This window comes from Pogoniulus pusillus, chromosome 37 (assembly GCF_015220805.1).
Source record: "Pogoniulus pusillus isolate bPogPus1 chromosome 37, bPogPus1.pri, whole genome shotgun sequence".
NCBI classification, from domain to species: domain Eukaryota; kingdom Metazoa; phylum Chordata; class Aves; order Piciformes; family Lybiidae; genus Pogoniulus; species Pogoniulus pusillus.
This window is the reverse complement of record NC_087300.1, coordinates 6,742,643-6,797,934: the sequence shown is the minus strand read 5'-3', so window position 1 is coordinate 6,797,934 and position 55,292 is coordinate 6,742,643. Positions and strand designations below refer to the sequence as shown.

The 55,292-nt window shown below is 52.2% G+C and overlaps 1 protein-coding gene across 1 annotated transcript; it reads left to right on the top strand.

Annotated features, from left to right (window-relative positions):
• Positions 1–15,111: 15,111 nt before the first annotated feature.
• On the top strand, positions 15,112–43,393 carry MATN1 (matrilin 1). The gene is made up of 8 exons (XM_064172538.1): positions 15,112–15,199; positions 18,784–19,130; positions 28,743–28,965; positions 33,568–33,693; positions 34,411–34,824; positions 37,816–37,968; positions 42,534–42,614; positions 43,113–43,393. Exons 1-8 carry the CDS (start codon positions 15,112–15,114, stop codon positions 43,160–43,162), a joined length of 1,482 nt encoding a protein of 493 aa, XP_064028608.1. The 3' UTR covers positions 43,163–43,393.
• Positions 43,394–55,292: the final 11,899 nt, after the last annotated feature.

Sequence of the window (55,292 nt, the reverse complement as noted above, 5' to 3'; positions counted from 1 at the left end):
TTGAGTGACCTGTTCTAGTGGGAGGTGTCCCTGCCTATGGCAGGGGGTTGGAACTAGATGATCTCTGGAGAAGAGGAGGCTCTCAGATGACCTTCTTGTGGCCTTCCAGCATCTGAAGGGGGTAAAAAAAGAGCTGGGGAGGGACTTTTGAGGCTGTGAGGGAGTGTCAGGAGTGGGGGGAATGGAGCAAAGGTGGAGGTGGGGAGAGTGAGGCTGGAGGTGAGGAGGAAGTTGTTGAGCAGGAGAGTGGTGAGAGGCTGGAATGGGTTGCCCAGGGAGGTGGTTGAGGCCCCATGGCTGGAGGTGTTTGAGGCCAGGCTGGCTGAGGCTGTGTGCAGCCTGCTCTAGGGTAGGGTGTCCCTGGGCATGGCAGGGGGTTTGGAACTGGCTGATCCTTGTAGTCCCTTCCAACCCTGACTGATTCTGTGATTCTAGTCTATGATTCTATGTCCTTTGAGGTGCCTTTGGACTGAAACCACTCTGAGATTCTGTGCTCTCTGTTACAAGGAAAGGCTGAGAGCCCTGGGGCTGGTGAGCATGGGGAAGAGCAGCCCCAGAGGGGATCTGATCAATGCTCAGCAAGAGCTGCATGGTGGAGATCATGAGGATGGGGCTGGGCTCCTTTCAGTGGTGGCCACTAATAGGAAAAGGGCCAACAGGTACAAATAAGAACACAGGAGGTTCCACTTGACCTTAATGAGAAACTTCACTTTTAGGTCCAGGGGCCCTGGAGCAGGCTGCCAAGAGAGGCTCTGGAGTCTCCTTCACTGGAGAGATTCCAAACTCACCTGTCATTGTGCTCCTAGACAAGCTGCTGTGGGTGCCCTGCTTTAGCAGGGGGGTTGGGATAGATGATCTTCAGAGGTCCCTTCCAAACCCTAACCTGCTGGGAGTCTGGAATTCTGTGCTGAGCAAATCCCTTGGGTAATCCTCATGTCTGGGTGAGATGGAGCTGTGCTCTACACCACTGCTGAGGTTGTTGATATGGGACAGACTTCCTGGAGCCTCCTTCCTTCAGCCTTGGGCTGGTCCCAGTGAGACACTGCTGGAAGTGCTCCCAAGCATCACTCACAGACTTTGGGATAAAAGGTTGCTCAACCTGCCCACTGGTGGACTTATGCTTCCTGGTGAGGGCAACCAGGCTGCTCCAGCAACCCAAGCCACTGCCTTTTGTAAACCTTTGGCATGGAAACTCAGCAAACCTTCTGATTCTACAAACCCTCCTGGATGTTAGACAGCACCAAAGCTGGGAGAAAACACAGAGCCAGTGAAGGCTGGCTTGGATCAGAAGCATTTTTCTGGTGCTGGCTTCTGCCAGCCTTTGAAATGGCATCAGGAAACAGGATGGAGCTCCTAGCAACTGGCACAGGTAATGCCTACTGCAACAGGAGCAGCTGTGCTCAGAACCAGGCAGATCAAGATGATGGAAAGGTCTCTCCTATCCCAAGGATATTCTGGTGTCCATGAGTGGGTATAAATAGAGCTTGAAGAGGGCAAAGACAGCAGCTTGGCAGCATTCCCTGGCATCTCCTGCAGCTGACGTAAGGCAGAGTGCTGCCTGGCCCTGGAGCAAGGAGGGAATCCCTGGTGATGGATGTGTGGCACTTCTCCAGGAGCCTGTCACTGCAGACTGGCCTGCTCCACATGGATCCTGCCACCCTCCCTGCTCTCCCTGCTGCCTTGGCTCCTGCTGATGTGAATGACACTCCCAAACCTTGCAGACCTCAGAGCCTGGAGCCTGGGCTGGGCACTGCTACAGCTGCATAAATCAGTAGCTGGGCTGTGCTGTAGCTCTCCTGCAGACAGTTCATTGCTCACTTGTCTCAGTCCAAGCAAATCACTGCCGCTGCTGTCCCCAGTGGTGGGCCCAGAATGACAGCAGTTGGCAGCGTGCTCATGCAGCAGCTTAGATCCTTTGGCTGCCACTTGCTTTCTGTCTGCACCAGAAGCCTCTCATGGGCTCCAACTGAGGACCTCTCTCATCTATGGCTCTGCCCACAGGATTTCTGGAACGTTTCTGCTGGTGAAAGGTGTTTTACAAAGATCTTCTTCTTCTTTCTTCTTCTTCTTCTTCTTCTTCTTCTTCTTCTTCTTCTTCTTCTTCTTCTTCTTCTTCTTCTTCTTCTTCTTCTTCTTCTTCTTCTTCTTCTTCTTCTTCTTCTTCTTCTTCTTCCTTCTCATTCCTTCTTCTTCTTCTTCTTCTTCTTCTTCTTCTTCTTCTTCTTCTTCTTCTTCTTCTTCTTCTTCTTCTTCTTCTTCTTCTTCTTCTTCTTCTTCTTCTTCTTCTTCTTCTTCTTCTTCTTCTTATTCTTCTTCTTCTTCTTCTTCTTCTTCTTCTTCTTCTTCTTCTTCTTCTTCTTCTTCTTCTTCTTCTTCTTCTTCTTCTTCTTCTTCTTCTTCTTCTTCTTCTTCTTCTTCTTCTTCTTCTTCTTCTTCTTCTTCTTCTTCTTCTTCTTCTTCTTCTTCTTCTTCTTCTTCTTCTTCTTCTTCTTCTTCTTCTTCTTCTTCTTCTTCTTCTTCTTCTTCTTCTTCTTCTTCTTCTTCTTCTTCTTCTTCTTCTTCTTCTTCTCCTCCTCTCCTTCTTCTCCTCCTCCTTCTCTTCCTCCACCTCCTCTCCTCCTCCTCCCCCTCCCTCTCCTCCTCCTTCTTCTTCTTCTTCTTCTTCTCCTTCTTCTTCCTCCTTCTTCTTCCTTCTTCTTCTTCTTCTTCTTCTTCTTCTTCATCTTCTTCCTCTTCTTCTTCTTCTTCTCCTCCTCCTCCTCCTCCTTCCTTCTCCTTCCTTCTCCTTCCTTCTTCTTCCTTCTTCTTTCTCCTTCTTCTTCCTCCTCCTTCTTCTTCTTCTTCTTCTTCTTCTTCTTCTTCCTTCTTCTTCTTCTTCTTCTTCTTCTTCTTCTTCTTCTTCTTCTTCTTCTTCTTCTTCTTCTTCCTTCTCATTCCTTCTTCTTCTTCTTCTTTCTTCTTTCTTCTTTCTTCTTTCTTCTTTCTTCTTCTTCTTTCTTCTTCTTTCTTCTTCTTCTTTGATGACCTCAGAGTCTTTAGTGGTCCTTTCCATAGAATCTTAGAATGGTTTGGGTGGGAAGGGACCTTAAAGCTCATCAAGCCCTGCCCTCCTGCAGTCAGCAGGGACATCTTCAACTAGAGCAGGTTGCTCAGGGTCTCAAACAGCCTGACCAGGAAAGGTTCTTCTAATGGTGGTTTAATGGCCATGGTGGTCTTAGGTTGATAGTTTGACTCAATGGTCTTAGACATCTTTTCCAAGCAAAGCAATTCAATGATTCTACAACTCTCAGGTGCAGCTGGGCTGGTGGCTGGTGTCTCACCACTGTTTGCCATGATCCAGCTGCTCTGCTGGCAGGAAGAGAACTGCCTGCACAGTGACCTTCATCTTTGCAAATCATGAGGCTTACACTGCTGTTTCCCCAGACATAGCCCAGGATGCCCTCGGCCTCCTCTGCTGCAGGCTGCACCCCCCCAGCTCCCTCAGCCTCTCCTCACAGGGCTGTGCTCCAGGCCCCTCCCCAGCCTTGCTGCCCTTCTCCAAACACTTTCCAGCCCCTCAACATCTCTCTGCAATGGAGGAGCCCAGAACTGGACACAGCACTCAAGCTGTGGCCTGATCAATGTTGAGCACAGAGGCACAAGAACCTCCCTTGTCCTGCTGCCCACACTGCTCCTGAGCCAGCCCAGGATGCCATTGGCTCTGCTGCCCACTTGGGCACTCTGCTGCCTCCTGTTCAGCTACCCTCTCCCAGCACCCCCAGCTCCCTCTCTGCCTGGCTGCTCTCAGCCACTCTGGCCCCCCTCCCAGAGAAAAACAACCCAAACATATCGAGAGTATCAAGGAAGCAGTGCCCAGGAGGCAGCTAAGTCTGTGGGGGAAGCTGTGGACCAGATTAACACTGCAAATAAAAACTAATCCCTCTGGAAGAAATGTGACCCATAAAACACACAAACACTGACTGGCCATAACCAGCATTTACTATTTCCAGCAGAGCAGAGCAGAGCAGAGCAGAGCAGAGCAGGAGGACATTTGCCAGCCACTTGCAGCTTAAAGGATGAAGAGCAGCTCTTTGATCCTGAGCTGGTGGTAAGGCTGTGTGTGATGCCAGCAACTCTCCTTACTCTTTCCCCCTTTACACCATTTGCTTTATGCTTTGTCCTGAGCCCACTGCCATAAATGTCACTTTCCTAGCCCAGCACCAGGGCAGTAAACATCCTCCTTGGTGATGAAGAAGGAAGGGAGGCTCCTCCTCACACACACCACAGAACACCCCCAATAACACACTGGAATTGAACCACACGGGGGGTGAGAGAGCAGGCTTGGAGCTGTGACCCAAGGGCAGCTTTTGTCACCATCTCTCTGAGCACTGCCCTGAGCCCAGTGCCATAAAAATCACTTTCCTAGCCCAGCACCAGGGCAGTAAACATCCTTCTTGGTGATGAAGAAGGCAGGAAGGGTCTTCTTCACACACACCACACCACACACCCCCAATAACACACTGGAATAGAACCATGCTGGGGGTGAAAGAGCAGGCTTGGAGCTGTGACCCAAGGGCAGCTTTTGTCACCATCTCTCTGAGCACTTGGAAAGTGGAGGCTGTGAAGCCAGCTCTGAAATGCTCACCTGGGAAAGTCAAAGCAAGCCAGAGAGAGATTGGAAAAAACAAACTGCTGAGTATTTTGCTCCACCTTGGAGTTTTCTGCAAGGCTGGAGGGTAAGAGAGCTGTGTTTACTACAGCTACCAGGTTCATTTACAGTGAAATCAAAATCAGCAGCAAACCACTCAGACTTTGGCTCTTTGTCCCTTCCCAGCCCTCTTCTGGCTCTGCTGGCTCAGCTAATGTGACCAGGAGGAGTGGCTGACATCCCTCAGGCTGTGCTCCCATTCAGCCAGATCTGGGCAGGCTGGAATTTGGGCAGCCAGGAGACTCATGAGGTTCAGCAAGGGCTTCTCCAGCTGGAGAAGAACAACCTCCTGCAGCAGTACAAGGGAGGGGAGACCTGCTGGGAAGGAGCAATATGGAGAAGGATCTAGAAGTGCTGGGGGACAAGAAGCTCCCCATGAGCCAGCAATGTGCCCTCATGGCCAAGAAGGTCAATGGTGTCCCTGGATGTACTAAGGAGAGTATGGCCAACAGATCCAGGGAGGGTCTCCTGCCCCTCTGCTCTGGCCTAGTGATGTCAGACCTGGTGTTCTGGGTCCAGTTCTGGGCATCCCAGGTGAAGAGAGACAGGGAACTACTGGAAAGAGTCCAGTAGAGGCCACAAAGATGCTGGGGGGGTTTGGAGCATCTCTGTTTGTTGCAAAGGCTGAGAGCCTTGGGGTTGGCGAGCCTGAAGAGCAGAGTCAGAAGGGACCTTTTCAGTGCTCAGCAAGAGCTGAAGGGTGATCCCATTCTGTGCTCCACAACCTCCCTGAAGGTGTTCAAGTCCAGGTTGGATACGACCTTGAGTAACCTGTTCTAGTGGGAGGTGTCCCTGCCTATGGCAGGGGGTTGGGACTGGCTGAGCTTTGAGCTCCCTCCTAACCTAACCCATTCTATGACTCTATGAAAACTCCTGACACTGAGGGGAGGCTTCACATAAAAAAATCCCTGTGTTTAAAATGTTTTCTGCTTGAACTCTACTGGAAGCTTCCAAATGTCTTGAGATCTCTGAAGTCTGATTTCTTGTTTCACACACAAAACCTCCACATCATTCTGGGTCATTTTCCACAGAAGCACCACAGGAGCTCAATTCCTTTTGATTTGGATCCTTCTGGCTTGTTGCAGGCTGGAATTTATGGGGAGGTATTAGCTGCAATCATGCTCTGTTTATTGGAAATATGGAAATGGCAAACTGAAATGCTGCTTGGGGAAAGGAAAGCCCAGCAAAGCAAATGGGCAGAGTGAAAGAGCAAATCAAAACACAGCCTTGCTGTGCCATTGGAACAAAAAAGGCCATCTCTCCTGGCTTTGCCCCACTTGATCTCCCTGCCTCTGAAATCTTTGTGCACACAGAGATAGAGAAAGCATCTACATCTGTCTAGTTCATGCCAGCAGATTTCCTTGTCCTGTGGCAAATCATAGAATGAAGCAGGTTGGAAGAGACCTCCAAGATCATCCAGTCCAACCTAGCACCCAGCCCTGTCCAGTCAACCAGACCATGGCACTAAGTGCCTCATCCAGGCTTTGCTTGAACACCTCCAGGCACGGTGCCTCCACCACCTCCCTGGGCAGCCCATTCCAATGCCAATCACTCTCTCTGTGCAGAACTTCCTCCTAACATCCAGCCTAGACCTGCCCTGGCACAACTTGAGACTGTGTCCCCTTGTTCTATTGCTGGTTACCTGGGAGAAGAGGCCACCCCCACCTGGCTACAGCCTCCCTTCAGGTAGTTGTAGACAGTAATAAGATCACCTCTGAGCCTCCTCTTCTCCAGGCTGCACACCCCCAGCTCCCTCAGCCTCTCCTCATAGGCTTTGTGTTCCAGGCCCCTCCCCAGCCTTGCTGCCCTTCTCTGGACATGTTCCAGCACCTCAACATCTTTCTTGAATTCAGGAGCCCAGAACTGGACACAGTACTCAAGGGGTGGCCTGAGCAGTGCTGAACACAGGGGCACAAGAACCTCCCTTGTCCTGCTGCCCACACTGCTCCTGAGCCAGCCCAGGATGCCATTGGCTCTGCTGCCCACCTGGGCACACTGCTGCCTCCTCTGCAGCCTACTATCTATCAGTACCCCCAGCTCCCTTTCCTCCTGACTGCTCTCCAGCCACTCAGTCCCCAGCCTGGAGCGCTGCTTGGGCTTGTTGTGGCCAAAGTGCAGAACCCTGCACTTGGCCTTGTTCAATCTCATCCCATTGGCCTCTGCCCACCCATCCAGCCTGGCCAGGTCCCTCTGCAGGGCTCTGCTACCCTCCAACAGCTCCACAGCTGCTCCTAGCTTGGTGTCATCTGCAAATGAGAAGTTACCTCCTCTGCCAGCTGCAGCACTGCCCACAGTAAGGGCTCCCAACCACCCTTCCACCTCCTTTCTACCCTTCTACCTTATCCCAGAGTTTGCCTTTCATGCAAGGTGAGTTTGGAGGATTTGGCAGGGGGTTAGGAAGCAGAAGGATTAGTTAGACAGACAGCAGGGGAGGGAGAAAAGTGCAGGCAGCCAGAGACACACAGCAACTCTGTTACCTGTGTTAGTGTCCTTGGTTTTATACATCTCAGAACCAGAACCAGTAAGGGTTGGAAGGGACCAGAAGGATCATTTAGTTCCAACCCCCCTGCCATGAGCAGAGACACCCTACCCTAGCCCAGGTTGGCCAGAGCCTGAACCAGGTTGGCCAGAGCCACAGCAAGCCTATGAGTGCAGTAGACATCACCACTGTTTCCTTTTCACAACCTAACATCTAATTCTCCTCACCAAAATACTCCAGCTAGCTTCAAACCAGCACATTCACTTAAAGCCTGGCACAGGCTGCCCAGAGGTGGCTGAATCCCCATCCTTGGAGGTGTGTCAAAGAGGCAGAGATGTGGTGCTGAGGGTTTAGCCCCAGCCTGGGTAGAATTAGAGAATGGTTGGACTGGATGATCTGAAAGGGCTTCTCTGATGTCAACAGGAGCAAAGTGGAACCAGGATCTCCTGCTGACCATCCAGCAGTGAGAGGATCTGGTAGTTAAAACAGTCACTTTTTTTTTAGGAAGGAGACATGGAGCTGGATGTGTTGGGAGGTGATGCAGAGACCTTCCCTGTGCCAGGACACATGAAGCCTGTGGCTGGAGAGAAGCCCTGAGGAGAGGGACTTGGGAGTGCTGCTGGAGGAGAAGCTCAGCAGGAGCCAGCAGTGTGCACTTGCAGCCCAGGAAGCCAAGCAGAGCCTGGGCTGCAGCAGCAGCAGTGTGGCCAGCAGGGCCAGGGAGGGGATTCTCCTCCTCTGCTCTGCTCTGCTGAGACCCCACCTGGAGTACTGCATCCAGTTTTGGAGCCACTATGACAAGAGGGATGTGGAGATGCTGGAGAGTGTCCAGAGCAGGGCCAGGAGGATGCTCAGAGGCTGCAGCAGCTCTGCTGTGAGCACAGACTGAAAGAGTTGGGGCTGTGCAGGCTGGAGCAGAGGAGGCTCCCAGGGGACCTTCTTGTGGCCTTCCAGCATCTGAAAGGGGGCTCCAAAAAAGCTGGGGAGGGACTTTTGAGTCTGTGAGGGAGTGGCAGGAGTGGAGGGAATGGAGCAAAGGTGGAGGTGGGGAGAGTGAGGCTGGAGGTGAGGAGGAAGTTGTTGAGCAGGAGAGTGGTGAGAGGCTGGAATGGGTTGCCCAGGGAGGTGGTTGAGGCCCCATGGCTGGAGGTGTTTGAGGCCAGGCTGGCTGAGGCTGTGTGCAGCTTGCTCTAGGGTAGGGTGTCCCTGGGCATGGCAGGGGGGGTTGGAACTGGCTGCTCCTTGTGCTCCCTTCCAACCCTGCCTGATTCTCTGATTCTAAGCCCAGCAGAGGAGCTCTGCCTGCTCTGGTGCCAGCGTGAGCCGTTCATGGTTCGTCTGTTTACATTGCAAGCAAAGCTGGGGAAGAGCTTTAAATGCATATTTTTTCCCCTCTAGAAATATTGAATCAATGTTTGCATTTTCAGGAGGCCCTGGGTGGGGGGGGGGGGGGGGGGGGGGGGGGAGGGGGAAATGTTTCATATTTTAGAAAGAAACCCTCTTCTTTCACAGAGGTAGAAACTCAGCCCTGCGGTACCCTACGCACCTTCGCCTCTCCTGTTTTCAGAGCTCTAATGCTGCTCCTCTGCCACAAGCTCTGCTAGTGAAAATATCCACCTGAAATGTATTTATCTTCCTTTTGCTAATTAACAGCCAAAAAAATGGCACAGAGGAACTTTATGTTTTCCTCTGCAAGAACAGCCATAGAGAGTTCATTTACAGAGGGCTCTGAATGATCCCCATTCATGGCAAGCAAGAACTGTCTGCACCAAGCAATCCTTGTGTGCACGGCTGAGAGCAGGGGAAACCTCATCACAGACAGGGCTGGAGGCAAAGATCTCCTAGATCTGATGCTTTTATCTTGCTGTCTTCCCCCAGTCATCATAAATATCTGGGTGTAGCTGTCCCATATATCTGGGGGGCAAAGGTAGTTTTGTGCACATCAGGCATGGGGATGTCAGTGAAGGGTATTTGTAGATATTAGCACTCACCTAAATCCATGGCCAAATAAACAGGTCCATGACAAGCATGGATGGAAGGGAGTTGTGTCTGCATGGATCTGCACACATCTGTGTTTAGAGACATGGTCTTGCAACCCAAACCATTCTATGGTCCTGTTTAGGTGTGGCACTTCGGTCTACTGGGCACAGGTATATGGAGTGGAAGGTTGACCTTTGGTCTACTGGTCATAAGAATGTGGAGCAGAAGGTTGAACTTTGATCTACTGGTCACAGGGATGTGGAGTAGAAGGTTGAACTTTGGTTTACTGGTCATAGGGATGTGGAGTAGAAGGTTGAACTTTGGTCTACTGGTGGTAAGGATGTGGAGTAGAAGGCTGATCTTTGGTTTACTGGTCATAGGGATGTGGAGTAGAAGGTTGAGCTTTGGTTTACTGGTCATAGGGATGTGGAGTAGAAGGTTGAACTTTGGTTTACTGGTCATAGGGATGTGGAGTGGAAGGTTGAACTTTGGTTTACTGGTCACAGGGATGTGGAGTGGAAGGTTGAGCTTTGGTCTACTGATCACAGGGATGTGGAATGGAAGGTTGCACTTTGGTCTACTGGTGGTAAGGATGTGGAGTAGAAGGTTGAACTTTGGTCTACTGATCACAGGGATGTGGAGTGGAAGGTTGAACTTTGGTCTATTGGTCATAGGGATGTGGAATGGAAGGTTGAACTTGATGATTTTAGAGATCTTTTCCAACCTTAATGTTCCCATGATTCTGTAAAAGTGGTAAGTATAGGATGAGGAAGGAGATTGTCTCACTCTGCTCTGTTCATGGAATCATAGACTCAGTCAGGGTTGGAAGGGATCACAAGGGTTATCTAGTTCCAACCCTCCTGCCATGGGCTGGGACACCCTACCTTATATCAGGCTGGCCAGAGCCTGTTCTAGAGATACTAGCATTCACCTAAATCCATGGCCAAATAAACAGGTCCATGACAAGCATGGATAGAGAGGAGTTAAGTGTCTGCATGGATCTGTACACATCTGTGTTGAGAGGCATGGTCTTCCAACCCAAACCATTCTATGATCCTGTTTAGATATGGCTCTTTGGTCTACTGGTCATAGGGATGTGGAGGAGGTTGAGCTCTTTGGTCTACTGGTCATAGGGATGTGGAGTGGAAGGTTGAGCTTTGGTCTACTGGTCATAGGGATGTGGAGTGGAAGGTTGAGCTTTGGTCTACTGGTCATAGGGATGTGGAGTGGAAGGTTGAGCTTTGGTCTATTGGTCATGGGGATGTGGAGTGGAAGGTTGAACTTGATGATTTTAGAGATCTTTTCCAACCTTAATGTTCCCATGATTCTGTAATAGTGGTAAGTATAGGATGAGGAAGGAGATTGTCCCATTCTGCTCTGTTCCAGTGAGACCCAACACAGAGCACTGCATCCATTTATGGGGCCTCCAGCACAAGAAGGACATGGAACTGCTGGAGAAGGTTCAGAAGAGGCCATGATGATAATCAGAGGGATGGAGAATCTTTCCTATGGGTATAGAGAGAGAGAATTGAAGCTGTTCAGTCTCACTCCAGAGAGATCATAGAGCAACCTTCCAGTACATAAAGGGGCAACACAAGAGCTGGGGAGGGACCTTTCACAAGGGCTGGGAGTGACAGGATGAGGGACAGTGGATTTGGGCTGGGAAAGGAGAGATTGAGCCTGGAGATGAGGAAGCAATTCTTTAGAGTGAGGGTGGTGAGACCCTGACACAGGTTGCCCAAGGATGTTGTGGATGTCCTCTCCCTGGAGGTGTTCAAGGCCAGGCTGGATGAGGTCTTGAGTGACCAGTGCTGGTAGGAGGTGTCCCTGCCCATGGCAGGGGGGGTGGAACTGTATGAGCTTTAAAGTCTCTTCCAACCCAACCCATTCTGTGATTCCTTGTCCATGTGTGTGTGTTTATGCATCCAGGCACAAGCATTTACACACGAAGCTTTTATGCCATGCACATATATACATCAAGCTCTGCATGGCTCTTCCACACTACTCCATCAACCTGAGCTCCAAATTTCACATTCTGGATGGTAGTCACCAAGGTTGGAAAAAGGCTTTAAGGACAGAAAGAAGGGAAATGGAAGCAGGGCAGGGAACCAAACCAAACCAAACCTAACCAAAAAAACAACCAACACCCAAAAAACTCAAAGGGGATAAAAAAAAAACCAAAACAAAACTCTCAAAAGGGCACAAACCCAAAAACCTCAAACCTTTTGCTCCCCTCAAATGGGAGGGGAAAAAAATCAAAGGGGAGGAAAAAAAGCCCTCAAATGGGAGCAAAAAAACTCCCAACTGGGAACAAAAAAAGTCCTCATATGGGAGCAAAAAAAACTCTCAAATGGAAGCAAAGAAGCCCTCAGACAGGAGCAGAAAAACTCCCAAATAGGAGAAAAAAAGCCCTCAAATGGGAGCAAAAAAAGAGCTCTCAAATAGAAGCAGAAAAGATCTAATGGGAGCAGAGAAAGCCCTTAAATGGCAGCAAAAAAGCTCTAAAATAGGAGCAAGAAAGCCCTCAAATGGGAGCAAAAAAGCCCTCAAATAGGAGCAAAAAAGCCATTAAATAGGAGTAGAAAAGATCTCAAATGGGTGCAAATAAAGTTCTCAAATGGAAGCAAAAAAAACCTTCCAATGGGGGGAAAAAACTCTCAAATGGAAGCAAGAAAAAACCTCCAATGGGAGCAAAAAAACTCTCAAATGGGAGCAAAAAAAAAACCTCCAATGGGGGAAAAAACTCTCAAATGGAAGAAAAAAAAAACTCTAATGGGAGCAAAAAAACTCTCAAATGGAAGAAAAAAAAACCTCCAATGGGGGAAAAAACCTCTCAAATAGGAGCAAAAAAAAAAACCTCCAATGGGAGCAAAAAAACTCTCAAATGGAAGAAAAAAAAAAAAACCTCCAATGGGAGCAAAAAACCTCTCAAATGGGAGCAAAAAAAGAACCTCCAATGGGAGCAAAAAACACTCTCAAATGGGGGAAAAAAGAAGTCCTCAAATGGGAGCAAAAATAATGTCCTCCATTGGAAAAAAAAACTCTCCAATGGGAGCAAGAAAAGCTCTCAAATTGGAGCAAAAAAAGCCCTCAAATAGGAGCAAAAAAGCCCTTAAATAGGAGCAGAAAAGATCTCAAATGGGTACAAATAAAGTTCTCTAATGGAAGCAAAAAAAGCCCTCCAATGGGAGCAAAAAAACTCTCAAATGAGAGCAAAAAAAAAAAAAACCCTCCAATGGGAGCAAAAAAACCTCTCGAATGGGAGCAAAAAAAAACCTCCAATGGGAGCAAAAAACCTCTCAAATGGGAGCAAAAAAAACCCTCCAATGGGAGCAAAAAAACTCTCAAATGGGAGCAAAAAAAAACCTCCAATGGGAGCAAAAAAACTCTCAAATGGGAGCAAAAAAAACCCTCCAATGGGGGCAAAAAAACCTCTCAAATGGAAGCAAAAAAAAAACTCCAATGGGAGCAAAAAAACTCTCAAATGGGAGAAAAAAAAAAAAACCTCCAATGGGGGAAAAAAAACTCTCAAATGGGAGAAAAAAAAAAAACCTCCAATGGGGGAAAAAAAACTCTCAAATGGGAGAAAAAAAAAAAAACCTCCAATGGGGGAAAAAAACTCTCAAATGGGAGCAAAAAAAAACCTCCAATGGGAGCAAAAAAACTCTCAAATGGGAGCAAAAAAAACCCTCCAATGGGAGCAAAAAAACTCTCAAATGGGAGCAAAAAAAACCCTCCAATGGGAGCAAAAAAACTCTCAAATGGGAGCAAAAAAAACCCTCCAATGGGGGCAAAAAAACTCTCAAATGGGAGCAAAAAAAACCCTCCAATGGGAGCAAAAAAACTCTCAAATGGGAGCAAAAAAAACCCTCCAATGGGAGCAAAAAAACTCTCAAATGGGAGCAAAAAAAACCCTCCAATGGGGGCAAAAAAACTCTCAAATGAGGGCAAAAAAAACCTCCAATGGGGGCAAAAAAACTCTCAAATGGAAGAAAAAAAAACCTCCAATGGGGGCAAAAAAACTCTCAAATGAGGGCAAAAAAAACCTCCAATGGGGGCAAAAAATTCTCAAAAGGGAGCAAAAAAAACTCTCAAATGGAAGAAGAAAAAACCTCCAATGGGAGCAAAAAAACTCTCAAATGGGGGCAAAAAGAAGTCCTTAAATGGGAGCAAAAAAAAGTCCTCCATTGGAAAAAAAAACTCTCCAATGGGAGCAACAAAAGCTCTCAAACTGGAGCAAAAAAAAGCCCTCATATAGGAGCAAAAAAGCCCTCAAATAGGAGCAAAAAAGCCCTCAAATAGGAGCAAAAAAGTCTTCAAATGGGAGAAAAAAAAACTCTCTAATGGAAGCAAAAACTCCCCCAAACCCTGATTTGGAGCACTTGCTCCTTCTGGCTAGCTCCAAAGATGGTGGAGAAGCTTCAGTGGGTGATGGGCACCTGGGAGACAGCAGCAGGACAGACCCACGCTGGTTTTGCAGCAGAACGCAGCCACCTTCTGATACTTCAGCTCCCACTTTGAAGGTTGAAAGAGTTAAGAGTGGCCTGGCAGCTGCGCTGAGGACAGCTCCTTTCTTCCCTAATCAAAAAGGCTTTCTCCGCAGGAGCTCTCAGGCTCTGCTGAAGCAGTGTTGGAGTGAAAATACAAAGTGATAAAGTGGCTCTGGATAAGGGAAAGGGGGGGGAGGGGGGAAGGGCTTTGAATTAGAGGTGGTTTGCAACAGCAATGCACTGACAGAGTGCAGATTAAAGGGATGAGGGCTCCGAGGGGTGTGTGGCTGGGAAGGGGAGCAAAGACTAAGCCACCGGAGTGGAATGCAGCCGTTTGAAAGGGGTGAAAAACAGGAGAGGAAGGAGATGCGCTGCCTTGTGGTGAGCCCAGCGTTAAATTCAGCCTCCTCTGGTCCTCCTTGCTGCTCTTGCAGAGAGACAGCTTTGGCTTTCTGCTGGCTGCCAGCATCTCCGGTGCCGTTTGCTGATGTAGGTGGCAGGAGCTGCATCTCCCTCCTGCGTACAGACCTGAGCGCTGCACCGGGAGGTACCAATCCAGCTCCTACCCTGCCTGGCCAGCCCCAGGCTGCTGAGTGCATCCCATTCCCTGCTGCTCTGCACGGGAGCACAGCCTCACAGAGAACTAACTGTTTCCTGCAGGAAGGACTCTGTTCTGCGTCCTCCTCTTCCTCCTGTGCCTCCCCAAGCCTTGCTCTCCTCTTCCTCTCTTCCAGCCAAGCCTTTGCCTGCAAAAGAGGCCAAGCAAGCAAAGCACACCCACACCCACCCACCCCCCGATGCCACAGGCTGGGTGCCAGCCCCGCACTTGGCAGACGTGGGGACTGAGAGGTGATTTGTGTGACACTGTTCCCGTCCCCCTCCTTTCTCCCACCACCACCTCCCCCCTCTCCCTGGGCTCCGCTGGAGGAAGGACACAAGCCTGGCACACCACAGAGGGTTTGCTTACTGCGGCCAGGTCCAGGCTGTGCCGGTGATTGGCAGCTCAAGCGCAGCTCCCCAGGGCTGGCTTCACTGCTCCCACTGTTACGGTCCCAGATTCCCCACATACCACAGCAGTTTGGGGCTCTTTATAGCTTCCCATCCCCTTAGCCCAGCAATGAAGGCATTGTGGAAGGGATGGGGGCCGGCAAGGTTGGACATCCTCCTCCTCCTCCTCCTCCTCCTCCTCCTCCTCCTCCTCCTCCTCCTCCTCCTCCTCCTCCTCCTCCTCCTCCTCCTCCTCCTCCTCCTCCTCCTCCTCCTCCTCCTCTCCCCCCACCTTGGTGCAATATTTTCTCCTGGTCCTTCTTGCTTGTCCCTCTCCCCTCGGTGTCTCCTCCCCCCGTCCCCCCCCCCCAGCACTTCACACGTGTCAGGGGCTGGCCCCATGCCTCCCCGAGGAAGGGCAGGTTAATACCTCTGGGCCAAGGCTCTTGCTGGCCACTCTGCATCCAGCCTCCAGCTCCTCTGCAGACATGGACAGGATTTTCTCTGCCTTGCTGCTCTCTTTGCTGCTTCTCCTCCAGAGTTATGGAGCTTGTGGGGCACCTCCACAGCCAAGAGGTAAGTGTGGAGCTCAGCAGTGGGATGCACACTGATGGTTCTCCACCTTCTTCCTTCCAAGAAGCCTGGGGAAAGAGATAGCAGAAGAAGAAATACCCAAAGTCAATCAGGGAGGCAAAGCAGCCTTCTGAAATGCTTTCCCAAGGCAGCAAGACCTGGAGGTTGTGTTTGCTTCTGCCTCCTGCACTGCGTTAGAGAAGGATGGAGGCACAGCAAAGGTGCCATCAGGCCAGCCCTAGCTCTCAGCATAGCATCAGCCTTGCTGCTTTTGGCTGGAGGGGGCCCAGGCAGCAGAAAGCCTCTTCTCTGCCTTCCAGACCTGCTGCTTCTCTTCTCAGCTCTGCAGAGGGCTGGTTTTGCCCAGAGCTCCAGGAGGAGTTAGCCAGACACCTCATGCTCTGCTTAACCACGCTGAGACCTTCCAGGTCTGGGTCAGGCTGCTGAGGATGGACCTGTCTAAGGTTTTACTTCATCTGTTCTTGAGCAAAATCCTGCTGGGTTTGCATTTCCAAGTAGGGTGTATGAGCAGCCAGAGGGGAGATGAGCTCCCTGCTCTTTGGTCTCTCACTCCTGGTCTGCAATGTGAAGGGAAGGGCTGGAGGGTTGGGTAACAGGCAGCATCTCTCTTCTGCCAAGGGCAGGGTGATGCCAAGGGCTGCATCCAACCTGAGGAACTCACTGCAGGAGAAGTGGCCAAGGCAAATAGTGCTGCTGGGCTTTGAAAGTGTTGGAATGGTCTTCTGATGATGCATAATGCATCGACCTGGGCAGGCTGACAGCTGTAAAACAGGAGGGACAGCGACTGCAGTGGTCACTCTGCTCACCAAGAGGACTTTGCTGCTAGGCTGAGAAGCTGCTCCTTAGCCAGTTGGAAAGGGAGAGTTACCTCTGCAGAGCCACTAAGTGCTACCAAAGTCAGGAAACCATCCCTGGAGGTGTTCAGCAAAAGGCACTTAGTGCCATGGTCTAGTTGACTGGACAGGGCTGGTTGCTAGGTTGGACTGGATGAGCTTGGAGGTCTCTTCCAACCTGCTTGATTCTATGATTCTAAGCTAAACAGAGCAGCTGCTCAACCCAGCCCTGCATCTAAAACACCACTGAATGCTGAGCTCTCAGGCAGCTCTCCTCAGCCCTTAATGACAGTGGCAAAGATGCTCTCAGAGCTACCAAAGCAGTGCATGGAGTTCAGCTGCTCCTGAACAGCTTCAACTGAAGGCATTTTCTTTTGTTTTTAAACAGAGAAGGGTTTCATTTCTGGGTTGCAAATAAACTCTGCTGAGTCAAGGTGTCCTTCAGATCAGACCAGCCTGATTGCCACCTCCTAGAGATCACAGGCTCACAGGCTCACAGGATGTCAGGGCTTGGAAGGGATCCAAGGAGATCATCGAGTCCAACCCCCCATGCCAGAGCAGGACAATGCTGTCTAACACAGATCACACAGGAACACATCCAGACAGGCCTGCAAAGGCTCCAGAGAAGGAGACTCCACAACCTCTCTGGGCAGCCTGTGCCAGGGCTCTGGAACCCTTCCAGGCAAGAAGTTCCACCCCTGCAGTGCTGTGTCCAGTTCTGGGCTCCTCCATTGCAGAGAGATGTTGAGGTGCTGGAAGGTGTTTGGGGAAGGGCAGCAAGGCTGGGGAGGGGCCTGGAGCACAGCCCTGTGAGGAGAGGCTGAGGGAGCTGGGGGGGGTGCAGCCTGCAGCAGAGGAGGCTCAGGGCAGAGCTGATTGCTGCCTGCAGCTGCCTGCAGGGAGGTTGTAGCCAGGTGGGGTTGGGCTCTGCTGCCAGGCAGGCAGGGACATAAGAAGGGGACCTAGCCTCAAGCTGTGCCAGGGCAGGTCTAGGCTGGATGTTGTTAGGAAGTTGTTGTCAGAGAGAGTGATTGGCACTGGAATGGGCTGCCCAGGGAGGTGGTGTTGCTGTCCCTGGAGGTGTTGAAGCCAAGCCTGGCTGGGGCACTTAGTGCCATGATCTGGTTACTTGGCCTGGGCTGGGTGCTAGGTTGGGCTGGCTGAGCTTGGAGCTCTCTTCCAGCCTGCTTGATTCTATGATTCTATGATTCTATGATCTGACAAAGTACCCAGTGCCTGCTTCCCATCTTCACAGCCTGGCATTTAGAGAGACCTTTCGTGGGCAGCCAAAAGCAGAGTGAGCATTAGTGCCTCAGAGGAAAACTAACCTGATTATCTCCTTGCTGGGTCTATCAGAGGGTATTTATTTTCATCTGTTGGAAGGACTGAAAGCTCCTTTAGATTTCACACCCAGGAGCAGCTATAATGTTTATGCCATCCTTTTGGAACAGATTTTGTTGGCCCAAAAGCTCACATTATAAGGAAATAAATAAACAAATGGAAAGTAAAATCTGTCTGCTCAAGAGATAGATAAATAAATAACTCCAATCTCCTTTATGCTCTGACCTCCATCCTCCTCCTCCCTGCAAATCAAGCATCAACAGAGCCTTTGGTGCCCTTACAGAGGACAGGCTAAATGATAGCAAAATGATGAGAGAACAGAACAGGGGTTGGGGTTTGGAAGGAGGGGGAGGGAGGGAATGAGACAATTCATTTAGAAAGCCATAAAATATATATATCTATCAGTCCCTTTTTAATGTTTTGCCAGGGTTGGAAATGAAGATGGAAAGCAGCATGAAAATGGGAAATTAAACCCCAAATCACTGAGCTCTTTGCATTGTTAATGCTTCCTGTTTACAGCATTTGCTTTCTGTGGTGGATATTCAGAGCTGGAGATGGGCTGGGAGAGATTAACTCTCAATTACAGGGTTCTACAGCTCTTCATTGTCCTCTCCCTCTCCCCAACCCCAGCAGCAGAGCTGCTCTTTTGCTGCTTACAGTGTTTCACTGTTAGTGACACAGGCTGGAGAGCCTGAGAGCAGGGCACGTTGTGTTGGTTAGCTCAGCAAAACTGATTGCAGCAGGTTGGAAGGGACAGCCCCCCTCCCCCCCCCCCAAAGGGTATCTGGATGAAGCCCTGAGCAACCTGGGCTGGTGGTAAATGTCCCTGCCCATAGCAGAGAGAGCCAGAATCATAGAATCATAGAATCAAGCAGGTTGGGAGGGACCTCCAAGATCATCCAGTCCAACCTAACACCCAGCCCTGCCCAACCAACCAGACCATGGCACTAAGTGCCCCAGCCAGGCTTGGCTGCAACACCTCCAGCCACACAGACTCCACCACCTCCCTGGGCAGCCCATTCCAGTGCCAATCACTCTCTCTGACAACAACTTCCTAACAACATCCAGCCTGAACCTGCCCTGCCACAGCTTCAGGCTGTGTCCCCTTCTTCTGTGGCTGCTTGCCTGGCAGCAGAGCCCAACCCCACCTGGCTACAATGTCCCTTCAGTTAGTTGTAGACAGCAATGAGCTCTGCCCTGAGCCTCCTCTGCTGCAGGCTGCACCCCCCCAGCTCCCTCAGCCTCTCCTCATAGAGAACAAGATGATCTTCAAGCTGCCTTCCAACCCAAACCATCCCATCATTCTCTGATTCTTTCCCTCCCAGAGGATGCTTTTCCTTTGCCTGTTTACCTTTTGGTTTGCTGGTTTTCCTCCTCCCTTCCCTTTCCCAGGCACCCTGTGCAGAACCAAACCCACCGACCTGGTGTTCATCATCGACAGCTCCCGCAGCGTGCGCCCGCAGGAGTTTGAGAGAGTCAAAGTCTTCATGTCCAGAGTGATTGAGGGGCTTGATGTGGGCCCCAACTCCACCCGAGTGGGGGTCATCAATTATGCCAGTGCTGTCAAGAATGAGTTCTCCCTCAAGACTCACCAAACCAAAGCTGGGCTCCTGCAAGCGGTCCGAAGGATAGAGCCGCTCTCCACTGGCACCATGACTGGCCTGGCCATCCAGTTTGCCATCAGCAGAGCCTTCAGTGACTCTGAAGGGGCCAGGGTGAGGTCTCCCAATTTTAATAAGGTAAGAATGTGATCTGTTCCTTGGGCATTCCTTCTTCTCTTTGCTTGGAAAGTTCAGGAAATGAGGAATCTCCATCCCTGGAGCAGCCCCGGAGCAGGCTACCAGCCAGCCTGGATGCATTCCTGTACAGGCTACCCTGGGTGATGATGCTTTGGCAGGGGGTTGGTCTGGGTGGTCTCTGGAGGTCCTTTCCAGCCTCTAATGGGCTGTGATCCCTGGAGGTCCCTTCCAACCTCTAATGTGCTATGACCCCTGCAGGTCCCTTCCAACCTCTAATGTGCTGTGATCCTTGGAGGTCCTTTCCAACCTCTAATGGGCTGTGACCCCTGCAGGTCCCTTCCAACCTCTAATGTGCTGTGATCCCTGCAGGTCCCTTCCAACCTCTAATGTGCTGTGATCCTTGGAGGGCCTTTCCAACCTCTAATGTGCTGTGATCTCTGCAAGTCCCTTCCAAACTCTCATCTTCTATGATCCCTGCTGGTCCTTTCCAACCTCTAATGTTCTATGATCTCTGGAGGTCCCTTCCAACCTCTAATGTGCTGTGATTCTATGATCTCTGGAGGTCCTTTCCAACCTCTAATGTTCTGTGATCTCTGGAGATCCTTTCCAACCACTAATGCTCTATGATCCCTGCAGGTCCTTTCCAACCTCTAATGTTCTATGATTCTGTGATCCCTGGAGATGTTCAAGGTGAGGCTCAGTGGGGCTCTGACCTGATCTAGTTAAGGATGAAGACAAGGCTTTGAGGAGACCTTGGAGTAGCCTTCCAGTATTATAAGGGGGCCTACAGAAGGGCTCTTCTGAGCATGCAGAGAATGCATATTCTGGCCAAGATGTGGTTTAGCTGACCATGGTGATAAGCCACCATGACCTGCCTAGGTGTGACCTGGGGCAAAATAACAGAGCAGGTTGCCCAGGGAGGCTGGGGATGCTCCCTCCCTGGAGCTGTTCAAGGACAGGTTGGATGAAGCCTTGAGCCACCTGGGAGCTAGTGGGAGGTGTCCCTGCCTGTGGAGAGAGGTTGGAACTGGCTGATCTTGGATGTCCCTTCCAAGCCAAACCATTCTGTGATTCTATGAAGAGCTCAGCTCTGGCATGGGAAGTCCAAGACCTGATTGCAGAGGGCTTTATTGAACAGGAGCAAATTGGGTTGGTTGTCAGATTGAGGCTGAGTGAAAGAAGTCCTTGCCCAGTTGCCAGGTGTTTGGAACTCGTTATTAGCACTACAGAGCTTAGCAAAGAGCTCTAAGCTCAGCTCCTGTAGGTGCAGGACCCATGGAGGAGTAGTTCTCTGGCATAGGTTGCCCAGAGAGGCTGTGGATGCTCCCTCCCTGGAGGTGTTCAAGGCCAGGTTGGATGAAGCTTTGAGCAACCAGTTCTAGTGGGAGGTGTCCCTGCCCATGGCACGGGGCTTGGAACTGGATGATCCTTTCCAACCCAAAGCACTCTGGGATTCTGTGTTAACTGGGAAATCAACCCCCCTTACCCTCTGCTGTCACAGATTCCTTCCAGCCAGGTCAACCAGGGGGCAAAAATATGTTGGCAGTTGAAGTCTTACTCGAATTATCCAGCCCAAGAACAGTGTTTTGGAGATACAAGAAAGGGCAGAGCATCATAATACCCTGACAGGAGCATGCAGCCCACTACCAGGAGAGCTCTAAGCTCAGCTCCTGTAGGTGCAGGACCCATGTAGGAGTAGTTGTCTGAACGACACCAAAGGGATTAAGTGTGGATTCAGCCTTCAGCTCACATCTTCTGTTGTGTGAAGCTCCAAGCACCTGCCAAGGTGTGTTGTGCTTCCTCTCTCTTTCCCAGCAGCAGCAGAATGCCTGCTGTAGGGTCACAGGAGGGACAGCAGCAGAGATCCAAGCTCCCACCAGGCACTCAGAGAGCTCAGGGCTGTTCCCTTTCTCCATGGATGACCTCACTGAAGAGCTGTTTCAGCTGTTGCAATGGGAGGAGAGGATTCCTCCAGTGAAACTGCTCCAGGGAAGCTGGTGGGAATTGTTGAATGACAGAATGGTAGAGGTTGGAAGGGAGCCCCAAAGATCACCCAGATCAAGCTCCCTGCCAAAGCAGGAGCACCCAGGGCAGGTCACACAGGAACACATCCAGGTGGGTTTTGAGTGTCTCCAGAGGAGACTCCACAACCTCTGTGGGCAGCCTATTCCAGGCCTCCAGCACCCTCACACAGACAAAGTTTCCCCTCCTGTTCCTGTGGCACCTCCTCTGCTCCAGCTGGCACCCTTATGCTGCCCTTGGCCACCCCTGAGCAGAGCCTCCTGACACTGCCCTGCACATCTTCAGCACAGCTATGAGAGCAGCCCTCAGGCTCCTCTGCTTCAGGCTCTCAGCCCCAGCTCCCTCAGCTTGGCTTCACAGGAGATGTTCATTGCCTGCAGCAGCTTTGGGGATCTGTGCTGGACTCTTTCAAGCAGTCCCCTGAGGTCCTTCTTGAACTGAGATGCCCAAAAAGTGACAGGGAAGGTGACAGATCTCCAGCAGAGCTCTTGTGCCACCACAGCCTGGCCAGAGCACCCCATAGGGCAAAATCATGAGCTGAGTGGGAGCTCAACAAGGCCAAGTGCAGGGTTCTGCACTTTGGCCACAACAACCCCAAGCAGCACTCCAGGCTGGGGCCAGAGTGGCTGAGAGCAGCCAGGAAGAAAGGGACCTGGGGGTACTGATAGGTAGTAGCTGAAGATGAGGCAGCAGTGTGCCCAGGTGGCCAAGAGAGCCAATGGCTCAGGAGCAGTGTGGGCAGCAGGACAAGGGAGGTTCTTCTGCCCCTGTACTCAGCACTGCTCAGGACACCCCTTGAGTGCTGTGTCCAGTTCTGGGCTCCTCCGTTCAAGAGAGATGTTGAGGTGCTGGAAGGTGTTTGGAGAAGGGCAGCAAGGCTGGGGAGGGGCCTGGAGCACAGCCCTGTGAGGAGAGGCTGAGGGAGCTGGGGGGGTGCAGCCTGCAGCAGAGGAGGCTCAGGGCAGAGCTCATTGCTGCCTGCAGCTGCCTGCAGGGAGGCTGTAGCCAGGTGGGGTTGGGCTCTGCTGCCAGGCAAGCAGCAACAGAAGAAGGGGACACAGCCTGAAGTTGTGCCAGGGGAAGCACAGGCAGGATGTTAGGAGGAAGTTCTGCGCAGAGAGAGTGATTGGCATTGGAATGGGCTGCCCAGGGAGGTGCTGGAGGCACCGTCCCTGGAGGTGTTGAAGCCAAGCCTGGCTGAGGCACTTAGTGCCATGGTCTGGTTGATTGGCCAGGGCTGGGTGCTAAGTTGGACTGGATGATCTTGGAGCTCTCTTCCAACCTGCTTGATTCTATGAAGGTGTCCTCTGCACAGGATCATTCCCAGCCACACAGAAACAGGGCTCTGCTGCCCAGAAGGAACTCAAACCCCACAACCTAGAGAGCAATGTCTGCTTTTGACGAGCATTGCTTAGCACAAAACCAGACAGCTGAACTGAAACCAATAAGAGCATAATTAAGTGGCTGATAATATCTGTGTCTGCTTTTCAGACATTTTTATGCTGACTAAAGTGCAGGGAAAAAAAAAGTTAAATGTGTTTAATAAGAAAGGAAATAGCAAAAGCTGCCAACAGCTTGGGTGATAAACAGCAGAAATGTTTCACTTGTTGAGCACTGACAGGCAGGAAAAAAAGAGGACATTTTATTTCTCCCTGCTTCCAATATGCCCCCAGCAAAGATGTTTGTTTCTCATCTTATTGCCTTCATTGTGGTTTCAGAAGTTCCAAAGAGGAGAGTGGTTCACATGCAACAAGTGAGAGGGTGAGAGGAAACACCCTCGAGTTGCAAGGGAGTTTCAGGGTAGGAAAAATTGGGATGGTTTTTTTCTTACTATTGGGGAAACTTTCTTCCCAGAAAGGGTTCTTGGGCACTGGAAGAGGCTGCTCAGGGAGGAGGTGGTGGCACCATCCCTGGAGGGGTTCAAAGGCTATGTGGAGGTGGTGTGAGGGATGTGGCTTAGTGGCAGTGTTCTAGCAGTGGTGGTGAGATTGTGAACTCCAAGCAGCAGTGATGAGACTGTGAGCTGCAAGCAGTAGTGGTGAGATTGTGAACACCAAGCAGCAGTGATGAGACTGTGAGCTGCAAGAAGTAGTGGTGAGATTGTGAGCTCAGAGTAGTAGTGGTGAGACTGTGAGCTGCAAGCAGCAGAGGTGAGATGTGAGCTGCAAGCAGTATTACAGTACCACAGTATCACCAAGGTTGGAAGAGACCTCACAGATCATCAAGTCCAACCCTTTAGCACAGAGCTCAAGGCCAGACCATGGCACCAAGTGCCACGTCCAGTCCTGCCTTGAACAGCTCCAGGGACGGCGACTCCACCACCTCCCCGGGCAGCCCATTCCAGTGTCCAATGACTCTCTCTGACAACAACTTCCTTCTTTTCTTCCAGCTTGGATCTGGTCAAAGAGACAGAATCACAAACAGGTCAAGGTTGGAAGGGAGTTCTGGAGGTCATTTTGCCCAGGGAGGTTGTTGATGTCCCTTCCCTGGAGGTGTTCAAGACCAGGTTGGATGAGGTCTTGAGCATCCTGGGCTGGTGGGAGGTGTCCCTGCACATGGCAAAGAGATTAGAACTGGATGATCTTTAAGGTCCCTTCCAACCCAGACCATTCCACAGTTCAGTGATTCTGTGGTTGCCCAGGACCATGTCCATATGGCTTCTGAATATCTCCAAGCTGAGAGGCTCTTAAACCATTTCCATTCCTCTGTTCCTTGGTTATTCTTTACTTCTTTTTTTGCCTTCAAGTCCAGCAAACATTTCCCTTCTGTAACCCTCTTGCTGCTCAGGGTGATCCCTTCATCTGCCTGGGAGGATGAACAGGTCAGGCAGCAATTTAGGGAGATGAAGCTGCCACAAACACTGGACAGTCTTTGCTCCTTCACAGAGGAGAAGTCACAAGATCACAGGATCACAGGGAATTGGAAGGGACCCAAGGAGATCATCCAGCCCAATACCTCTGTCAGAGCAGCACCACAGAATCCAGCTCAGGGCACACAGGAGCACATCCAGACAGGCCTGCAAAGGCTCCACACAACCTCTCTGGGCAGCCTGTGCCAGGGCTCTGGGACCCTTCCAGGCAAGAAGTTGCCCTTGCGCTGAGCTGGAACCTCCTGTGCTGCAGCTTCCATCCATTGCTGCTTGTCCTATGCCAGGATACAAATGAGCAGACCTTGCCCAGCCCTCTGCCACGATTGCCAATGATGTGGGGGCAGTGCTCAAAACATCACAAGGTCCTTTGGTCTCTCTGAGCTCTGTGCTGCAAATGTCACCCCAGGACAGGCGAAATCACTGTTTGTAGCTGCAGGAGCCCAGAGCAGATTCTGTTTATACCTTTATCAAAACCTACAGGGGTGCCCAATTACTTTTATCTTTCTTTAGGAGGAACAACAAATAGACTGTCAAATTGCTGGGAAAATCAAGGGCTTGTTCAGCTTCCAGCCCAATTCCCCTTTCAGTGCTGCTCCAACGCTCCTGTCACACTCTGCCTAACAAGACACTGCTGCCTCATTAGCTGCTGGGTTGCCTGCACATGGCAGCTCTGGAATCCAAGCACCTAGGGATGCCCATGAAGCCTCTGGTGTCTTAGTTAAGCAAGAATAAGTCATGTCATGAGAACATGGGGCATTTAAATGTGAGAGGAGTGACACAAAGAAGGAGGCAGGAAAGGGGTTCACAGGGAAAATGAAAGCTGCTGCTGCTGGTGGTGCTGGTGGTGGTGGTTAAAGAGCAGTCAAAGTTTTGACCTTGAGAAGCAAAGGTTTCTGAGTTCTCTAGAAGCTCTTCAGCTGTTTGGGACAGCAGAAGTGTCCACCCCTTCTGTGTTCTCTTTATTCTGCTCTCCTGAGACCTCACCTGGAGTCTTGGGTGCAGTTCTGCAGCCCCCAGCACAAGCAGCACATGGAAGTGTTGGAGGCAGTGCAGAGGAGGCCACCAAGATGCTGAGAGGGCTGCAGCAGCTCTGCTCTGAGCACAGGCTGAGAGAGTTGGGGCTGTGCAGCCTGCAGAGGAGAAGGCTTCCAGGAGAGCTTGGAGTGGCCTTGCAGGATGTGCAGGGGGCTGCAGGAGGGCTGGGGAGGGACTGTTGACAAGGTCTTGTCATACCAGGAGGAGGAGGAGGAATGGGTTTGAAGTGTGAGAGGGGAGCTTGAATGTGGCTGTTAGGAAGAAGTTGTTTGCAGTGAGGGTGGTGAGAGACTGGCACAGGTTTCCCAGGGAGGTTGTGGAGCACAGAAGCACAGAATGGGATCAAAGATCCTGGTCCTGGTCCCAGACAGGCTTTCTCTGCTTGGTCTGCCTCACTGCTCTGCTCATTTCATCCATAGCTTCACTGATGTCTGATCCAGACTCTTTGTACCCAGATGTTTTGTCCTCTCCATCAGCAGGTCAGCAGCCACAGGGGGTTTGAGTGCTCTGTAGCAGCTTTTCACACAGATCCACTGTGAAGATCTTCCCTATCAGAACAGGATGGGGATGGTGCTACCAGACATGGGCACATCCATAGATTCCTAGCTGGGGCTCAGGCCTGTGGGATGATGCCACCATGATGTGAAGAACAAAAGCAGATGATGAGAGATGGAGAATCACTGCTCTGAGAGGGAAATGCCACAACACTCAGCACCTCCCTCCTGTGACAAGCGCCGAGAGATCTGCAGGCTGCTGCCGGCAGAAGCCTGCTGGCAGGGTGGTGTTGCTCACAAAAGCTGCTTGATCATACATCTTGTTTCCTGACAGGCTGGCTTGGAGAAGCCCTAATTGTCAGCCCCTGCCTGAGAGCTGCAGAGCTGAGGCACGGGCTCTCTCTCCTGGCAGACAGCACCACTGCATGCCTGACTGCTGCCTGCCTCTGCTCTGCTGCCTGCCCCAGCTCTGCTGCCTGCCTCTGCTCTGCTGCCTGCCTCTGCTCTGCTGCCTGCCTCTGCTCTGCTGCCTGCCTCTGCTCTGCTGCCTGCCCCAGCTCTGCTGCCTGCTTCTGCTCTGCTGCCAGCTCCAGCTCTGCTGCCTGTCTCTGCTCTGCTGCCTGTCTCTGCTCTGCTGCCTGCCTCTGCTCTGCTGCCTGCCCCAGCTCTGCTGCCTGCCTCTGCTCTGCTGCCTGCCTCTGCTCTGCTGCCTGCCCCAGCTCTGCTGCCTGCCTCTGCTCTGCTGCCTGCCTCTGCTCTGCTGCCTGCCCCAGCTCTGCTGCCTGCTTCTGCTCTGCTGCCAGCTCCAGCTCTGCTGCCTGTCTCTGCTCTGCTGCCTGCCTCTGCTCTGCTGCCTGCTTCTGCTCTGCTGCCTGCCCCTGCTCTGCTTCCTGCCCCTGCTCTGCTGCCTGCCCCAGCTCTGCTGCCTGTCCCAGCTCTGCTGCCTGCTTCTGCTCTGCTGCCTGCTTCTGCTCTGCTTCCTGCCCCAGCTCTGCTTCCTGCCCCAGCTCTGCTGCCTGCCTCTGCTCTGCTCCTTGCCCAAGCTCTGCTCTGCTCCTTGCCCAAGCTCTGCTCCTTGCCCCAGCTCTGCTGCCTGCCCCAGCTCTGCTGCCTGCCTCTGCTCTGCTGCCTGCCTCTGCTCTGCTGCCTGCCCCAGCTCTGCTGCCTGCCTCTGCTCTGCTGCCTGCCCCAGCTCTGCTGCCTGCCTCTGCTCTGCTGCCTGCCCCAGCTCTGCTGCCTGCCCCAGCTCTGCTGCCTGCCTCTGCTCTGCTGCCTGCTCCAGCTCTGCTGCCTGCCTCAGCTCTGCTGCCTCCCTCAGCTCTGCTGCCTGCCCCAGCTCTGCTCCTTGCCCCAGCTCTGCTCCTTGCCCCAGCTCTGCTGCTTGCCTCTGCTCTGCTGCCTGCCCCAGCTCTGCCTGCTCAATCACACCTCCAGAGGAAGCAGGATCTGCTGCTGCTGTCAGGAGGAGCAGGACTGAATCTCTGCTGTGTTTTTGTGGAGCAGAGCCTGGGAAGCCATGGCAGGCACTGACACAGCTTGTGACCTCAGGCAGATCTCATCCCCTCTTCTTGCTTCAGCTTCTCCCGCTAGAAAATGGAGGCAAGTTTCCATCTGCTGATGTTTCCTAAGGCCCTTTGAAGTCCCATGCTGAGTTAGAGTCATCCTTAGCATCAGCTGGGGGTTCATGAAAGACAGCAGAAGTGTGGCTTGGGCATCAGTTTGCATGTGAAGAGTGTAACCTTTGCTTTGGTTCCCTCAGGGGCAATGTGCACCACTTGTCCCTTAATTAAATCACTCTGGTCCCTGGCAGAGTTAACTTTTCCAGCTCAACAAGAAACAAACCTTGACAGGCAACAGAATGTGAGCCACCCTGCACCCAGGTGGCCACCAGCACCCTGGCTTGAGTCAGCTGCAGTGTGGCCAGCAGGATCAGGGCAGGGATTTCTCCCCTGTGCTTGGCACTGGTGAGGCTGCACCACAACTTCTGGGTTCAGATTTGTGTCCCTCACCCCTGGAAGGGCCTGGAGCAAGTCAAGAGAAGGGTAACAAAGATGGGTAAGGGTCTGGAGAACAGGTCTGGGGAGAAGCAGCTGAGGGAACTGGGAGTGTCTAGCTGGGAGAATAGGAGATTGAGGGGAGACCTTCTGGCTCTCTACAACTCCCTCAAAGGAGGCTGGAGCCAGGTGGGGATTGGTCTTTTCTCACTAGTAATAGGTGATAAAATAAGAGGAAATGGTCTTAGGGTGCCCCAGGGGAGGTTTAGGTTGGACATGAGAAGAGGCCCCAGCCTTGGCAGAGTTAGAGATTGGTTGGACTATGATGATCTCAGAGGTCTTTTCTAGCCAAAGTGATTCCACAGTCCTATGGTAAAGCCCCCACAAAAGACTGGCTCAGGTGGCAGAAGGGGAAGACAGAGCTGTTGAAAGGCAGTGAAGGGGGAAAGGACCTGGGGGTCCTGGTGGATGGGAGGGTGAGGATGAGCCAGCAATGTGCTCTGGGGGCCAGGAGAGGCAGTGCCAGTCTGGGCTGGATTAGAAGGGCTGTGGGAAGTAGGTGGAGAGAGGTTCTCCTGCCCCTCTGCTCTGCCCTGCAGAGACCACATCTGGAGCACTGTGTCCAGTTCTGGGCCCCCCAGTTCCAGAGGGACACAGAACTGCTGGAGAGAGTCCAGCACAGAGCCACAGAGGTGCTGAAGGGAATGGAAGAGCTCTGTTAGGAGCAGAGCCTGAGGGAGCTGGGGCTGGGAGCTGGGAGCAGAGGAGCTGAGAGGTGACCTCAGCAATGGTTCTCAATGTGTGCAGGTGAGTGGCAGGAGGCTGAGCCAGGCTCTGCTGGGGGATGACAGTGCCACCACTAGGGGCAGTGGTGGAAGCTGAGGCAGAGGAGGTTCCATGGAAACATGAGGAGGAATTTTTCCCTGTGAGGATGCCAGAGCCTGGCACAGGCTGCCCAAGGGAGCTGTGGAGTTTCCCTCTGTAAAGATACTCAAACCCTGCCTAGATGTGTTGCATTGTGATCTGCTCTGGGTGCTGCTGCTCTGACAGGGGGGGTTGGACTGGCTGAGCTTTGGAGGTCCCTTCCAGCCCTGCCTGATTCTGTGATGTGCATCCCCTGTCACTCCCCCAGCCTGCCCCAGCAGCAGCAGTGCTACCAATGCCCACTGCAGCTGCCCCTTGCCTCTGCCCTGCCTAGGTGGCAATCGTGGTGACCGACGGGCGGCCCCAGGACGGAGTGCAGGAGGTGTCAGCGAGGGCCAGGGCAGCTGGCATCGAGCTCTTTGCCATCGGGGTGGGCAGGGTGGACATGCAGACGCTGAGGCAAATGGCCAGCGAGCCCCTGGATGACCATGTGGACTACGTGGAGAGCTACAGCGTCATCGAGAAGCTGACCCACAAGTTCCAGGAAGCTTTCTGTGGTAAGTCACAGAACCAACCAGGTTGGAAAAGAACCTTTGGGAGGGGAAGTCGTCGAGTCCAGCCCATAATAAGTCCTTGCCACGGCCCCTGGGTTCCCAGCCAAGAGCTGCAAGGGGCTGCTGGAGTGCTTCTCAGATGTGATCGTCCTTTGTCCATCTGCTTCCTTGCTCCAAGGGGCTGCAGGAAGCAGTGTGGAACAAAGAGGCTCTTGGAAGTTGTCCTCCAAGGATTTCAGGTTCTGTTCAGGGAATTTCCAGTCTGAGTTTAAGAGGTCTCCATTCTTCCTGGGCACAGAAGAGTTTGTAAGCTGTCAGCCCATGGCTTGGAAGGCAACACTCTGTGCTGGGTTAGGAACTGGCTGGAGGGCTGAGCCCAGAGAGTGGTGGTGAATGGTGCCACATCCAGCTGGCAGCTGTCACTAGTGGAGTCCCTCAGGGATCAGTGCTGGGCCCCATCCTCTTTAACATCTTCATAGATGATCTGGATGAGGGCATGGAGTCAGTCATCAGCAAGTTTGCAGATGACACTAAGCTGGGGGCAGATGTGGCTGGGTTGGAGGGCAGAAGGGCTCTGCAGCAGGACCTTGACCACCTGGATAGATGGGCAGAGGCCAATGGGATGGCATTCAATAGCTCCAAGTGCAGGGTCCTGCACTTTGGCCACAGCAACCCCATGCAGAGATACAGGCTGGGGTCAGAGTGGCTGAGAGCAGCCAGACAGAGAGGGATCTGGGGGTACTGATTGATACCCACCTGGACATGAGCCAGCAGTGTGCCCAGGTGGCCAAGAGAGCCAGTGGCATCCTGGCCTGCATCAGCAATGGTGTGGCCAGCAGGAGCAGGGAGGTCATTCTGCCCCTGGACTCTGCACTGGTTAGACCTCACCTTGAGTACTGTGTTCAGTTCTGGGCCCCCCAGTTTAGGAGGGACATTGAGATGCTTGAGCGTGTCCAGAGAAGGGCAACGAGGCTGGGGAGAGGCCTTGAGCACAGCCCTACGAGGAGAGGCTGAGGGAGCTGGGATTGGTTAGCCTGGAGAAGAGGAGGCTCAGGGGAGACCTTATTGCTGTCTGCAACTACCTGAGGGGAGGTTGTGGCCAGGAGGAGGTTGCTCTCTTCTCTCAGGTGGCCAGCACCAGAACAAGAGGACACAGCCTCAGGCTGTGCCAGGGGAGATTTAGGCTGGAGGTGAGGAGAAAGTTCTTCCCTGAGAGAGTCATTGGACACTGGAATGGGCTGCCCGGGGAGGTGGTGGAGTCGCCGTCCCTGGAGCTGTTCAAGGCAGGACTGGACGTGGCACTTGGTGCCATGGTCTGGCCTTGAGCTCTGTGGTAAAGGCTTGGACTTGATGATCTGTGAGGTCTCTTCCAACCCTGATGATACTGTGAGACTGTAAACCCCAGCAGGTATTCCCTGAAGCACTGAAAAAGGACCTGAAGAACACAACCTCCATGTAGCTAAAATCATTCCCTTTGTGGTTAAGCCTTCCTGGGCAGTTCTGAGGAGCTGGCTTGTGATTTTCCTCCTCAGCATTGCCTTCTGAGCTCCCAGTTAAGCAAGGGATGGTCTCACTGCCCTGCTAGAGGCTGAACTGTCCATGCCTGATGTGCTGTTGGCTTTGCAAGCCTTGGGAGGCAGGAAGCTGCCCTGGCTGGTGCAATATCTGCACCTTTCTGCACAGCACACAGAAAGATTCATGGATTCATTGGTGCATAGAATGGGTTGGGTTGGAAGGGGCCTTGAAAATCACCCAGTTCCAGCCCCCCTGCCATAGGCAAGGACACCTCCCACCAGCCCAGGGTGCTCAAGGTCTCATCCAACCTGGCCTTGAACACCTCCAGGGAGGTTGTGGAGCACAGAAGCACAGAATGGGATCAAAGATCCCATTCTGTGCTTCTGTGCTCCACAACCTCCCTGGGAAACCTGTGCCAGGGTCTCAGCACCCTCAACCTTTGCCAGTGTCTCACCACCCTCACTCTAAAGAGTTTCTTTCTAACATCCAGTCTATATCTCCCCTCTTCAAGCTTCAATCCATTCCTTCTCACCCTGTCACCACAAGCCCTTGCATAAAGTCCCTCCCCAGCTCTCCTGCAGCCCCTTCAGGTACTGGCAGGCTGCTCTAAGGTCTGCCTGCAGCCTTCTCTTCTCCAGGTTGAACAGCCCAAACTCTCCCAGCCTGTCTCCATAGGGGAGGTTCTCCAACCCTCTCATCATCTCCATGGTCTCTTCTGGACCCACACCAACAGTTCCATCTCTCTCTCATGCTAAAGACACCAGAACTGAACACAGTGCTCCAGAGCCTTGAATATTTGTGGGGGTTTGTGTTGGCTGCCCTGGAATCAGACAGAGATGGAGAGGCCTGGCAGTGGTTTGGAAGCTGTGGCTTTGGTGTCATTCAAAAAGGTAGAGAGAGGGCAAAGAGGGGGGAAAAAATCTTTCTGTGCCTTGCTTTTCAAATTCACAACACCAGAGCAGAGCAGAGGCTCAGAATCCACTCCCTCATCCTGCCTGCCTCTCCTACAGGCACAGGTCCCCTCCTCCATCAAGGGGTGAACCAAGTGAGAACGTTTCATTGCTTTCCTCCACCAGACTGTAGGAGGTGGTCTATAAATACCCACTGCATGTGTCAGTAGGAGGAGGTCTGGGGGTTTCACACACCCATCCCCTCCAAGCAGAGACGTGTGGCAACACCTCTGCAGAGGTGTGACTGAGCAGGGTGCCTGCAGCAGGGCGCTGCAACCACGCACAGGCGTGGACCTGTGAAACTCCCCGGGGGCCAATTTCTTCAAGAGCTGTAAAATGTCCTGGTTCAGCTCTCAGGTTGATAAGGGTGAGGGGTGAGCAGATTGCTGGCAGGGGAAAATGTCCCTCTCTGCAGGGAGGGAAAAGCTGAATGAAAAGCAGGTCAGGCATTGCAGTCAGGTGTGGCCGCGCTGGAAGCGCACAGGAGAAGGGAGCAAACGCTTCAAGCAGCAGGGAGGGGATGAAGACAAAACTGGAGGAGGTGGAATCCAAGCCTGGAATACTTGTGGGAGTTTGTGTTGGCTGCTCTGGAGTCAGGAGTCAGCCAGAGATGGAGAGGCTTGGCAATGGTGTGAAGTTGTGGCATTGGTGTCATTCAAGAAGGTAGAGAGAGGAGGAGGGGGAGAACCTTTCTGTGCCTTGCTCTTCCAATTCACAGTGTGCAGATGGCAAAGCTCTCCCCGTGGCAGAAACCCTCTGAGCTGCATCCAGGGGAGGCACAGTGCTGAGGACTGTGAGCAGAGGGCAGCACCACAGCAACTGCCAAGTGGGTTGTAATGGCTTTCTGCAAGCAGCTGCATGAACCCCTCCTTGGAGCTGTACCCAGGCATCACCTGCTCTGGCACAGCCTGGCCAGTGGGTAGGGACAGCAGTGGGAGCTGTGCAGCACTGGCCAAGCTGTTCCCCATAATGCTCTAACAAACACATGGAGGAAAGGGAGACCCTTGGGAGGCCCTTGGGCCATCCAGCTACTGGTTACACTCATGAGGTCTGCATAGGCTTTGGAGAACTCAAGCTGAGAGCACAGTGCCACAGATACAGGCTGGGGATGGAGTGGCTGAGAGCAGCCAGGAGGAAAGGGACCTGGTTGTAATGGTAGAGAGGAGCTGAAGATGAGACAGCAGTGTGCCCAGGTGGGCAGCAGAGTCAATGTCCCCAGAGCTTACCAGCACAGAGGAAGCTGAGTTCCCACAGCAGTGCCTGGGCATTTCTTCTCCTGAAAGAGGAAATGAACCCCCAGGGTAATAAGGGAGTTACAGTTCCCCTCCAGGATGTGACTGGCAGAAGAACAAGGAAATGAGGCAGTAAAACAACACTGCCAGATTGTAACATTTCCAATCAGAGAATCATAGAATCAGGAAGGTTGGAAGAGACCTCCAAGCTCTTCCAGTCCAACCTAGCACCCAGCCCTGCCCAACCAACCAGACCATGGCACTAAGTGCCCCAGCCAGGCTTGGCTTCAACACCTCCAGCCACACAGACTCCACCACCTCCCTGGGCAGCCCATTCCAATGCCAATCACTCTCTCTGACAACAACTTCCTAACAACATCCAGCCTAGACCTGCCCTGCCACAGCTTGAGCCTCTGTCCCCTTCTTCTGTTGCTGGCTGCCTGGCAGCAGAGCCCAACCCCACCTGGCTACAGCCTCCCTTTAGGTAGCTGCAGGCAGCAATGAGCTCTGCCCTGAGCCTCCTCTGCTGCAGGCTGCACCCCCCCAGCTCCCTCAGCCTCTCCTCACAGGGCTGTGCTCCAGGCCCCTCCCCAGCCTTGCTGCCCTTCTCCAAACACCTTCCAGCACCTCAACATCTCTCTGCAATGGAGGAGCCCAGAACTGGACACAGCACTGCAGGGGTGGCTTGAGCAGTGCTGAGCACAGGGGCACAAGAACCTCCCTTGCCCTGCTGCCCACACTGCTCCTGAGCCAGCCCAGGATGCCATTGGCTCTCTTGGCCACCTGGGCACTGCTGCCTCATCTTCAGGTGTCATTGGGTGCATGTGACAAATGCCATGCTTTGGACAAGGGCTGGGTTGAGAAGCTTTGGCAGGGTCTCTGGTTTTAACCTGCACCTTCTTTTGCAGTGGTGTCAGACCTGTGTGCCACTGGAGACCACGACTGTGAGCAGATCTGTATCAGCACCCCAGGAGCCTACAAGTGTGCTTGCAAAGAGGGCTTCACACTGAACAGCGATGGGAAGACCTGCAGTGGTATGTCAGGGTCTGCATCTGCAGTGGTGTGGGGAGTAAAAGGACTGAGACAGAGGAGAGCCAAGAGTTACTGTGAAAACATCACTGTGAGCTGTTGAGTTTTGATTGACTAAACCTTATTGGGTTTCTTTCTGGCTGGTCACAAAATGACACCAGGGTGATGTCTCCCCACCTAATTAATCAGTGCTGTGTCCAGTTCTGGGCTCCTCCATTCAAGAGAGATGTTGAGGTGCTGGAAGGTGTTTGGAGAAGGGCAGCAAGGCTGGGGAGGGGCCTGGAGCACAGCCCTGTGAGGAGAGGCTGAGGGAGCTGGGGGGGTGCAGCCTGCAGCAGAGGAGGCTCAGGGCAGAGCTCATTGCTGTCTGCAGCTGCCTGCAGGGAGGCTGTAGCCAGGTGGGGTTGGGCTCTGCTGCCAGGCAACCAGAAACAGAAGAAGGGGACACAGGGCAGACAGGGCAGGTCTAGGCTGGATGTTAGGAGGCAGTTCCTGGCAGAGAGAGTGATTGGCATTGGAATGGGCTGCCCAGGGAGGTGGTGGAGTCACTGTCCTTAAGGCCTGGCTGAGACACTTAGTGCCATGGTCTGGTTGGTTGGTTGGGGCTGGGTGCTAGGTTGGGCTGGCTGAGCTTGGAGCTCTCTTCCAACCTGGTTGTTTCTATGATCTTCCATGCTCTAAGTGGATGTCTTCTTTTGCCCTCTTCTCATCTTTTGCTTCAGCTTGCAGTGGAGGGTTAGGATCTGCCCTGGATCTCGTGTTCCTGATCGATGGCTCCAAGAGTGTGAGGCCTGAGAACTTTGAGCTGGTGAAGAAATTCATCAACCAAATTGTGGACTCTCTGGAGGTGTCAGAGAAGCAAGCCCAAGTTGGCCTGGTTCAGTACTCCAGCTCTGTCAGACAGGAGTTTCCACTGGGGCAGTTCAAGAGCAAGAAGGACATCAAGGCAGCAGTCAAGAAGATGTCCTACATGGAGAAAGGAACAATGACAGGCCAGGCTCTGAAGTACCTGGTTGACAGTTCCTTTTCCATCATCAATGGAGCTAGGCCTGGGGTCCCCAAGGTGGGCATAGTCTTCACTGATGGACGATCACAAGACTACATCTCTGATGCTGCTAAGAAAGCCAAAGACTTAGGTAGGTCTCCTGAATTCTCCTTTGCAGCAGGTACTGCATCCAGTGACAGCCTAGGGGTGACTTTCCCTGCTGAGGGAGGGTCACCCTGAGAGGGTGTCTCTCAGGATAGAAACAGGTTGCAAGAGAGACACTTTGTTGAGATCACAGGCTCACATGATGGCAGGGGTTGAAAGGGACCCAGAGAGATCATCCAGTCCAACCCCCCTGCCAGAGCAGGACCATAGAATGCAGCTCAGGGCACACAGGAACACATCCAGAAAGGGCTGGAGAGTCTCCACAGAAGGAGACTCCACAACCTCTCTGGGCAGCCTGTGCCAGGGCTCTGGGACCCTCCCAGGCAAGAAGTTCCCCCTTGTGCTGAGCTGGAACCTCCTGTGCTGCAGCTTCCATCCATTGCTGCTTGTCCTGTGCCAGGGAGCAGTGAGCAGAGCCTGTCCCCTCCTCCTGACCCCCAGACCTCAGATAGTTCTAGACATTGATTCAATCCCCTCTCAGGCTTCTCTTCTGCAGAACTAAGCAGCCCCAGGGCCCTCAGCCTCTCCTCATACCCTCCAGTCCCCTCCTCATCCTTATAGCCCTCCCTTGGACTCTCTCCAGCAGATCCCTGTCCCTCTTCAACTGGGGAGCCCCAAACTGAACACAGTATTCAAGATGAGCTATTCGTTTCTACCTTCAGTCTCCACCACTAGATGGGACTAAGGGCTAGCACATAGCAGTGAAGGTCAGGAAGGAGCTCCTGAGGAGCTGATGCTCACAGAATGAGTTCAGCTCCTCTCAAACAAAAGGGTTTGCTAAACTGCACCAATGCAATTTGTGCCTCTGTGACGATAGAACTTTCTGCCTTGCTGCTTCCTTCCTCCTCTTTTTGTCCCTACACAGAAACCTCCAACATCTATCTCTATGTTATTCCAGAAGGATAGATAAGAAGATGCTTATAAGTAGACTCCAGACCTGTTCCTGGAGCTAGGCTTTGAAAACAACAAATATTGGAGCATGGAATGGTAGAATTGTTTCAGTTAGAGAGGAGATTGAGACTGGGTATTAGGGAGAAGTTCTTTAGAGTGAATGTGGTGAGACCCTGGCACAGGTTGAGAGTGCTGAGACCCTGGCACAGGTTTCCCAGGGAGGTGTTCAAGGCCAGGTTGGATGAGGCACCCTGGGCTGGTGGGAGGTGTCCTTGCCTATGGCAGGGAAGCTTGGAAATGAATGATCTTCAAGGCCCCTTCCAGCCAGGACCATTCAATGAATCTATGAATGGAGCCCAACTGCCAACCCAACCCCAGCATGGCCACTAAACCATGCCCCAAAGTGCCATCTCCACTTGGGTTTTGGATGCCTTCAGGGATGGTGACTTGAGCACTTCTCTGGGCAGCCTGTTCCAGAGATAGGGCAGACAGGGAAGGAGGAGGAAGCACTACCAGTGCCTAGGCAAGGACAGGCACTCTGAAGCAGCAGCTAAGAGGTATCCCCATTCCAGCCAAGAGGAAAAGGTCAGTTCAGTTCAGCAGGAGCAGTTAAAGCCAGAAGTGGCAGATCAATCTCCTGGCAGTGAAGCACAGCACCAGGGCACATCCTTAGCTCCCAGCATGGCTTGTTCTTGACAGGCTGTTGTGAGCTGCAACTTCAGAGAGAGATTCAGCTACAGCTTTGCTGAGCCACAGGTCTCCATGGCACTGGAGCTTTGCCACCACATGGGCTGATGAGTGGTGGCTCCAGGCTGCTGGGAAACTTCCACCCTTTGCTTTTGCTGTTTATTGCTCTCCTGGTAGTGGGCTGCATGCTCCTGTCAGGGTATTATGATGCTCTGCCCTTTCTTGTATCCCCAAAACACTGTTCTTGGGCTGGATAATTCGAGTAAGACTTCAACTGCCAACATATTTTTGCCCCCTGGTTGACCTGGCTGGAAGGAGTCTGTGACAGCAGAGGGTAAGGAGGTTGATTTCCCAGTTAACACAGAATCCCAGAGTGCTTTGGCTTGGAAAGGATCATCCAGTTCCAAGCCCCATGCCATGGGCAGGGACAGTTCCCACTAAGCCCAGGTTGCTCAAAGCTTCATCCAACCTGGCCTTGAACACCTCTAGGGAGGGAGCATCCACAGCCTCTCTGGGCAACCTATGCCAGAGAACTACTCCTCCATGGGTCCTGCACCTACAGAAGCTGAGCTTAGAGCTCTTTGCTAAGCTCTGTAGTGCTAATAACAACGAGTTCCAAACACCTGGCAACTGGGCAAGGACTTCTTTCACTCAGCCTCAATCTGACAACCAACCCAATTTGCTCCTGTTGAATAAAGCCCTCTGCAATCAGGTCTTGGACTTCCCATGCCAGAGCTGAGCTCTTCATAGAATCACAGAATGGTTTGGCTTGGAAGGGACATTCAAGATCAGCCAGTTCCAACCTCTCTCCACAGGCAGGGACACCTCCCACTAGCTCCCAGGTGGCTCAAGGCTTCATCCAACCTGTCCCTGAACAGCTCCAGGGAGGGAGCATCCACAGCCTCCCTGGGCAACCTGCTCTGTTATTTTGCTCCAGGTCACACCTAGGCTTGAGTAATGACCAGGTCCATCCAACCTGGCTTTTAACACTTCCAAACTTGGAGTCTCTACAGCTTCTCTGCCCAGTATATTCCAACATCTTCATCACCTCAGCATCTCTCTTGAATTGAGGAGCCCAGAACTGGACACAGCACTCCAGGGGTGGCCTGAGCAGTGCTGAGCACAGGGGCAGAAGCAGCTCCCTTGTCCTGCTGCCCACACTGCTCCTGAGCCAGCCCAGGATGCCATTGGCTCTGCTGCCCACCTGGGCACTGCTGCCTCATCTTGGAGGTCTCTTCCAACCTGGTTGATTCTATGATTCTATGATTCAGAGCTGGGTGGAGATGGGAGGGGAAGGAGGTCCAGAAGGTGAGCAAGGCTGTGCAAGTGGCTGGGGCTTGGTATCACAGCAGCCAAACACCCCTTGGGTGTCCAGCTGACAGGCTCCTCTTGCTCCCAGGCTTTAAGATGTTTGCTGTGGGAGTTGGCAACGCAGTGGAGGATGAGCTGAGGGAAATTGCTTCAGAACCAGTAGCTGAGCACTACTTCTACACAGCTGACTTCAGAACCATCAGCAAGATCGGGAAGAAGCTGCAGATGAAAATCTGCGTTGGTGAGAGTGGGCACTGGGGAGAGGGAGGAGGAGCTGGGCACTGGGGAGAGGGAGGAGGAGTTGGGCACTGGGGAGAGGGAGGAGGAGTTGGGCACTGGAGAGAGGGAAGAGTTGGGCACTGGGGAGAGGAAAGAGGAGTTGGGCACTGGGGAGAGGGAGGAGGAGTTGGGCACTGGGGAGAGGGAGGAGGAGTTGGGCACTGGGGAGAGGGAGGAGTTGGGCACTGGGAAGGGGGAGGAGGAGTTGGGCACTGGGGAGAGAGAGGAGTTGGGCACTGGGAAGGGGGAGGAGGAGTTGGGCACTGGGGAGAGGAAGGAGGAGTTGGGCACTGGGAAGGGGGAGGAGGAGTTGGGCACTGGGGAGAGGAAGGAGGAGTTGGGCACTGGGGAGAGGGAGGAGGAGTTGGGCACTGGGGAGAGGGAGGAGTTGGTCACTACGTTTGAAAGCTGAAAGCTGAAGGGCAAAAATGTCCTTTCAGATGGATGCCACTTTTGTGGCTTTCTGCTCTCAGCAGATTGAGCTGGCAGAGTACAGGGAAGGAGCAGGAGACATCAATGTTTAGGGTGGTCACCTGAGCCATCCTCAGCTGAGAAGATTCCCTCCCATACTCACCCCCAGCCATCTCCCTTCTTTCCTTTGTCTCCACCTTTCTTCCCTTCTCTACCTTCCTCTTCCAAAACCATTACACCAGGCCCTGAGAACAGCCCAAAGTGACCTAAGGAAAGCAGAGATGCTCCTAAAAGAAGCTAAGGGTTGATTCATTTGCCTTAATTTGAGGACCATCACAAAATTGGACATCTGAGCTGCAGCTCTTTAACCACTGGCTGCTTCCACAGCCAAACAGGAGATGCATTTCAAGTGGCAATAAGCATCTAAGCAGCTTCTGCAGGACTCAGAGGTGCCTGCATTTGTTCAGTGTGAAAGCTGAACTGCTCCTGTTCTGATAGCCTGGTGGAGCAAAGGAGTCTGTGGGGGACAGGCTTGGCAAGAAGAGGTAAAGGATAAGGCAAAATGCAAAGGATATTGAGCTGCAAATAACCTGAGCCTGCAAACAGAACTGCCACAGCCACTGTAGCTCTTTGTTTGGAAGGGATCACAGCCCTCCTGTGCAATACTGGCCCACCAGGCTGATCATAGGCAAGCCCAAACACTCAGGCTGTGTTTAAGACACTGAATACCTTGCAGAGCTCCTGAGAGCTTCACTGCCAGGCTCATCAGGAGCCTGGCACTCTCTTGGCAAGCCCAGCTGCACAGGCTCCTTCATTCTGCCAGGGAACTGTTTGCTTCCAGTTCCCAGTAAGACCACACCACTCTGCTAGGGCTCATTTAGTTCCCAAGAGAGCTCTGCCAAGCTCAATTCTGCTTCCCTTGAGCGTGTAGAGCTGATCTTCAGTGTCCCATGGCCCCACAAGATGCTCTCATGGCATGTGGAGATGCTCCAAAGCATCAGCTGGATGAAATAATACACAGTGGCAAATGCTAATCTCCTTCTTCCCTTCCTTTGCAGTTTCTAACATTGTTGTTTGTGCCAAACCCCAGAGACATCCATGTGAAAATCAGGGGTTAGCAGGAGGTGACTCAGGTGGTTTCTTCCTTCAATTCAGAGACTCACAGAATGGAAGGGACCTTAAAGATCATCCAGTTCCAACTCCCCTGCCATGAGCAGAACACCTCCCACAAGCCCAGATTGCTCAAGGCCTCATCCAATCTGGCCTTGATCACCTCCAGGATGGGGGCAGCCACAGCCTCTCCAGGCAACCTGTTCCATTATTCACATTAGAAGTACTTGAGAAGTTAGAGACCTTCCCTCAGGGAAATTGGATTGAGTTCAAAGAATCACAGAATCAAGCAGGCTGGAAGAGAGCTCCAAGCTCAGCCAGCCCAACCTAGTACCCAGCCCTGCCCAACCAACCAGACCATGGCACTAAGTGCCCCAGCCAGGCTTGGCTTCACTTGGTGCCATGGTCTAGCCTTGGGCACTGTGGTAAAGGGTTGGACTTGATGATCTGTGAGGTCTCTTCCAACCTTGGTGATACTGTGATACTGTGTGATACTGTGATACCTCCAGCCACACAGACTCCACCACCTCCCTGGGCAGCCCATTCCAATGCCAATCACTCTCTCTGACAACAACTTCCTAACAACATCCAGCCTCGACCTGCCCTGGCACAGCTTCAGGCTGTGTCCCCTTCTTCTGTTGCTGGCTGCCTGGCAGCAGAGCCCAACCCCACCTGGCTACAGCCTCCCTGCAGGCAGCTGCAGACAGCAATCAGCTCTGCCCTGAGCCTCCTCTGCTGCAGGCTGCACACCCCCAGCTCCCTCAGCCTCTCCTCACAGGGCTCTGCTTCAGGCCCCTCCCCAGCCTTGCTGCCCTTCTCTGGGCACCTTCCAGCACCTCAACATCTCTCTGCAATGGAGGAGCCCAGAACTGGACACAGCACTCCAGGGGTGGCCTGAGCAGTGCTGAGCACAGGGGCACAAGAACCTCCCTTGTCCTGCTGCCCACACTGCTCCTGAGCCAGCCCAGGATGCCATTGGCTCTGCTGCCCACCTGGGCACTGCTGCCTCCTCTGCAGCTCCTCTCTCCCAGCACCCCCAGGGCCCTCTCTGCTCCCAGCCTGTAGCACTGCTTGGGGTTGTTGTGACCAAAGGGCAGAACCCTGCACTTGGCCTTGTTCAATCTCATCCCCTTGGCCTCTGCCCACCCATGCAGCCTGGCCAGGTCCCTCTGCAGGGCTCTCCTCCCCTCCAACAGCTCCACAGCTGCTCCTAGCTTGGTGTCATCTGCAAACTTACTGATGTTCCTTGCAGGATGTACTGGTCTGGGCAAGTGCCTTGTCCTCCAGGTTCCTAGAGATGGAATCTACCTCTCTTCCTGAGGAAGACTCAGAGGGACACCCCCCCTCCAGGGTCCTGTATCTACAGAAGTGGGTAGCCAGGAGTGGGAGACAGAGCTTGTCTCTGCCATGGATACTTAAATACCTCTCAAGAAGGCAAATTCATTTAGGCTGCAGCCTGAATTCCATTTTGCAATGATTATTTGTTTGCCAAATGGTCAATTTGGGCTCCTGTCTTAATATTTGAGTTGGAAAAAAAAAGCCCCAAACAAATGGGAAGGATTTATTTCTGTTTTCTTTCCAGTGCCAGCTTTTATTTATCAACAGATGGCTAAAATTCTTCTCTTCACATCCAGCTTTACTTTCCTCATGGCTGCTTTAATCCCCTTGTGGTTGTGCAAATGATGTCCTTTCCCTTGAAGTCTTTACTCCTTCCATTTGCCTGGCAGCTGAGCTGGCTCAGTGGGGTCTTGTAAACATCTCCTTTCTTTTCCCAGCCTTTCCAGGACTCTTTTTCTATGGGCTCATTGCAGTTCATTTTTCTTCTAAATGATTGACAGTGGTCAGCAAACTGCTTGATGCTCATCCCTTGGCCTGCTCAGGAAATGGAATACTGAAGCCAGGGCTGAGACAGCTCTCAGATGGTGAACAGTTCTTATTGCACAAGGATATGGCCAGCAGGGTGATGCTGTTGGGCAAACTGTTTGATGCTCAACCCTTGGCCCGCTCAGGAAAGGGAATACTGTAGCCAAGGCTGAGGAAATGGAATACTGAAGCCAAGGCTGAGGCAGCTCTCAGATGGTGAACAGTTCTCATTGCACAAGGGGATGGCCACCACGATGATGCTGTTGGACAAACTGCTTGATGCTCATCCCTTGGCCTGCTCAGGAAATGGAGTACTGTAGCCAAGGCTGAGGAAGCTCTCTGATGGTGAACAGTTCTTATTGCACAAGGATATGGCCACCAGGGTGATGCTGTTGGGCAGACAGATGCTGCTTGATGCTCATCCCTTGGCCTGCTCAGGAAATGGAGTACTGTAGCCAAGGCTGAGGCAGCTATCAAATGGTGAACAGTTCTTATTGCACAAGGATATGGCCAGCAGGATGATGCTGTTGGGTAAACTTTGATGCTCAACCCTAGGCCTGCTAAGGAAATGGAATACTGTAACCAAGGCTGAGGAAATGGAATACTGAAGCCAAGGCTGAGGCAGCTCTCAGATGGTGAACAGTTCTCATTGCACAAGGGGATGGCCACCAGGGTGATGCTGTTGGGCAGACAGATGCTGTTTGATGCTCATCCCTTGGCCTGCTAAGGAAATGGAATACTGTAGCCAAGGCTGAGGCAGCTCTCTGATGGTGAACAGTTCTTATTGCACAAGGGGGTGGCCACCAGGGTGATGCTGTTGGGCAGACAGATGCTGCTTTGAGCTCTGTGCTGGGTCAGATGCAGGTTTCTGGAGGCAGATTTTAAGCAGCAGTAGCAGAGCTCAGCAGGTTTTCTGGCAATCCAGGGAAGCCTTTTTGTGCACAGCCACTGCAAGAAGAAAAAGAGAGATTCTCCACCCATCTGAGGTTGAAGGCAGAAGTGATCAGGCAGATAATTAGAAGCAGAGATATTTGTATTGCCTTCCTGATAAAGAAAATCAGACCTGCTTGTCTTGTTAATCTTGCTTTTCATCCCTTTTGTTTTGTGCCACTGAACTCATGTGCTTGATATCCTAATCCACAGAGGAAGATCCATGTGAATGCAAATCCATTGTGAAGTTCCAGACAAAAGTGGAAGACCTCATCAATTCCTTGCAGAAGAAATATATCCTTTGGAAGCTGGTTTGGGTCACAGCTGGGTGGGTTGGGTTGTGCCTCCTGAAAGGACCAGTGGGGAAGGTTTACTGGTGGGTGAAAGAGGGTGGGTAGGTGTCAGGAAGCTGCCAAGCACAGCAGTTGGGTTGTGAAGGTGCAGAGCAAGAAGAGACCCTACAGCAGAGTGAATAGCTGACAGAGAACAAGCAGTAGTGGTGAGATTGTGAGCTCCAAGCAATATCACAGTCTCACAGTATCATCAGGGTTGGAAGAGACCTCACAGATCATCAAGTCCAACCCTTTAGCACAGAGCTCAAGGCCAGACCATGGCACCAAGTGCCACGTCCAGTCCTGCCTTGAACAGCTCCAGGGACACCGACTCCACCACCTCCCCGGGCAGCCCATTCCAGGTAGCTGCATTCTGCCAGCCAGGGCAGGGCTGGACCAATGCATCCCTAATGTGCTCTGTCATCTTTGGGTTGTTTTATCCCCCTTAACTCTTGCTCACTGGACGCTGTAGCAAAAAGGATTGCAGCCCTGGAGAACAAGATCATCTAAGAGCCCAAACCGGCGTCAATTCCCCTCCTTCCTCACCTAACAGCACCACAGTTCCTTCACCTGGGAGGGAGGGTGGCTTGGCCACAGTGCTGTGGCCAGCTTGTGTTTAGAATGAGTCTACCTGCATTTGTTTAAGAGGGAAGAAGCATAAAGTAGAGCAGACATTGTAGAGCAGGCAGAGCACTGTGTGCGACCAACAGCTAAACCATGCTAGCGTTTGCTGCATCCTGTAGAGGCCATAGATGGACAGGCAAAGAGGGGAAGATTTGGGCTTGAGTTAAAAGGAGGAGATTAGGGATTGATTTAAAAGGGGAAGATTTGGGCTTGATTTAAAGGGGGAAGACCAAAGCTTGATTTAAAGGGAGAAGATTTGGGCTTGAGTTAAAAGGAGGAGATTAGGGATTGATTTAAAGGGGGAAGATTTGGGCTTGATTTAAAGGGAGAAGACTAAGCATTGATTTACAGGGAGGAAATTTGGGCTTGATTTAAAGGGGGAAGACCAAAGCTTGATTTAAAGGGAGAAGATTTGGGTTTGATTTAAAAGGGGGAAGATCAAAGCTTGATTTAAAGGGAGAAGATTTAGGATTGATTTACAGGGAGGAGATGTGGGATTGATTTAAAGGGGGAAGATTTGGGCTTGATTTAAAAGAGGGAAGATCAAAGCTTGATTTAAAGGGAGAAGATTTAGGATTGATTTACAGGGAGGAGATGTGGGATTGATTTAAAGGGGGAAGATTTGGGCTTGATTTAAAAGAGGGAAGATCAAAGCTTGATTTAAAGGGAGCAGATTTAGGCTTGATTTAAAAAGGGGAAGATCAAAGCTTGATTTAAATGGGGAAGATTTGGGCTTGATTTAAAAGGGGGAAGATCAAAGCTTGATTTAAAGGGAGAAGATTTAGGATTGATTTACAGGGAGGAGATTTGGGATTGATTTAAAGGGGGAAGATTTGGGCTTGATTTAAAGGGAGCAGATTTGGGCTTGATTTAAAAAGGGGAAGATCAAAGCTTGATTTAAAGGGGGAAGATTTGGGCTTGATTTAAATGGAGGAGATTTGAGATTGATTTAAAGGGGGAAGATTTGGGCTTGATTTAAAGGGGGAAGATTTGAGCTTGATTTAAAAGAGGGAAAGTCAAAGCTTGATTTAAAGAGTGAAGATTTGGGCTTGATTTAAAAGGGGGAAGATTTGAGCTTGATTTAAAGGGGGAGGATTTGGGCTTGATTTAAAAGGGGGAAGATTTGAGCTTGGTTTAAAGGGGGAAGATTTGGGCTTAATTTAAAGGGGGAAGATTTGGGCTTGATTTAAAAGAGGGAAAATTTGGTCTTGATTTAATGGGGGAAGAGTTGGGCTTGATTTAAAGCTTAATATATATATGTGTGTGTGTGTGTGTGTGTGTGTGTTAAGCAGTACTTGGTTATGAGTTCTGTAAATCCTCACTGTGTTTTTCTGCATCTTTTGTTTCTATGCCTGAGATAATTTAATTTAAGGAGTCAAAGTGACTTAAAAATCAACTCAGCTGCTGAGTGTTAAACGTCAGAGCTGCTGATCAGCTTATGGCTGGGAGCTATTGCTGCAAGCATGGAGCATTTGTCAGTAAGTAGATAAAGCAAAGCAATGATCTCCCAGAGCAGATAGGATAGGGTGCTGCTGCTGCTAGTTTATAGAATCATGACATTATTGTGGTTGGAAAAGACCTTTAAAATCACCCAGCCCAATCACTCTCTAACTCCACCAAGTCTGGGGCTAAGCCATGTCCCTCAGCACCACATCTCTGGCTCTTTCCAACACCTCCAGGCATGAGGATTCAACCACCTGCCTGGGCAGCCTGTTGCAGCATTCCACCACCCTCATGGTGCAGAACTTGTTCCTGACATTCAATCTAAATTTGCTCTTCTCTAATTCCAAGCCATTGTCACTTGTTCTGTCACTGCAGGCCTTTGGGGACAGTCCTTCTGCAGCCTCCCTGCAGCCCCTTCACCTACTGGAAGGCTGCTGTTAGGTGTGCCCAGAGCCTTCTCTTCTCCATTCTGAACAAACCCAGCTCCCTCAGTTTGTCCCCATAGGAGTGGTGCTCCAACCCCCTAACCATTGCCATAGCCTCCTCTGGACTGCCTTTACTGCTGTGTCAACCAGAAGCTCATCTTTATCCCACACCTGGAAGCACCTTCAAAACCAATAAGCTCATCTCAACACTTTTCAGACTCTTCTGTTCCTGAATTCCCAGCACTGGCAAGACAAAAGAGCATCATGGACTGGAAGCCTCCAATGCTGCCTGTCTCCTACAGCTGTAGGCTGGCTGGGTGTGGAGGGAGGGAGCCAGGTGTGCTGATGACACTCTGGCCACCACTGGATGTGAGCATGAGGGCTTGGGTTCAGAGGGGAGGGTAGTTGTATTTTTTGTATCAAAATATTTATACTTGAGACTCTGTGGAACAACCTGGCCTGGTCAGAAGTGTCACCACAGCAGACAGGTTTGGAGTGAGCAATAAAAGTTTGCTGAAAGTTTTAGAAATGAAATGCTCTTCTTTCTTTGTCTAAGCTTTGAAGTAGTTGCCTGGCAGTTCCCCAGCCCCAGGGCTCTCAGTCTGTCTTCATAGTAGAGATGCTCAAGTTCCTTCATCATTCTCAGCCTCCATTGAGCTCTCTCCAGCAGTTTGCTGTCTCTCTCCAATTGAGAAGCCCAAAACTGGATACAGATGTGGTCTTGCTAGGGCAGAGTAGAGGGGAGAACTATTTACCCAGCCAGACTGCCATCCATCTGTTCATTCATCCATCCATCCACCCAGCCATCCATCCACCTATCCATACATCCTTCCAGCCATCCACCCATCCACCTATCCATGCATCCTTCCATCCACCCACCTATCCTTCTATCTATCCACCCATCCACCCATCCACCTATCCATGCATCCTTCCATCCACCCACCTATCCTTCTATCTATCCACCCATCCACCCATCCACCTATCCATGCATCCTTCCATCCACCCACCTATCCTTCTATCTATCCAACCATCCATCCATCCATCCATCCTTCCACCCATCCATCTATCCATCCATCCACCCACCCACCCATCCACCCATCCATGCATCCTTCCATCCATCCATCTATCCTTCTATCTATCCAACCATCCATCCACCCACCCATCCACCCATCCATGCATCCTTCCATCCATCCACCTATCTTTCTATCTATCCAACCATCCATCCATCCATCCATCCATCCATCCATCCTTCCATCCTTCCACACATCCATCTATCCATTCATGCACCCACCCACCTATCCTTCTATATATCCAATCATCCATCCATCCATCTGTTCATTCAGCCATCCATCCATCCATCCACCTATCCATCCATCCTTTCATCCATCCACCCATCCTTCTATCTATCCATCCATCCATTCACCCATCCATCCACCTGTTCATCCATCCACCCATCCATCCATCCACCCCATCAGCCAAGGAGCAATCTTCATGTGTTTCTATACTCTGGACCTTACTCATTCTCAATCATAGAATCACAGAACCAGGCAGGGTTGGAAGGGAGCACAAGGAGCAGCCAGGTCCAATCCCCCTGCCATGCCCAGGGACACCCTACCCTAGAGCAGGCTGCCCACAGCCTCCTCCAGCCTGGCCTTAAACACCTCCAGGGATGAGGCTTCCACCACCACCTCCCTGGGCAACCCATTCCAGCCTCTCACCACCCTCATGCTGAACAACTTCTTCCTAACATCCACTCTGAATCTCCCCATTTCCATCCTTGTTCCATTCCCCCCAGTCCTATCCCTCCCTGACAGCCTAAAAAGTCCCTCTCCAGCTTTCTTGTAGGCCCAGAGTAACCTCTTTGCTATCAACAAACCTACTTCAGGCAGGAATCTCCCCACCCCCAGGGACCAGAAGACAGCAGAGAGCTCTCAACAGCTGCAGCAGGAGAAAAGGCTGCTGCTGTGCTGCTCCCTGGCAGGAGAGCCAACATCCATTAGCAGGCAGAGAATTGCTGCTGTAACTAATATTGTGCTTTGTGTTCCAGATAAAGCAGAACTAAACTAATTAACAATTATTTTCCCTCCCTTCTCCCTTCTCCTGGCTTAAAACAACAAAAGAGCTCTTGCATCTCTGAAGTCAATTAGTCACTGGGCTAGAACACAGGCTTCTGACATTGTAATTAGGCTTCATTAATGGATCGCCAGCGGCAGCAAGATGGAAACCTACTGAAGGAGTCTCTCTCTCTCCCTCTCTCTTCTCCTCTCTCTCTCTCTCTCTCTCTCTCTGCATTTTCTCACAGCTAATTACATGCTTAGCTTGGAAACAAAAGATGCTGTACACAATGGAAAGGGGGAAAAAAAACCCCAACCCCTCAACCCACACTCCTGCATCCCAAATTCTGGAGAGATGAGCTAATGATGCGAAGCTCCCTGCTGGAGGTTGTGAAATGAGCCCTCTGCAGGCATGGAGCTTCTCCTTATAGGATGGCTTGAGGTGGAAAGGGCCTTAAAGGGAACAGAATCATTGGGGCTGGAAAGGACAGAATCACGGAGGCACAGAATGGGTTAGGTTGGAAGGGAACTCAAAGCTCAGCCAGTTCCAACCTCCCTGCCACAGGCAGTGACACCTCCCACTAGAACAGGTTGCTCAGGGCATCATCCAACCTGGACTTGGACACCTCCAGGGAGGTTGTGGAGCACAGAAGCACAGAATGGGATTGAAGCATCCCCAGGTCCTTCTCAGCAGGGCTTCTCATTCCTTTCCTTGCTGCTACACCAACCAGCACCCCCAGCTCCTTCTCTGCAGGGCTTCTCATTCCTTTCTTAGCTGCTTCACCAACCAGCACCCCCAGCTCCTTCTCTGCAGGGCTGCTCCTTCCTTTCTTAGCTGCTACACCAACCAGCACCCCCAGCTCCTTCTCTGCAGGGCTGCTCCTTCCTTTCTTAGCTGCTACACCAACCAACACCCCCAGCTCCTTCTCTGCAAGGCTGCTCCTTCCTTTCTTTGCTGCTACACCAACCAGCACCCCCAGGTCCTTCTCTGCAGGGCTTCTCATTCCTTTCCTTGCTGCTACACCAACCAGCACCCCCAGCTCCTTCTCTGCAGGGCTGCTCCTTCCTTTCCTTGCTGCTACACCAACCAGCACCCCCAGCTCCTTCTCTGCAGGGCTTCTCCTTCCTTTCCTTGCTGCTACACCAACCGGCACCTCCAGGTCTTTCTCTGCAGGGCTGCTCCTTCCTTCCTTGCTGCTACACCAACCAACATCCCCAAGTCTTTCTCTGCAAGGCTTCTCCTCCCTTTCCTTGCTGTTGCATCCTACATATGACCAATCAATCCTTTTCTCCGGGTTGCCACCAAGTCCCAAGTTCCTTCAGATCCTAGATTAAACGATAAAATGTTCTCCTTTGGGTATGGACAAAAGAAAAAAGCCCAAACAAACCCCTGACCACATTTTCCTTATCCCTCCACCTCCACCTTTGTGTGCTGAGCCTGCCACTTGATGCCTGAAACCTCCTGCACTGCTCCCAAAGGCAGGAGGAAATCTCAGCCTTCCAGCAGAGCTCTTTTGCCAAGGAGATCCCTCTGGGGGAGCACTTTCCTCAGGCAGGTCATTGATATTATAACACAGGGCCATTAGTAATCAAACACAAAAGGGCTTTCAATTAAACGGAGGGCTCCTAGCTTGGTAACATCTTTCAATAGCAATTTGCAACACTAATCCAGAGTAATTGCTGCTAATGAACGGGTAGGTGACAGAGCAGTGATGATGATGATGATGATGATGATGATGAGTTTTCCCCAGGATGTGAAGGCTGTCCCAGGCTGTGAAGGCTGTCCCAGGATGTGAAAGCTGTCCCAGGATGTGAAAGCTGTCCCAGGCTGTGAAAGCTGTCCCAGGCTGTGAAAGCTGTCCCAGGATGTGAAAGCTGTCCCAGGCTGTGAAAGCTGTCCCAGGCTGTGAATGCTGTCCCAGGCTGTGAAAGCTATCCCAGGCTGTGAAAGCTATCCCAGGATGTGAAAGCTGTCCCAGGCTGTGAAGGCTGTCCCAGGCTGTGAAGGCTGTCCCAGGATGTGAAAGCTATCCCAGGCTGTAAAAGCTGTCCCAGGATGTGAAAGCTGTCCCAGGCTGTGAAAGCTGTCCCAGGATGTGAAAGCTATCCCAGGCTGTGAAAGTAGTCCCAGGATGTGAAAGCTGTCCCAGGCTGTGAAAGCTGTCCCAGGATGTGAAAGCTGTCCCAGGCTGTGAAAGTAGTCCCAGGATGTGAAAGCTGTCCCAGGCTGTGAAAGCTGTCCCAGGATGTGAAACCTATCCCAGGATGTGAAGGCTGTCCCAGGCTGTGAAAGCTGTCCCAGGCTGTGAAAGTAGTCCCAGGATGTGAAAGCTGTCCCAGGCTGTGAAAGCTGTCCCAGGATGTGAAACCTATCCCAGGATGTGAAGGCTGTCCCAGGATGTGAAAGCTATCCCAGGCTGTAAAAGCTGTCCCAGGATGTGAAAGCTGTCCCAGGCTGTAAAAGCTGTCCCAGGATGTGAAAGCTATCCCAGGCTGTGAAAGCTGTCCCAGGATGTGAAAGCTGTCCCAGGCTGTAAAAGCTGTCCCAGGCTGTGAAAGTAGTCCCAGGCTGTGAAAGCTGTCCCAGGATGTGAAAGCTGTCCCAGGCTGTAAAAGCTGTCCCAGGATGTGAAAGCTATCCCAGGCTGTAAAAGCTGTCCCAGGCTGTAGGAATTTGCTGTTCCTCAGGAGAAAAAATAAAGATAAGATGAGATTAAGAAGCCCAAACAGTGAAGTTCTTCTTCCTCCCTCGCTCAGGTGGTTCAGGGACCAGGCAGTTGAAGGTGCCAGGAAATTGATGGTGTGCAGATTATTCTTTGTCACTTTATGTTCAGTTTGGGAAGAGGCTTGGAGAGGGCAGAGCACAACAGCCTTTAGAACACTCCTTGTGTCAAGCCTTTAATGAGGGACTTGCTCAGGATCAGAGCTCTGGCAATAAATCCTGAGTGGCTTTTATACTTCAGCTGCTCCTGCAGATTTATTTGTTTGCTAATCAGCAATCATGGCAGGAGCTGCTTTTACAGCTCTGGTGCTGGTTTACTGGCCTCTGCCCTGTGCCCACTGCTATATACTGTATGGATTAGACTGGAGACAGCAAAGAGTGCTGAAGTGCTCTCTCCTCAGGTAATGCTCTGGTCCTGGGGGAGAGCAGGCTGCTATCCCTCCCCTCTGCATGGAGAAGTGAACCTAAAGATGCAGAATGAGAGCACTGCAAAGTGCTTGAGGCATCCTAGGAGGCATTGCAGGGATGGGGAGGAAGGGAGAGTCCTTCTCTCCAGGGCCACCCTAAGGATGAAGCACAGCTGAGTTGCTGAGATGAAAGGCATTGAGGAGCTGGAATGTGTCCAGAGAAGGGCAGCAAAGCTGGGGAAGGGTCTGGAGAGAAGGGCTGGGGAGGAGCAGCTGAGGGGTGTTCAGCCTGGAGAAGAGGAGGCTGAGAGGAGGTCTCATTGCTCTCTACAGCTCCCTCACAGCCTCCAAAGTCCCTCCACAGGTTTTTGGAGCCCACTTCAGATCCTGGCAGGCCACAAGAAGGTCACCTGGGAGCCTCCTCTGCTCCAGCCTGCACAGCCCCAACTCTTTCAGTCTGTGCTCACAGCAGAGCTGCTGCAGCCTCTCAGCATCCTCCTGGCCCTGCTCTGGACACTCTCCAGCATCTCCACACCTCTCTTGTCCCAGGGGCTCCAGAACTGGATACCAGAAGATCAAGGCTCTGTCTTGTTGGTCAGCAGAGTGCAGTGAGGGAACTGAGATGCTTCCTCTCTCAGCCTCCTCTCTGGGGCTGAGCTCAGAGAGCCAACAACTCTTCCAGATGGGCAGTGGGGGCTTGCAGAGTGGCTTTGGGTCACCCCCTCACACTACAGGATCATATCTGGGCCACAGTTTTTACCAAGCTCTCCAGTTTCCCCATATCCTCAGCCTGTCCTGGAGACTCCCAGCCCCCCAGATGCTCAGAAACAGGGGGAGAGCAGGCTGGGGGTGGGAAAGGGAATGAGAGAGAGAAAGGATCCCTGGTGTAAAGCACTCAGGGCTGCTGGCTGGGGTGAGGCTGCCTGCTTGGAGCACAACCAGAAGAAAAAAGCTGTGCTTGCTCTTCCCAGGTAAGTTTTCCTGAGCAGAGGACATTCAGGACAGCAGCTCTAAAGGAGGAGGAGTTGGAGACACCTCCTCAGCAGAGCAGGTGGTGGGATCAAAGCTGCAGGCATGTGGCCAGCTGGTCAGCAGCAGACCTGCCCTGCAGGACACCTGGCTCCAGGTGGCCACCCACAGCCTCGGCCATGCACTGAATGAAGAAGCAGCTCTGCAGGAAGGAGGCAGAGCAGGAACCAGGTTGGGTTTCCTGACAATGAGATGCATCCAGAAATGGCTGCAGTGGGAGCAGCCACTGCACAGTGCCACAGGAACCCAGCAGCTGCTGCTGCCCCATGCTACAGCACAGAGTCCCTAGCAGGCAGAGGTGCCCTCTGGGCACCAGGCTTGTTTGGGCATCTGAGCAATGCTCAGCAGCAGCTAAAAGGCAAGGGGCTGGGGGCAGACTCTTCTCAGTGGTGCCCAGTGACAGAATAAGAGGCACTGGGCACAAACTGGCACCCAGGAGGTTCCATCTGAACAGGAGGAGAAACTTCTTTAGTGTGAGGGTGCTGGAGGCCTGGAGCAGGCTGCCCAGAGAGGTTGTGCAGTCTCCTTCTCTGGAGAGATTCCAAACCCACCTGGATGCATTTCTGTGCAGACCTCCCTGGGTGATGCTGCTTTGGCAAGGAGGTTGGACAGGATGACCTCTGAAGGCCTCTTCCAGCCTCTAATGTTCTGTGATGCTGTGAGGTCCCTTCCAACCTCTAATGTTCTGTGATGCTGTGAGCTCCCTTCAAACCCTGATGTCCTGTGATGCTGTGAGGTCCCTTCTAACCCTAATGTCCTGTGATGCTGTGACCTCCCTTCAAACCCTGATGTCCTGTAATGCTGTGAGGTCCCTTCTAACCCTAATGTCCTGTGATGCTGTGACCTCCCTTCAAACCCTGATGTCCTGTGATGCTGTGAGGTCCCTTCTAACCCTAATGTCCTGTGATGCTGTGACCTCCCTTCAAACCCTGATGTCCTGTGATGCTGTGAGCTCCCTCCCACCCTCTAACGTTCTGTGATGCTGTGAGCTCCCTTCCAACCTCTAATGTTCTGTGATGCTGTGAGCTCCCTCCCAACCTCTAACGTTCTGTGATGCTGTGAGGTCCCTTCCAACCTCTAATGTTCTGTGATGCTGTGAGCTCCCTTCCAACCTCTAATGTTCTGTGATGCTCTGAGCTCCCTCCCAACCTCTACTGTTCTGTGATGCTGTGAGCTCCCTCCCAACCTCTAATGTTCTGTGATGCTCTGAGCTCCCTTCCAACCTCTAATGTTCTGTGATGCTGTGAGCTCCCTTCCAACCTCTAACGTTCTATGATGCTGTGAGCTCCCTCCCAATCTCTATTGTTGATTCTGTGGTTCTGTGAGGTCCCTCCCAACCCTAATGTTCTGTGAGGTCCCTCCCAACTCCTAACGTTCTGTGATGCTGTGAGGTCCCTTCCAATCTCCGTTGTTGAGTCTGTGGTTCTGCGAGGTGCCTCCCAACCCCTCCTGTTCTGCGATACCTCTGAAGGATGCCCTCTGCAGCAGCAGCAGCAGCAGCAGCAGCAGCTGCTGAAGATGAGGCGTGAGGAGCAGCATGGGCAAGGCAAAAGCTGCTTTCCAAGAGGATGAGGAAGCTGCCAAGCAGGCTTTCAAGCTCCGCGCCGCAGCTGAGGGCTGCTCAGCTCCTGCCGTAGGCCAGCACCGTCACTAGATGTCCCCATCTGAATGCGAATCACCACCTGCCACCCTCTGCACAGCCCTCCCCGCAGCAGACCTGCGGCTCCGCTTGGTCTCCTTGCCCCTGACGGTAATTAAAGCTAACACCACTTAGCCTCCTGTCATTCGCACCGAGTGGCCAAGCTTTGATTTGCTTAACCTCAGCAGCACAAATGAAGCAGCTAAATAAATAAATGAGCATCCTCTCAGGGCGTGGGGGGCAGCGACCAAGGAATCCACAGCAGCCGTGGGCCACAGGTGGGGCTCCAGGAACAGGGCATCCAGGCTGTGCTGGTTGCTTGGCCCGGGGTTGATGCATCCTGCTGCTATCCTGCATCCCCTGTGCAGCTCCAGGCTGAAGGGACTTGTCCTCGGTGCTGCCTTCTCATCCTGGTCCCTGGAGGAAGAGCTGCTGGTTCCTTCCCAAAACGCTGCTGCACCGAGCCAGGACTGGCCAGAAGGACAGCTCAGAGCCACAGAATTGCTCTGGCTGGAAAGGACCTTGGAGATCACTGAGGCCACCCATCCACCTGGCACCCCCATGGCCACTAAGGCATGCCCCATGCCGTGTCTACAGGTTTTGCAGCCACCTCCAGGGATGGTGACTCCACCACCTCTCTGGGCAGCTCTTGGCCACTCTTGCAGCAAAGAACTTCTTCTCAAGAGCCAACCTAAACCTCCCCTGGGACAACCCAAGGCCATTTCCTCTTGTCCTATCATTTGTTACTAGAAAGAAGAGACCAACCCCACCTGGCTTCAGCCTCCTTTCAAGGAATTGAGAGCAATGAGGTCTCTCCTCAGCCTCCTCTCCTCTGCACTAACCCCCCCCCCCCCTCCCAGCTGCCCCTCCCCAACCCTGTTCTCCAGACCCTTCCCCAGCTTTGTTGTCCTTCTCTGCCCCTTCAATGTCCTTCTTGGAATAAGGGACTCAAAACTGAACCCAGTAGTTGAGGTTTGGCCTCAGCAGTGCTGCCTACTGGAGGACAATCCCTGTCCTGGTCCAGCTGGGCACCATTCCTGCCACAGGCTAGGCTGCCAGTGGCCTTCTTGGCCACCTCAGCACACCTCAGCTGGCTGCCTGGATGGCCAGAGGGACAATGAGCCTGTCCTAGGGAAGAAGAGAGCCAAACCAAACAGCATGAATTGGCCACAGGTAAAGGATGGAGGTGAGGTTTTCAGTCCTCAGACTTTCAGGACTCCAGGTGGGACATTTGTGATCAGAGCTCAGCTGGACACAGCCTTGAACAAGCTGCTCTGAGCAAACTGCAGGACCAGAGACCTCCAGAGGTGCCCTCTCACTCATACAACTCTGTGTCCCAGCATCTCTTCTCCAGACCCCTTCCCTGGCTTCTGGAGCCTGGAGTTGGGCCATCACTCTTTGGATCCTGATGTGACCCAGCTGGAGGTCACCACCCTGCACTGCTGCACAGACCTCAGAAGAAGACTCATGGCATTACAGCAGGGTGACAGAGCCCTGGACCAGGCTGCCAGGGGGGCTGTGGAGTCTCCCTCTCTGCAGATAGTCAAGAGCTGCCTGGATGTGTTGCTGTGCTCCTGCTCTGGTGCTCCTGCTCTGCAGAGGGTTGGACTGGCTGAGCTTTGGAGGTGCCTTCCAGCCTCTGATACTCTGTGACTCTGTGATCCCTGCAGCCACTCTTTCCTGACCTAGAGCCTTGTCCAGCAGGGTTTGGCCCCAACTCTCCTCTCACACCTCAAGAGGGCTCAGAACGCTGCAGTCTCCCCTTGCCTCTCTGTCTGCATCGCTCCTTGCAGTGCAGGGGCAACACCTCAGGGGCAGAGGTCAGAAGCTTTGGTGCACTCTTTTCTCCATAGGGACAACCTCCTGCCCTGATCTCATGCTGAGGGCACTCAGGATACCTTTGCCCGTGGCTGCCAGACAAGGGTGGTGCTGCAGGTGCTGCAAGGCTGCTGTGGACAGTCCTGATGGCAGCTGTAAGCCACCCCCAGCTGTCCATGCTGCTCTTTCCAGCTCCTCTCTCTTGTTTTACCTGGCTGCTTATCTCAGACTTCATATTTCCAGGTCATTTAGGCTGCTTTATTTCCTTAAGGAGAGGCAAGTGGAGACAGTAACTGGAGTTGATAAATCCTTAGACTTTGACCTCAACATTTATCTGCTCAGGCTGATGCTCTCCACTTCTGCAGGCTGTGCAGAGGACAAGAAGCTCTATTTCCCTTGGGGGCAGGCTCTTGTTTGAAGGCAAGAGGGTGACCTCATGGCAGAGTCCCCCATAGGCTCCTGGAGCCTTCTCTTCTCCA

Coding starts and splice junctions, on each gene's coding strand:
- MATN1 (XM_064172538.1), top strand. CDS start 15,112: ATGGACAGGATTTTCTCTGCCTTGCTGCTCTCTTTGCTGCTTCTCCTC. Junction 19,131..28,742: donor GGTCTCCCAATTTTAATAAG/GTAAGAATGTGA, acceptor TGCCCTGCCTAG/GTGGCAATCGTGGTGACCGA. Junction 34,825..37,815: donor TAAGAAAGCCAAAGACTTAG/GTAGGTCTCCTG, acceptor TCTTGCTCCCAG/GCTTTAAGATGTTTGCTGTG.